Below are 71,174 nucleotides of genomic sequence, written 5' to 3' on the forward strand. Positions count from 1 at the left end.
GAACAAAGAGAACAAAGAGAACAAAGAGAACAAAGAGAACAAAGAGAACAAAGAGAACAAAGAGAACAAAGAGAACAAAGAGAACAAAGAGAACAAAGAGAACAAAGAGAACAAAGAGAACAAAGAGAACAAAGAGAACAAAGAGAACAAAGAGAACAAAGAGAACAAAGAGAACAAAGAGAACAAAGAGAACAAAGAGAACAAAGAGAACAAAGAGAACAAAGAGAACAAAGAGAACAAAGAGAACAAAGAGAACAAAGAGAACAAAGAGAACAAAGAGAACAAAGAGAACAAAGAGAACAAAGAGAACAAAGAGAACAAAGAGAACAAAGAGAACAAAGAGAACAAAGAGAACAAAGAGAACAAAGAGAACAAAGAGAACAAAGAGAACAAAGAGAACAAAGAGAACAAAGAGAACAAAGAGAACAAAGAGAACAAAGAGAACAAAGAGAACAAAGAGAACAAAGAGAACAAAGAGAACAAAGAGAACAAAGAGAACAAAGAGAACAAAGAGAACAAAGAGAACAAAGAGAACAAAGAGAACAAAGAGAACAAAGAGAACAAAGAGAACAAAGAGAACAAAGAGAACAAAGAGAACAAAGAGAACAAAGAGAACAAAGAGAACAAAGAGAACAAAGAGAACAAAGAGAACAAAGAGAACAAAGAGAACAAAGAGAACAAAGAGAACAAAGAGAACAAAGAGAACAAAGAGAACAAAGAGAACAAAGAGAACAAAGAGAACAAAGAGAACAAAGAGAACAAAGAGAACAAAGAGAACAAAGAGAACAAAGAGAACAAAGAGAACAAAGAGAACAAAGAGAACAAAGAGAACAAAGAGAACAAAGAGAACAAAGAGAACAAAGAGAACAAAGAGAACAAAGAGAACAAAGAGAACAAAGAGAACAAAGAGAACAAAGAGAACAAAGAGAACAAAGAGAACAAAGAGAACAAAGAGAACAAAGAGAACAAAGAGAACAAAGAGAACAAAGAGAACAAAGAGAACAAAGAGAACAAAGAGAACAAAGAGAACAAAGAGAACAAAGAGAACAAAGAGAACAAAGAGAACAAAGAGAACAAAGAGAACAAAGAGAACAAAGAGAACAAAGAGAACAAAGAGAACAAAGAGAACAAAGAGAACAAAGAGAACAAAGAGAACAAAGAGAACAAAGAGAACAAAGAGAACAAAGAGAACAAAGAGAACAAAGAGAACAAAGAGAACAAAGAGAACAAAGAGAACAAAGAGAACAAAGAGAACAAAGAGAACAAGGAGAACAAAGAGAACAAAGAGAACAAAGGGAATTTGTAATTTTTGTAATTTTTGTCATTTTTGTCATTTTTGTCATTTTGTCATTTTTGTCATCTTTGTCATTTTTGTCATTTTTGTCATTTTTGTCATTTTTGTCATTTTTGTCATTTTTGTCATTTTTGTCATTTTTGTCATTTTTGTCATTTTTGTCATTTTTGTCATTTTTGTCATTTTTGTCATTTTTGTCATTTTTGTCATTTTTGTCATTTTTGTCATTTTTGTCATTTTTGTCATTTTTGTCATTTTTGTCATTTTTGTCATTTTTGTCATTTTTGTCATTTTTGTCATTTTTGTCATTTTTGTCATTTTTGTCATTTTTGTCATTTTTGTCATTTTTGTCATTTTTGTCATTTTTGTCATTTTTGTCATTTTTGTCATTTTTGTCATTTTTGTCATTTTTGTCATTTTTGTCATTTTTGTCATTTTTGTCATTTTTGTCATTTTTGTCATTTTTGTCATTTTTGTCATTTTTGTCATTTTTGTCATTTTTGTCATTTTTGTCATTTTTGTCATTTTTGTCATTTTTGTCATTTTTGTCATTTTTGTCATTTTTGTCATTTTTGTCATTTTTGTCATTTTTGTCATTTTTGTCATTTTTGTCATTTTTGTCATTTTTGTCATTTTTGTCATTTTTGTCATTTTTGTCATTTTTGTCATTTTTGTCATTTTTGTCATTTTTGTCATTTTTGTCATTTTTGTCATTTTTGTCATTTTTGTCATTTTTGTCATTTTTGTCATTTTTGTCATTTTTGTCATTTTTGTCATTTTTGTCATTTTTGTCATTTTTGTCATTTTTGTCATTTTTGTCATTTTTGTCATTTTTGTCATTTTTGTCATTTTTGTCATTTTTGTCATTTTTGTCATTTTTGTCATTTTTGTCATTTTTGTCATTTTTGTCATTTTTGTCATTTTTGTCATTTTTGTCATTTTTGTCATTTTTGTCATTTTTGTCACTTTTGTCATTTTTGTAATTTTTGTCATTTTTGTCATTTTTGTCCTTTTGTCCTTTTGACATTTTTATCATTTTTGTCATTTTTGTCATTTTTGTCATTTTTGTAATTTTTGTAATTTTTGTCATTTTTGTCATTTTTGTCATTTTTGTCATTTTTTATCATTTTTGTCATTTTTGTCATTTTTGTCATTTTTGTCATTTTTTGTAATTTTTGTCATTTTTGTCATTTTTGTCATTTTTGTCATTTTTGTCATTTTTGTCATTTTTGTCATTTTTGTCATTTTTGTCGTCATTTTTGTCATTTTTGTCATTTTTGTCATTTTTGTCATTTTTGTCATTTTTGTCATTTTTGTCATTTTTGTCATTTTTGTCATTTTTGTCATTTTTGTCATTTTTGTCATTTTTGTCATTTTTGTCATTTTTGTCATTTTTGTCATTTTTGTCATTTTTGTCATTTTTGTCATTTTTGTCATTTTTGTCATTTTTGTCATTTTTGTCATTTTTGTCATTTTCGTCATTTTTGTCATTTTTGTCATTTTTGTCATTTTTGTCATTTTTGTCATTTTTGTCATTTTTGTCATTTTTGTCATTTTTGTCATTTTTGTCATTTTTGTCATTTTTGTCATTTTTGTCATTTTTGTCATTTTTGTCATTTTTGTCATTTTTGTCATTTTTGTCATTTTTGTCATTTTTGTCATTTTTGTCATTTTTGTCATTTTTGTCATTTTTGTCATTTTTGTCATTTTTGTCATTTTTGTCATTTTTGTCATTTTTGTCATTTTTGTCATTTTTGTCATTTTTGTCATTTTTGTCATTTTTGTCATTTTTGTCATTTTTGTCATTTTTGTCATTTTTGTCATTTTTGTCATTTTTGTCATTTTTGTCATTTTTGTCATTTTTGTCATTTTTGTCATTTTTGTCATTTTTGTCATTTTTGTCATTTTTGTCATTTTTGTCATTTTTGTCATTTTTGTCATTTTTGTCATTTTTGTCATTTTTGTCATTTTTGTCATTTTTGTCATTTTTGTCATTTTTGTCATTTTTGTCATTTTTGTCATTTTTGTCATTTTTATCATTTTTGTCATTTTTGTCATTTTTGTCATTTTTGTCATTTTTGTCATTTTTGTCATTTTTGTCATTTTTGTCATTTTTGTCATTTTTGTCATTTTTGTCATTTTTGTCATTTTTGTCATTTTTGTCATTTTTGTCATTTTTGTCATTTTTGTCATTTTTGTCATTTTTGTCATTTTTGTCATTTTTGTCATTTTTGTCATTTTTGTCATTTTTGTCATTTTTGTCATTTTTGTCATTTTTGTCATTTTTGTCATTTTTGTCATTTTTTGTCATATTTGTCATTTTTGTCATTTTTGTCATTTTTGTCATTTTTGTCATTTTTGTCATTTTTGTCATTTTTGTCATTTTTGTCATTTTTGTCATTTTTGTCATTTTTGTCATTTCTGTCATTTTTGTCATTTTTGTCATTTTTGTCATTTTTGTCATTTTTGTCATTTTTGTCATTTTTGTCATTTTTGTCATTTTTGTCATTTTTGTCATTTCTGTCATTTTTGTCATTTTTGTCATTTTTGTCATTTTTTGTCATTTTTGTCATTTTTGTCATTTTTGTCATTTTTGGCATTTTTGTCATTTTTGTCATTTTTGTCATTTTTGTCATTTTTGTCATTTTTGTCATTTTTGTCATTTTTGTCATTTTTGTCATTTTTGTCATTTTTGTCATTTTTGTCATTTTTGTCATTTTTGTCATTTTTGTCATTTTTGTCATTTTTGTCATTTTTGTCATTTTTGTCATTTTTGTCATTTTTGTCATTTTTGTCATTTTTGTCATTTTATGTTTTTTTGTTATTCATTTTATTTTTTTCACTTTGGTCAATTTTATGTTTTTTATCCACTTCGCAATTTTTGTGAAATTTGTCAATTTTGTCAATGTTGTCAATTGTGTCGAATTTTTAAATTCTTTCATTATTGTCTTTTTTGGCTTTTTAGTGAATTTGACCATTATGTCAATTTTGTTGTTTTTTTCTATTGGCAATTTAGTCAATTTCGTCAATTTGTCGATTTGAGAACTACTGTTGCATATCATTCTAAGTCTAAATAACCTTTTTTTCTGTCGCCTTATTTAAAAAATTGAAATTTAAGTTCAAGAAATGATTTTCCGGTTTGTCAAACTCCCGTGTATGAATTTTCGTCACCATCCAAGCTTAATTTAGCAATCTCTTTTTCTGTTTTCTAATACAAAATTTGAAATAAAGAATCGATTTCTCGCTCTGTTAAATTCTCGTGTTTGATTTCCGTCTCGTTTCGATGAATGACTACATAATTTAGTTAAAAAACATAGAACGTAATAATGCAAAAACATTGAACAACTAATATGGACGACCCCTGTTGCCGTTCATTAACCCAAAACTTGATTCCTTAAGTAAATCAATTGTCCTTCTTTGAAAACTCCCATCCTATGTGCAATTTTTCATCTCAATCCGATGTATACATACCTATAGGTATATTAGCGTCAATATAGCACAAGTAACAGTTGATATATTTGATAACGTCATTTTTGCTTGTGTGTGATAGTTGCGAGATATATAATTTACAGGTTGCCGAACTCAAATAAAAAAGTTTAATTCCAGAATTAGGGTACAAATAATTTATTGAATTTTCAATAAGGTTCTCCTGCCGGTTTGATTGTTAGCTCGTGTACTTGAACCCTTGGTGGTGTACCCAGAACGTACAGAACTGCATCTGCGATGTCTTCAACCTCCAAAAATGGAATTTTACCGATCGCTTGTAAGTTACTTGTCATTTCACTTTTGACCGCTCCCGGACTTATGCTCTAAAATATTAATTAAATCGAGTTACGTGCATCTCACTGAACTGTTAAATTCTTTAAACATACCGTAACTTTCACCTTCGTCCCTTCGGTTCGCAACTCGTGACGCATGGTTTCGGTAATGGCCGTTACGGCGTGTTTCGAGGCCGAATAAATGCTTATGCTCGGTAAATTTAGAACCCGATGACCTACGATGCTGTTGATGTGAATAATGTGACCATCGACCGAACGTTTCTTCATAGATTGGAAGGCTTCACGGCTGCACATCACTAGTCCCAGAACATTGACATCTAAAATTTGTCGTAGCTTTGGAGTTTCTGCCTTCAGTATGTCCTGTTTGAAGGCTACCCCAGCGTTGTTAACAGGACATCTACACCTCCAAACTGCTCTTCTACCCATACGAAAGTTTTGATTATATCGTCTTCGTTGGCAATATCACACTTGACCGGATGCAGATGGTTTCTGGTTGCTTCCGGTAACTCGGGTTTCAGAGCCTGAACCATTTCTACTCGTCTCGCCAGACCAACCGTGATCATTCCAGCATTGGCCAGATGTTTTACGATCGCTGCACCGATGCCAGAACTGGCATTTTCTGACGATAAGGAAGTATAGGAAAATTTTTCACGTCACGTTGATTGTTTTCCATACTCATTTGAAACTGACTTATCATCTTCTAACTGAATAATTTCCGAAAGATAAGGATTGTTAAGGCAGAAACACAATACAGCGTCGGTCGTCGCGTCACGTCAGCGGTCAACGCTGTCGATGAGTACTAAAAAGCGGACGCGACGCACCCGACGATTTTTGCATCACAATTCAGCGTCAAGAGACATCTTAGATGTCGTCGGGGGGTGGGTGCGTCGCGTCCGCTTTTTAGTACTCATCGACAGCGTTGACCGCTGACGTGACGCGACGACCGACGCTGTATTGTGTTTCTGCCTTTAGGCAAGTCAAGACAAGCGCTTTGCTTCTGTACCTAAATATGTACCTATAGCAAAAAGGTCATGTCAAGTTTCGAAATCGGACCATGTACATTTTGTAGATTGGCTTAAAAACTGACCTGTGCAATATTTCAGCTCTATCGAACTTGCTTAAGGGGTACCTCAATAAGCTCAATATTACTTTTTTTTTTCTCATATAAACTACCAATTGAAATCGGAAAACAATATTATTATCATATTATTGTGACATAACATTATTATCGAGACAAAAAATAAAAAAATGACAAAAATGACAAAAATGACAAAAATGACAAAAATGACAAAAATGACAAAAATGACAAAAATGACAAAAATGACAAAAATTACAAAAATGACAAAAAAATTTTCCAACAAATAAACCCGTAGTGGTTTGCGCTGGTCAGTCTTCTATCTAGAACAAATATCCTTTCATTCCTCTGATTCACGTCTTCCTCCCTAAACCACCTTCTTCTCGCTTCTTTCTGAGAAAAGTCTTTCACAACAACTATACAGGCCACCTTGGGCAACACTTAGATGTAATTCTCACTTTTAACTCCAGATTTACTTCTCTTTTAAGCTTCCAATCATGAACCTCAGCCACTGCAACACAATTCATTTAACTTTCCAATTATTCACCTCTTAAATCCGATACACATCCGGCGTAGCTCTCCCGGAATGGCTTCTACCACAAATTTCAAAACACTTATTTATGTTTACATCTAGTTAATTGAAGGAATATTCCTCACTTCCCAAAAACTTGAGCGACACATGAATCGCGCCTCCATGTGAGGAAAGTTCTTACGAACTTGAATAAATGCTATCAAGAAGTCCTAAGTTGCCTAAGACATTTTTTTTTCTTCGAAAGCTTCTGGCGAAAACTGTTAAGCTCATTAGCTCCGAAACTTTGTGTCCCGATCTGACAATTGTACCATAACACAGTATACTATTTCTTTTTCATAATATCTTTCATGAAAAGTTAGTTGACTTCGTTATAAATCTTACACTCGAACGAAATATTATTTTTATTTATCGGTTCAACATGTTTTGGAGTTTTAAAAAAATCAGATATACCTAAATGAAAGGTATTGATAAAAGCTAAGTTCACGCAAAGATTGTTTTTCCTTTACCAGCTCATTAATATTTAGAGGAATGCTGATTTTCATTTACCAAACGTGCTTCAGAGCAATTTTTTAAAAGAAAGAATGTAGCGGCCCCCCACACTCCCCCATACCAAAAAGCTCTATTGAGCCCCCTGGTAATGGACGCTACTGTTCTCAGCACGTCTGGCAGCACAAAATAACAAACAAAATAACTAATACGCGACGCGGGCAAAACATTACTCATGCTGAGAACTCAAAGTTTATAATCTAATGCGGGAAATGCGGCGATACATTAAACAAATTTACACTATGAATCTCAATGGAAAAAGATTTCCTTTTAAGAGATTCATGTTTAAGATAATAAAAATAAAGTTTATGTAAGAAGTAATACTAAAATTAATAGAATAAGTTATGACTAAAAACTAACAAAAATTAACGCTACAATGCTACAAAAATACTCAAAGCTTACTTTGTTCGACTTGTTTTACGGACTTAGTTTATCTTTGAACATTTGAAGCAATTTGACTTTGAAAATGGATCGAGAATTGATTTCTTTTAACTCATTGGGCAAGGCATTATATTTTGTTGGTCCAATAAACGAAATCCTTTTCTGTCCTAAGGAAGTTAAGGATCGACAGCGTTGAAGAAGATTTAGGTATCTAGTGTTATGTGTTCTTATTCCTATTGTGAAACGAAGGTTTTGAATGGTAGTTGATGAATGCAGGTTATCAAATACATACAATACAGTTTGGAAATCACAAAGATCGAATAAAGGTAAGATATTATGAAATCTGGATGAAGATTCAGAACAAGGTTCTGAAAATGATTTTGCGGCTTCCACCTTGGCACAGCCCCGAAGATCTTCATCGGATTGCGGGCATTGAATCGATCGAAGAGATGGCCAACAAAATCATCTCCAACTTTAGAGGCAAATCGATGCAGTCTTCCATCGCAGAGATTCGTTCTCTTTATAATTAGTTTTATTTTAGGATAGTGTTTAGTTTTAAGTTTAAAATATTTCTGCCATTACAGGATGTTCTCCTACATTAAATACTTGATTGCGCTCAGCAAGTGTAAATCTTATAAATAAATTTTTATTATCTAGTTAACTATAGGGCTCTGAACAGTTCATCATTGAGCTGAACACCTAATTCAATGTAATCTAATATATAAAGATGAGTTGGACTATATATGTTTGTTTGTTTGTATGCACCTTATACAAATCCACACCACTTAACCGATCAGCCTGAAATTTGGTACAGTTATGTATTTGGACCATGGTAAGGTTTTAGTAATAGTTGTGAGCCCCTCCCATCAAAGAAAAGGGACCCTACCATACAACTTTCGTTTTTTCTCCCACGAACCAAAAGTCATGGCACCATTTTGTCGACCAATTTTCGTTTCCTTTGGCGGGGTTATTTTCACCACCCCCATGGGCTGGGCGTTAGTAACGACCATTCAGAGTTCACGTGTACAGGATAGCAAATCAAAGCTTGCTGAGCATTCAAAATTTGAAAGGAAAAATTTTGGCGGGTGTTTTTAGTCATTCTACTTCAAAGCACGTGAAACCGGTACAAGATATTTGGATGCCATAATATGCCTACATTTTGAATTGAAAAACCTAACTAGCCTGTTAGGAATATAGATATTGACCAGATGTGTACATAGTGTTTATCAAAGCTCTTTACCGCCGCTGCGGGGCTTTGAGGGTCTACAAAAACAAACAGTGAACAATTAATTGACTTTTTGAGCTGAACAACTATTTGGGCTGAGTGTTGAAAAACTTATGAACCGATTTTCATAAATTCCAGCGTTTAAGAGCCAACCATTTTAATATTTATGTGATTTTTCATTGAGAAAGAAAAATTTATTAGATTCAGCTTTCAGCCTCTTAGATAGCCTTTGAGGAATCCAAACGGGGGTTTAGAAAAATGATTAAGAAATTTAATCTAAGGTTTTGAGTTTTATACAATTCAATTTCATTGGCCAATTTCTAACTTTTGAGTCATTTTTGGTCACCAATGTGACTTGACAACATTGATCGCTTTTCAGAATAATTGAAATTGTGTCCAACAATGGAAAAATTGAAATATAACTTAAATTAAATCTATTTCATAGCATTATAATGGTAACTTCGGTTCAGAGATAGTTTGTTCTCGATAACTTCAAAAAACTATTAGTGGATCTTTTAACGTTTAAGAACAAGTACTCATAAAGCAGTGTGATTTTAAAAGCACACATAGGTACTATTGAAAGCATGCAAAGTTAGTTTTGAACATAATTCATCAAGATTTGAAAGTCTTTTTTGAAAATTTCAAGTAACTAAAACTGGAAAATACCAATGTACAGGGAGATCATGTAACTTGAAAAGTGGAATGATTTCCATAAGAAGTTTTTATTAAATGGGGATGTGAAAGTAAAAAAAAAACAGTTTTATCAGCTGAAGATATCAGGTAAATGCTATTCAAGCTTTCTTAGAAATGGTGGGTGAGAAAAATGTTTGTTATGATAGGATGAACAAGCATTCTAGGGAAATAGTTTTAAATTTCTTTAAATACATTTTTTTTTGTTTTTTAAATTATGAACACGAGAAAAACAATAAATAATCTCAAACAAAACATAAAAAAAGACTAACAAAACTTACATAGCTCACATGGCCTAAAATTGACAAAATTTCTTATATCTTATGATGAATACAAAGCTTCTAAAATTTCGAAAAGTCCAACGACTCATTTTGGTTTATATTTTATGCGAACCCGAGCAAGGCCGGGTAAAATCAGCTAGTAATGTAATATAAATGTAATGATGAATTGATACAAATAAAGACATATAAAAAAAAATTATGAAATCTGGATGAATATATAAGTCTAGTTGGATGCAGCAAAGGAAGATTGTAAATATTTTTTAAGCATCTATTTTGCAGAGTTAGAAGTTTATGTAAATATGATTGAGATGCTCGTCCCCAGACTGTTATGAGATAGTGAAATAGAGAGTGGATAAATGCATAATAGAATTTTAACAGAACATGTTGTGGTACAAAGTTCTTCAATCTCCAGAGTACACCACAGAGGGGAGAAACTCTTTTTTCTAAATGTTGTATATGACAACTCCAAGAAAGGGTACTATCTAAATGAATACCTAAGTATTTGAAAGTTTTCACTTCTTCTATAGCAAACTGATTCATATATGGATCCTTGTGTTTTTTTTTTTTTTTTTAAATGTAGCGGCCCACCACACTCCCCCACACCAAAAGGCTCAATTGAGCCCCCTGGTAATGGACGCTACTGTTCTCAGCATGTCTGGCAGCAAAATGATAATAAGAGTAAACGCGAGCAAATTTTAATCATGCTGAGAACACAAATATTTATAATGTCGTGCGAGGAAATGTATTATTTAACTAAATTGACTACAATATGAAATCTCAATGGAAAATAATTTCCTTTGAAGAGATTCATTATTCGATATTTACTAATATACTATTTATTTATTGCTAATTTTATTATGTTATGTTCAATAATTTTATAAGATAAAATACAAACTACAAGATTTTTAAGAAAAATAATATTAGATATTAACGCTACAAAAGTACAAAAGGTAAACAAAACAAAGACTGGTTGATGATCGACTGTTTTAATGGTTCAATTTTTCTTTCAAAAGCTGTATCACTTTGGTTTTGAACATGGAACGATTGGTTATGTTTTTAATATCCGTTGGTAAGGTGTTGTATTTAGTAGGTCCAATAAATGAAATTCTTTTTTGCCCTAATGATGTTGTGGATCGGCTTCGTTGCAAGAAATCTGACTGGCGAGTGTTATGAGTTCGCAACCCCGTAGTAAAATGGAGGTTTTGAATATTTTCAATTGAGTGTAGATTATCATAGACATATACAACAGTTTGCAAATCACAGAGTTCAGATATTGGAAGAACGTTATGCGTTCTTAAAGAGTAAAGCTGAAGGGTAGGGAATAACAAAGGGAGCTTTAAGATGTTTTTCAAGCATCTATTCTGGAGCGTTTGAAGTTTCTGTAAGTGGGACAAGGAGGCTCTTCCCCATATCATAATAAGGTAGTTCAATTGAGAGTGGATAAACGCAAAATAAAATTTAAAGAGAACATGTTGTGGAACAAAATTTCTCAGTTTCCAAAGAACACCGCAAAGAGGAGTAATTTTTTTTTCCAAGTGTTCAATGTGACGATTCCATGAGAGAGTTTCATCTAAGTAAATTCCCAAGTATTTAAAATAACTAACTCTCTCAATAGTATTTCCATTCATAGCTGGGTCATTAGTACGAAGTAGCTTTTTATGCGAAGAACGAAACAACATGTATTTTGTTTTAGTATAATTTAGTGAAAGTAGGTTTGAATTGAAATATTTTGAAAGCAGTTTTAGGTCGTCTTCAATGTGCTGAATTATAATATCAGGTGAAGTTTCAGAATAAAAAATTGCTGTATCATCGGCAAATAAACGTGCTGTGCCTTTAAGTTGAAGGTTACATAAATCATTGACATATAAAAGGAAAAGTAATGGCCCGATATTACTCCCTTGTGGTACACCGATATCAATATTTCTTAATTCGCTTCTTGTGTTTTCAATAGCCACATACTGCTTGCGACCTTCTAAGTAGCTACGAAGGATATTATTTGCTGTTCCTCTTATCCCGTATTTATACAGTTTGGACAATAATATGTCATGATTTAGAGTATCGAAGGCTTTTTTGAGATCCAAAAATAGTGCCCCAACAATATTTTTTGACTCTATTTTACATATGATGGAGTCAACTAATTCTGAGATGGCAATTTGAGTGCTCGAACCTGATCTAAATCCATATTGCAGTTTATAAAGTATATTGTTCTGATTTAGAAAGTCTACAATTCTATTAACAAGAAGCTTCTCGAACACTTTACTAAAAACGCTTAAAGTCGAGATAGGGCGATAGTTATTGACGTCAAGCAAATCGCCAGCCTTAAAAACAGGGATGACTTTCGCAATTTTTAGACAGTTCGGGAAAACTCCTGACTCCAAAATTTTATTAAAGTATTGTGTAAGTATGTGCGAGAATGTTTCGTGGTTATTTTTCAGGACATTAACAGGGAAACCATCTGGTCCATGACCCTTTTTATTTTTAAGTGAAAAAATTACAAGTCGAACCTCGTTTACACTAGCGGGCCGTAAGAATATTGTATTTTCTACCTGTTCGATTTGAGTCAAATGATCATTTTCAGTATTTACTGGAATCTTTTCAGCCAGGTTCTTTCCAATTGTGGAAAAGTGTTTGTTAAATTTCTCACAAATCTGTGTACTATTGGTTATAACACCTCTTTCATCTGAAAGGTTAATTGAGGAAGTCGTTTTAGATTTACCTAAGAGCGTATTAATGTTTCTCCAGAGCTTTGAATGTGGTGAATTATTTAATAAGCGCTCGTAATAGAGCCTTTTACATTCTTGTTTTTTTGAACTCAATTTTTTATTTATGTGAATTAGCATCTCTTTTAAATTGATATCATTTGGATGCTTTTTCGATCGTTTTAAATAATTCTCTTTTATTTTGATGAGTGTCCAGAGGTCAAATGTCATCCACGGACAGCAATTTCCTTTAAGTTTTACCCTTTTATTAAGTGTTCGAGAAGAAATTTTGTTGTTGTTGTTGTTGTTGTTGAGAAATTTATTTCCTGGACGAGTGAAATAACACATATTTAGTTTTTCCGTAGTTTAAAGAGAGCAAATTGCGTTGTGTTTTGAGATAATCAATTAATGTAAAATCATATTGCAGAGAAGATTTTAAGATCAATCGTATTATACAATTTACTTAGTAAAATCCATCAACGATTGTTCCAAATTGAATATTCAAATTACATGTAGAATCTCAAATTGAAGATATTTTAGCACACTCCGTCGATCGGAGCGTTTTCCCATTCGGCAGAAAACAATGCAAATTTAGAACCATACACCCAAAATAATTTAGAAACTATTTCTACAGGATTTTTCACGTAAAATAAGATTTTGTTGCATAATATCGATTCTACGTGAATTCTGTAGTAACCACAGTGTTTCAAGAACGCCCTGGTGGTGAGTATTTTACTTCCAAATAACTGGCGCATGAATTTCACGTTAATTCTAAGTGTATGAAAAGGGAGTTGTCAGTCAGTTAGCTGGTTTTGTTTGCTGCTGTAAAGATTTTCGAGGTCGCGTTATCTGCTTTGATGTTTAAAGTTTAAAATGTACCCGAATATTGCGCGGAAGAAAGAAAAACAATTCTTCCACACCGGTCGGAAAAAGAACCGTTTAACAAGTTCCGGCACACCAAGAGTGACCCTAAGCAACTGAAATTCTGTGCTGCCTCGGAAGATGTCATAACTGGGAGCAAACTGATGAAGTTTTTCCGTTCTCGTAAGATTAATTTAAAATAATACCTTTGAAATCTGTTTCGATGTATTCTAATTTGATGATAATTTTTCAGGCAAGGTGACCGTTATTTAAAAAAGAGCTAAAAGTGCTATCAGATTATTTTGCGTGTAACAACATACTTTGCTACGATGAGGAAAGTTGAAGTAGGCTGAAATTCATGTGCTGAAATAAAAACATAAACAAAATTTTCTGCGTGGTCATAGAAATGCAAGTTCAAGCACGAACTTTTGTAGTGAACCTACGGATGAGGGAAAGAATGTTCTGAGTTGCCTCAGTTCCTCGATGTCTGAAATTTCCTTCTAGTAAGAACTTTCACCAGGAGGTTGTGCTGATGTAGGATGTCCTTGCTGAACTATACGAAGCATGCTGAGAAAAACATTGCGACCGTTTCCGAGCACGGTTTGCTGCGAACCTGCTAATGTGCCAAATTTTTATATTTAGTTAAAATAATGATGAGGTACTCAGCTGATTCTGAATGGTATAATATTTCAAATATTGAAACTCTGTCTAATGATGGATTTTTGCCAGCAGATCGTGGCCTAGAGGATAGCATCCTTGTCTTCTAAGCCAACGTTCATGAGATCGCATCCCGGTCTTGACATAACCTGGCACACATAGTATGATGAAGGTTGGCGGTTTTAGCATTAGTGAAATGCTAGCCAGGTATACCTTGGAATTGTACGCCTCGATGATGCATGTGGATGAAGCTTTTCAAGGGAACTTAGATTGCACTTGGACATCCTACCTAGATATGTGTGTGCTTGTATTGCTACCGGAAAACAACTGCAACTTCAACCAATAGTGCAGGGGTGTCAAGTAGCATAGCAAAGTAAAAATTATAACGCGGGCTAATACCACAATAGATCAACATAATGGTCGCAGAGGACTCTCTCCCCAACAGAAGGATGGATTATTTTAACTGCTCCTTAACCTTAATAATTTATTAAACCTGAACGCCCTATCCCCCCCCCCCCTCCCCTACTCTCATCTCTATTCTCAATTGAAACTTTTTACGTATCGACTTTTCTTTTTATTTTCGAACACCCTTTTTTTTCTTCTTTATTCCAAATCTTTATTCTCCGTCCTACAAATTTTATTTAATATCTGCATATCCTTCATCTCATCTCTACATTCCTCCTCACCTCTATTCTCAATATAGTCTGTTATTCATTGAATTTTGTTTTTCTGCTAAACATAAGTTAATTTTTGAAATATCCTTCATCTCGATTCTACATTCCATTCTCAGCAAAGCTTTTTAAATCTTAAAATTTTATTTATTTTTTGCATATTCTTTATCCAATCCAAAAATATTCTAAGCAACAGCCTTTCAAATCTATGCTTTCCTTGTCGCTCTGTCTCTGTTTACCAGAGCCGGAATAATACAAAATCAGCGCTTCTTTCGACAATTCCGGGAATTTCCACCAAAAGGCTTAATCAAAACAAACATTCAGCAGCGGCCCTAAAATTCTGTGCTTCCTAAGCCAATTCCGTCTTTTTCCACCGAAAGGCTAAACTAAGGCATACTATCTGTTCAGGATCGCCCCTGATGGCTTTGATCGATAGCATCAGATATTTTTTTAATTAAATAAAACCGCAATCATTCAAACAATATTACAAATAGTGGACTGTAGTACTTCGATAACTTAGACTTAAACAATTTAGACATTCAAAAAATAATTCTGACACAAACTGACTATTGGCCATGCTGGCCTCTGACTTGGCCGCTCGGGCCTCCGAATTGTTACCGTGATCCGTCTCCGTTGGTGGTTGGTTGCGAAAAGAGACCGAATCAAGGATCGACGTTGGCTCGATCGCCATGCATCGCCATGTTGCTACTGGGCCTTTTTCGTATGTTAGAGTGATTCAAAGTTGCTCGCTCGTTTCAGAACACTATCATCAGAATCTGCCCTAATAATCTGCACTTCCTAAGCCAATTCCTTTTTTCCCATCGGAAGGCTACATAAAAAGAAACAATAAGCTGTAGTGGCCTTAAAAATCTGCACTTCCCAAGCCATTTCTTTTTTTTTTTTCACCGGAAGGCAAAATTAACGAAAGCAATCAGAAGTAGCCTTAAAATTATACACTCCATAAGCCATTCCATCTTTTTTCAACGGATGGCCAAATCAAAGTAGCAGCGGCTTCAAAAATCTGCCTACCCCAAGCTATTCCGTCTTTTTCCACCGGATGGCTAAATCAAAATAAACAATCAGCCGCAACAGTCCTAAAAATCCGCGCTTCCAAACCTATTCAGTATTTTTTCACAAAAGGCCTAATCAAACAAAAAAACAGCAGAAGCTGCCTTAAAAATCTGTGTGTCAACCGGAAGTTTAAATCAAAATAAACATTCAGCAGCAGTGACCTTAAAAATCTGCGCTCCTTAAGCCAATTCCGTCTTTTTCCACCGGAAGGCCAATTTGAAGCAAACGATTAGCAGAAACAGTCTTAAAAAATCTCTGCTTCCTTAGCCAATTCCGTCTTTTTCCACCGAAAGGCCTAACCAAAACAAACAATTAGCAGTAGCAGCCTTTAAAATCTGCGCTTCGTAAGCCAATCCGTCTTTTTTCACCAGAAGGCCAAATCAAAACACACAATCATAACAACAGCCTCAACAGTCTGCGCTTTCGATTCATCCGTCTTATTCACCGGAGCTGGAATCATTTCTAAGCAATTTGAACATCAGTCTTGCAAATCTGTGCTCATCTTACCAACTACGCCATTGTTGTGATTCTACGATTCTTATGATTTTTAACTCCACGATTTTTTAAAACAAACGCTCATAAGAAAGAATAAAAAAAATTGCAACCGTTCTCGAGCACGGAATGCTGCGAACCAGCTAATGTGCCAAATTTTGATATGTAGTTTCAAAAAATGATATGGTACTTAGTTTGTTCTGAATGGTATGAACATTTAAATATTAGAGCTCTGTATAAGCCTGGATATTTTTAACCGCTCCTTAACTTGAATAATCTATGATACATAAAATAACAAATTAGCAACAATTTTGCTTTAAAAAAAAATAAAATTCGTGTTTTAAATTTTCTCGATTAATAATTTCCTGTTTTAACTGTTTAAAATGTTTAAAATATTTAAAAATAAAAAAAAATGATGGTATAAGGGGAACAATTTATACAGGCCATTGGACCAACATTCAAGTTTGAACGAATCAAATCGTGTTGCAAAATTTGCTACTTCAATTCCAGTTCATTCGAATTATGAATATCGCTATGCGACCGAAGAGCAGTCAAAAGCTCTCAACTTCTACCATATGACCTGCCCTCGTTTGGACACTCCACATAACGAAAGAATAACAATCGAATGAGCCCTCAAATCAACTGAATCGACTGAAGCGTCACACATCTCTTTGATCGGCCTTTGTTAGCTGTTTTAGGTTGGTCCCTAGTTTTATATATCTGAATAAAGTGCGATTGCCTCCAAAATTATGCAACCCCAATCGATGGCAACGTCACTTTAAAATTTATTCCCACATTGGGGTGAACAAATGACTGATTTCTTTTATGGTTTTATGATTCTACATAAAACGCATTTCAGGAATTCATCTGAATCAAATAAACCAGGAGATAAAAGGTCAGTCATACTTATGTTTCTTATGATTCACAGATTATTTCAATCCGTTAAAGAAACCGACACAAAACAAACTGACAGTTCTATAGATAATTTTCCACCACATTAAGCCAAAACGATACCTTATCAACAACATAACTGGAGAAGAATTTGATTGAACAAAAAATAGCAAACGGTTATCGCAAACTTGAAATCATTCATTGTTTGTTGGGGAGTGTTCAATGCCTAGGCTTTAGAAGAAAGGGCAGTTAAAAAAAAATACTAATTGTTGGTTTAAGCCAGCTGATGGGTCTCAAGCAACGCACCCTTTAGAATACCTTCTAGGTACCTATTTGTTATCGCTGAACGGGGCAATTATGATTTATGATGGCTAACAACAACACGCTCCGAACTAAACGCCTCTTGTAGCGCGTTGTTGATGCTGTAGGAGGTTTTTTTTTCCTGTCGGAGTTTCTCCATTGAATCTTGGTGCGTACATTCACTCGAGAATCGTAGGATTTTTTTTTCGTTTTAAACATATCTGATGAGATTTTTTCGAGTGTTCTTGAAACTGAACCGTAGCCAAGGTACTACAATCATCAATTATCTATTGTTTCTGATATTGTCCTCTGAATGAAAGTGCAGGTTCGAATTGAATACATTAGGTATAAGAGTTTATTATCAATCCGGTTGAGAACAACATTTGTTTTTGCCGTTTCAATGTTGAAATGGAGATGAGTTAAAGGTTAAGCATGTTCCAAATGAACTTTATGAATAAAATCAATGTTATCGTGAAAACACCATGGTTTAAAGTTAGCCTATTCGCTTTTTACTAGAGTAGAGTTTCGAAGATTCAATACTAGCCACCATTTGTGATACGTATAATTTACATAATTAATTAAATATATTTAGTACCTCTACCAGGGAAAAAAAAACATCAATCTGTGTCCGGTTGCCAATTGTGAAACGGCTGCCGAAATAAATGGCAGATCACACAAATGATGTTCTCTACATGGTCACCAAATGCTTGTTAATAAGCACTTCTAGCTTTCATCATAACTTAATGACCAATATCACACAGTCTGAAAATGCAAATGATTCATTGTGCTCGCGTTATTTTTTTCTCCCTTTTTTAACATTACTTTTGTGGGTTTTCCGTTGTTGTCAGAAGCCATAGTAGAAACGATTTGAATTTGACACGGCATGACATGAAGCGGCCACGCTGCGACAATAAGTCCTACCAGCTGTGCGCGATTCTGCCAAAGTCGAAGCAAAAGGGTGCATAGCAATTATGCGCATCGGCGAAGGTCACTTCCAAATCATTCATCTGCGATAAGCGGGTGGGGGTGGTGTGTTTAGTAAAATATTTTTCCGCCGTGTCGTTGGCTTTAATCGCCCACCAATTAGCCGGTGTGTGGCTGCCGTTTTTTTTTTGTTTCTGATGGACCTCCGCCGGTAGTCGCGTTGCTCATTTGTTTTCCCAATCTAGATTTAATTAGTCTCGGACCAAGTTTCTCAAGCTATTTGACTTTAGGGGAAAAAAACTTCGCCTACAATTTAATGTGTGACTCTCGGTTAAAAGGTCGTTTCTTGCGTGTTGAATTATTATTCGCACCATACCTTTATGACCCTTTAGATGGACCACTTCGAAGATGAAAAACGATGAGAATGATCAATGTTGAATAGAAAACCGAAAAATTTTGAAACAAAATAGTCCTGATTTATGATAACATTGCGTTTCATTCTCAAGAGTAGATCCAAAACAATTGTAATCGTATTGAACTCGGATAAAATTGTCCACCACGCGGCTGACATCTTACTGTCATAACTCATCTCGTGGGAAGTGACCAAAATCCGGGCAAATTCATTCATCCATCATCAAGTGGGAAAATTGTTTTGACACATACTTCATCTTCGAACAATTTGTTTGTGGTGATTCAGTTGTCATCCTAGTAATGTTTTACCATCAGTTAGACAAACATTGTTAGGTGAAGATTCGGTCTGACGATAAACTGAACAATTTGAAAATTGACCATGCTGATTTTTTGATATCATGATTAATTTATAGGTATCTTGTATTTTTACAATAGGTTTACGAACAAAAATACCAATTGTTGTTTGAATTTAAAACTTAAATCATTTTTAAGAAAGATGTTTAGATCTAAGCCAAGGTAGAACAATCATTTTTCTTACAGAATTTGAATTATTTTTCGACCTGATTTCAGTCTCTAAAGAAAAAAACGAATTTTTGAGTTCCTTAGAGAATCTAACAGAAATAACATTTTTTTTACACACTTCAGAGTTGCAAGATTTCAGATAATCATTTGAAATTGATACTCACCGTGATGAGTATCAATTAAGCAGCACAATGAATTTCGTTGTGATGCCCAAAGCTTTTGATGTCAAACGAAATTCACTGAGCATCACATCTAGAAAAAAATCAGAAATCCAGAATCCCATTAGAGAAATCTTCAGCTATATTCCCCACTTTTTCCCCTACTATTTTTTGACGACAGTTAAATTTGTAACGAATCTATGGAATATTTGAATGTATCAGTATCATATAATGTGATTAGCTTTTCACACTAGCGACACGCCAAGTTGAACGATCACATTTTCATATGTGATGAAAGAAATTAGAGAAACATGAACTATCAAAGAACGAAAGAACATAAGCCGTAAATATCATGAAAATTTCGAAAAAGATACAACGGCTCACCGACAGGACTTGAACCTGCAATCTCCGCTTCGGTACAACGGCGCGTTAGCCAATTCCACCACGGTGAACGTATAAAAAAAAAGAGCGCTTTAATGATTGGAGTTTATTGAAACTTTTTAATAACGAAAGTGTTAAAGCCTGGTACCTATGTTTTAAAAAGTGTCCATGTACACAACACACTACCTTAAAAATGTTGAGAACAACACTTTAATTTTATAATATTATTTGCAAATACGGCGCTTTGGTACTAAACAATTTATAACATAATTTCATAGTCAAGACGACTTAAATAAAAAATATAAAATTCAGTCGTTGACGTTTCGTTGGTTTTCAAAATTAAAAGCAACAACATAATATGGGATTAATGGCAACATTTCTAATCGATTTTCTGGCTATTTGAAATCAGTAAAATATGCTTAGTTAACTAAGCAAAGAATACATTAATAGAAAAATCGATATTTGTTGTAACTCTCAAGGGCTGAAATTTTTACAAAACAAAGGTCAAAACTCAGATTTTTTTAGGTTTTTTTTTTTGTATTTTCTCGGCTGTTGACATACAAAAAAAAACATATGTTGAACTGTAATATGATCACAGTCATCAAATTTCATGCGGTCCCTTCTTCAGAGCATGTTGTGTACGAGTGAAGGATATCTAAATTTGGAAATATTAATAAAGATCATGTATTCTAACAAATATGCATCTATACATTGAGAATTAAAACCTACTTTTTTATATCAACTAAATGAAAAAATAGAAGTCGTGATGTCAGTAATAAGCTGTCCTTTGTTTCAACTTTTATTTAAATCTCTTTTCAAACAATCTTTTTTTAAACGTCCTTGGTCCTTGACATCCCTTCTCTGTTCCAAACTACTAATTGGTAGTGTAATTTTCTGCCGAACTTTTGTCAGTAATAGTCACTTAGAGACTGTAAAAGATCCGGAACAACCGAAGAGAAAACTAATTTTCGAAACCAATCTTAACATTCCCGATTTCACAAAAACCACTTCAAAATGATGTACTAGGCTGTGAATGATCAATTAACAGTCTAAACTAGTAATTTTAATAAAATTGAACAGTGTTTTTTCCAAGGGTTTCACGAATTTCTTTTTAAGGGCATTTTTAAACGTACTCAAAAATCGTTAAAAAAATCCAGCCATGATAATTAAAGAACAATTCATCTCTGATGCATGTGTCTAAAAGCTCATAAGATAGTAATTAAAAAATAAGAAGTAAGGCCGTTTAACAAAAGAAGCGATTTTACAATAACTCCAAATGGTAGTACAATAATATTTGATCAATCTTTATATTCAATGGCACATTATTATTTCTGTCATATTCTTTTTTCTATTAAGACTTCTATAAATCTTCTGGAAACGCTCTTAATAGAATAAGTGAATTTATCGGACATTAGATAGGCTGGTATGAATCATATCCTACTTTTTGGTGCAACGATCATGTTTTCTACTTCAGAAATTTCCCACAGGGAATTTCAAACATCACGCGAGTCGAGATAATATTTGGAAAAGATCTGTGAGCCAGTGCAAATAAAACCGGCTTTCCTTCTCTTGAAAAACAAAATCGTTAAAATGCATAAAAAATCATTAAAATGTTTATTTTTAAATTGAAATAAAAAAGATTAACCATTAGGATAGAAGCTACAAACCACCGCTTTCATTTGAAAGGGAAAATTTTGATATTTCTTCATTACTTTTTATTTGGTTCATAAATGCTTTTCATATGTGGTCGATTCCAGCCGGTTGCATAAGCTGGGATGCCATGCGTTTTAATTGGAATGGTTATTCGTTGGTAACAATCTTTTTTTAATTTTTATATTTTAAAATTTAATTTGTTTGAAAGATTAAGAAACTATTTTCTTCATTTATATTAAAACTCTACATAGCTACCTATAATTTTCAACTTCGTTTTTAAGGTTGTCGCTACAAGTAAGCGCAAAGCATAGCTCGAATGCTATAAATAAAATCATAAAACTTTTTTCTGCAAAATTGACAAAAAAAAACTTTCGGTAATTCAAAGATACTAAATTTGTAAAATTGGGCCCGGTGGATCCTTATAATTTTAATTCTGAATTTTAGTGTTTCCCAGCTTAGTTGTCTTTGCGGTACTTTTTGTGTTAACATTTGTAATAATCAAATATTTAGCAATTCAGATTTTGCTATATTTTTTTATAGTTTTTTGCAATGTCCAGAAGATTTGAGATGTTTTTTTCTGGCAAGCACATTAAGCCATTGGAGGTTTTTTGAATAATTTTGAGCTTGGGCATTTCAATGCTTGCGGTTCTTTTCCATGATTGCAAAACTTTGTATCAACGTTTTTAAGAGATTTAAAAGTACATTACTGTAGGAAATACAATTTCATAACTTGCATGTCTTAAATCCTCTGAATACGAGCGAGACTCATCAACGTATTTGGTCATAAAAACTTTTTTCTCATTCTGTAAAACTTTTATTAAACTAAGACATAAATATTATAATCAGATTCTTACAAGTCATGATAATACATTCTTCAGAAAAATGTTTTAGAATAAAAACTTTCATTCACAATCAACGTTAACGTTTCACACTGAGATTCAAAAACGGAAGAACCTCACTCGATAAAATATTAACTGAACGAGGTTTCACAACTTTGCTTAAGACATAAATAAAAAAAAACAAATTCTTATCATCAACCTGATTGTACTGAGCTTTTAATAGTATGTTCTCTATAAAAATGTTTAAAAAAAAGTATAACTGACCTTTAACATTCATCAAGTATAACTGACAGTTTTGAAAAAGTCGTGGTATGTTCAGCTTTTTCTGAACTATAAAACTTGTTTCATTGTTCAAGAGCTTGCACAAATATTATTCCATGGCATCTCTGCCTTCCAAAAAGTAGTTTTTCTGCTCGTGATTCTCAGTCTGAGAAAACGTTGACATTCAAGACAAGAACCGTTTGTGATACTCACGATGAGATTACCTAGCATCACACTGAGATTCAAAAAGGGAAAATCTCACTCAAAAAAATCTCAATCTCATGAGATTTCGCAACCTTGACACACTTTCATATAGTCTTTCTTTCATTATGTCTAAGCACGATTTTGATACAACCCTCATTCTTATTCTGGATGACATTTCAACTGGTGATTTCTGCAGGGTGTTGTTGTTTCCGCAAAAATGTCGTGCACATACGGTCTAGATACCAACCCAACATTTCACTGAGTCAGTTGCCAAAAATGGAAGATGTAAGCGTTGGAGCGGTCTTAAATTCGATTCGGAAGTATGGAGAGGAAAGTAGCTTCGTGTACAAGAAAACTCTGTGCGGAAATTGGTCCCGGTGGACTAAACATTGGACCGGAAAGTCATGCGTGCTTCCGCCAGTTAGAAAGTAGCCTTAGTTCAGGATGTGGCCAAGAACGTGGATCCCCTCTCAGCACTGTCCATTGTACTAAGGTAAAATTGGGTTTAAAGACATATAAGAAGCAGAAGATGACGATGCCGGGTCAACAACAAGCTGCTCACATCAAACCAAGAGCACGTAAATAATATGATCAACTGCTGTGTGGAAAATCGGTGTGCCTATCGACGGAGCCTATTCAAGTTTGATTACAAAACCCTTCCGGGTGACTAGTATTACGCTGATCAGGATAGCCAAGGAATTGACGAGACGGAGACATAAATTTTTACCGAAAAATTCGTTTCAAAGGCAATGCTCCGTGGTCCAGAACGGGAATTTAGCCAGACAAAATTAATAACGCAGAAACTATAAGATTTTGACAAAAGGTGTCTTAAGCAAAGATGCTCATAAAATTATATGCTTATATCATACACATACAGTATCAGATATTAGGACGTGCCATTTTCATGATTTTGACACACAAACTTTTTTAATTGAAAAGATAAAGTGAAATTGTCTTCTAAAAAGTTTCAGCTAAAAATTTTAAAGCTATTTGGTCGAAGACATCAAAATCATATGACGATTAGGAAGCGCGCTATGATTTTTTCAATGTTAAAATGTTAGTTTTTCAGTTTAAGTTCAGTTCTAAGCACTTTCATGAAATCAAAATGCGCAAATGTATAGGCGTTGTAACCGGTGTGTGTTTTAGAAGCCCAAGGTCATTGGGAATCTTCGCGGTAGTTATGTAAATCAGATGACGCTGCTCTCAACAGGCGAAAAGGCAGCCATAGGAAGGCTTCAAAAGTGGCACAATGTCGGATAAAACCCGTGTTAAAAGGTTTATGATACGACCAGGTGAGAAGGGACCGCCGCCCCCCCGGAACCCGTACCGATGGAGATACCCTAATGCCCTTGCTTTCTATCCCATTGCGCCAACAGGACCCCTTTTTTTCGTTTCGAATGAAGTTTGCTGATCGGAGGATGAGAAGCACGTGCAGTTGAGGCCGATAATTGCCGAAACGCACCGTCATTGCTGCTCACCGAAGCGACCGACTGTCCGTAAGCGACCGAAGACAACGATCCGTTTAACCGCTTGGGCGCCGGCAGCAGGAACCGGAAGTCAGGGCAGAGCTGAAGTCCTCCGGAGAAGCTGACCGTCAAGAGCTGAGCAGCCTGTCGCTCAGCAGGAAGTGTCAGTCTTGGAGTTTGTGATACCAACAGTAACGAGGTAGGAGTTAAAAAGCCCATACTAGGGATTTACTTGAAAGTAGGAGTGGGCACAGTAGTTTATCGACCAACAAAGTGTGGAAAGTTCGTCTCTTCAAGACTCAGTGTTTCCTTTCGCTAGCTATCTCGCGGATATTGCCGACCTTGAGGCGTTTTGAGGGGGGTTCTCAGTGGTGCTGCGCAGGCAATTCACCCACAGGTTATACTTGGCGCTCAACTAAAATAGATCCGCTAATTTAGTTTGTGCAGGGAAACGCTTGAAGTTTAGTAGTTATTGGTTCCCAGAAGTCTCTGGGAAAACATCCGAGACCTTCTGGACCGCCTTGAACAATTTGTGCAAAAAAGCTACGATTTTGGGTCGACAACGTGAACTGCTTTGAAGGAGTCTTGGTTTATTTAGGGAGATTAGAAAACCAGCCAACTTCAATGAGAATCGAAGTTTGAAGTTGTTTTTTATGTGGAGTTGTAAATCAATAATTTTATAATAATTTTCGTTTTAAACTTAGTAAAATTGTCATTGTTTCATATTTAAAAAGCGGGAGAAAGTTGAGGCAATAAAACACAGTGCTGAAACTTGTTTTTTGATATTCTATCGTCGCAACGTGATTAAAAAAAAAAGTTTACTTACGTTTAACATTTGCTGATCTAAATTTAGTATAAACCGGCCGATTTGAGTTAAAACTATTGAGCTTGGTGTACAGGTGTAGTTGAGTTTAATTGGGTTCAGTTATACATCAGCTGTGTTCTTTTATCGTCCATATTCATGTCTTCCACTGGGCAATTCCTCGAAATAGAAATGGCCATCTGCTTTTCCAGTACCAGTCGATGAACGGGGCGTATCTTACAGTCGACGAGCGGGAGCATGAATTGGTTCTCCGTGGCGCAACGGTTACTGGTACACGGAAGCAACAAGAGCGGGTGTTGAGGTTTTTGCTAAAAGAAGAAAAACAGAAAAGCGATGTTAGTCATGCGTTTATTGGGCCATCGACAATTTAAGAATTGGAGGTATTCGTTGATAAATTGCAAAGTATTAAAAAGTAAAGTAAAGGTCATTTGGACAAAAGAAACTCTAAAAAAGCCTCTGAACAAAGTTACAAAACAAGACTCATCCACCTACTCTTCCGGTTCAGTAGATTACAGAAAATTGCAACGGGTTCCTATCTGGACGAAATTGCTACTGCTGCTAGTGAGTGCGTACGCTTGCTCAGCGTGTTTTTTTTCATTAACTTCCCCTATTCCAGAAGTACGAAGAGCTGAATTAGAGCTCATCAACAGCACCATACATCAACTTCGTGCGGAAGAGGAAGAAGGTGTGGGTGTAACTGAACTTGAAGTGGCACCCTTAAGGGAAGTTAATGTATGTATGTATGGTTCCCCCATCGGTAGCAAGGTCCAGCCTATGTCTGTGTGGCTTGGCCTTCGAATTAAATTCTAGGGCTTCCACGGCCGATGGTTCGTCGAGAAAATATACAATAATAAAATAAGCATATAGATAATATAATAATATTAATAAAATATATATTGCATTCAATCTGAAATATAAACAATATTAAACATACAAATATAATATCATCAATATATATAGGAAATAAAATGATGTGAAAATAAAATCACTTATACAAGAAACAATAAGTTTGTAAGACGTGACCATTTATTTTGATAAGGTAATAGGAAATAACACATAACTGTTACCTTTCTCTCCTAATTGGTCAAAATTCCTGTTAATAGTACCCTGAAATTTGATTTCGTATATTTCATTCTACATATCATCTCTCAGAAATCTCAAATGGCTGTTAGTTTCTGCGTTTAATACAAGATAGTTTGGTACAGAGTACAGAGTCAAACTTATTATTTTTTCAAATCCTATGAAACCGTGCTTATACCGACAGTTAGATAAAGGAAAACCAAAGTACACGATAATTTCGATTGAATCTTAAAGAAAGCGAGCGGATGGCAAAAACTTTAAATAATTATTAATACAAGTTTCCAATTTCAAAATTCTTTAACATTTAGTGAATCCAAAATAATACATACAATAGCGATTAAAAAAACAAATAAAAATTAATAAAAAACCTAAAAAAGCCTGCCAACATTATAATTGTATGTAATAAAATTAATTCTTCTTTCATAAAATGTATGAAAATATTGTATCACAATCTAGACAATCTAGATACCTTCTTGTATTATTCTCCTTAACTCGGCAAAATGTGTATGAAGAACATGCAAAAAAAAAATTCCATTTTTTTTTGTAATTATTCCTAATCAAAACTCTCATTTTTTATAGAAAAACATCCAACACATGTATTCACTTTACTTTCAGCAAAAAAACCCTTGAAAACACACTCACCGTATTAAGAAAATTATGAACCTTATATGAAAATGTTCAAATTAAAACAAGAATACTAGCGCTATTAGAAACACGACTTTTTAATCCTGAAGATTTAAACTACTGGATGTCATTCATCCTTTTTGAAGAACAACAACGAATAAAATAAATTTCTTAATTTCTTAATCTCTTCGAGGAAACATCAAGTTTCGTTGAGATCCTGTCCTGTATGTGCTTTTTCTAAATGACCCACTTCACTTGTACCACGCCTTGTCGCTCCATGTCAATAGCATCAATAACAGCCAATTCAATCAATTGAACTAGGTATCCATCATCCTTCAAGCACCCATATCAGAGCCATAATTTCAAGTCTTCAAACAGAAGAAGTCAATCTACTTCAAAACATAACGAGCAAGTGAGCAAAATTAAACCATGTAAAGCAACTACACACGCTACTTCCACACTCAAGCACAAATTTGCTTATCACACGCACACGTGTAAAATCTTCTTCCAGTTTATCTTTCCAAACAACAGAACTGTGCTGCAACTACATTGAAGAAATCAGTCATCAAAATCCACACATGCTCTCACACACCCTGATCAATCACCAAGTCTTTGTCCCAATCAGGTTGTCAGATGGTTTTTAAAAAAATCTGTATCGGCTTCATGAAAAAATCTGTATTTATCTGTATTTGAACTTTAGTCACCAAAAACTTCTATTATTGTTTTCTATGTTAGCTTATTGCTTAATGTGCAATTTGAAAATCAGTTTTAATGGTTTTAACGTATTCATTATTCAAAAATTGATTTATTTTTTCATTTATTTCATTTATTGAGCTTAATCTAGAGTGAGAAAATGTTAGTTATAAGTTTTTTTTCTAGATATGAAAATTATTACTAAAGGTTAGTTCACTCACAACAGATGGAAAAATGAAATTTTGTTGGCCGCAACCTAACAAAAACTTAGGACCAAATTCTTGAAGTTTTTCACATTTGAGCAGCATTTTGTTGAGCATCCTTTCATTTTAATACATAAAACTCTTAAACTATTTTTGTTATTATCTAAATCGGAAAGCGAAATGCGTGAGATTTAGCTCAATGATTTTAAGTTATAATTCTGAAGAATTAACCAAATAACTATGAATGTGCTTCTGAATTCAGAATCTCATTTCTGTTTACTAAATTTTCTCGACCTTTTTTTTTCTAAAATCTTTAAATTCAAAAATGTAAAAAAAATGAAATCAAGTTACGGATGAAAGTTAATCACACAATTAGTGATTAACCAAAGTCAAACCTGGATATAAATATGTTATTGGTAATAAAAACGAAACTTGATTTTCGAATTTACATTACACAAAGGAAAGTCAGTTTTGGTTCCAATGTTTTAATACTTAATTGATTTTGGAAGATTTTAAATAGAAATTTCAATATTTTCTTTTTATACCCAATAATAAATCTACATGAATACGTACAACAGATTTTCAACCTTTCTGTTATCTTTCATTTATTCAATCGTTCATATATCTTGCTTAGATATTTTAGTTTCAGAAACACAACGATTTAAAAAATTAAATATTATCTATTTCTGACATCAATCAAAAAGTCTTTGTAAATCATATTTTAACTTATTTCCCAACCTTGCCGAAGTCTACAAAACGTTTTGACTCATGCCTCAAGAAAATGAAAGATTGTATTTTGTTCATTAAATTTAGGTAAAAATTTCCATTTTTGTTGAATTGGAATAAAATTGTCAAAACGGAAAATCCACCGAAATCAAGAAAACTCGCGGTCCTCGGGAAAATCGATAACTGAATCGAAACTATTTTTTTTATATCTTTGTCATGTAGTTTGCCGGCGCATTAATTTATTGAATGCTTTTTTTAACCTATTTTTAGTATTTATATCTAAAATGAGAGCTTATATTGCTTGAAATTTTCTGCCATGTGTTATCGACATAATTTTTAAATCTAATTTTTAAATCTTTGCCACATTTAGGACTAACTACGAAAAATTTAGTCTTATAAACATCACGCCTGATGTTAAACTTAGAAAACTAACTCAAAAACTAAATACTTATAACTATTTTACAATATTCTGCAAAATAAAACTCGACACATTAAGTTAAAAATATGAAATGTAATATTGACTTCAGTTATTGTCGAGATGTAAAACGTTTAATTTCAAAATCTATTGATAAAATTTTATTAATGAGTTTCAAACCACTTCAAATCCTTTTTGTTATCATAATGAAATATCGAAATTAAATTTCGAGAATTTTTTCCTGTATATACAATATGAAATTCGTTTCAATAAGTGGGCTGGCTTAAAAAGATTAACTGCATATCGTATAGAAAATGATTTTTTTTTAAATTCTAAAGTGTTCTTCTACTTTATTCTGTGAAAGAGTTTTGAATTAAAAAACTGAAGTAGCAAGCCTAATTGAATCTGAAATGAGGGTTTTCTATATGATTTTCAAACTCTTTTCTTTCTAAAACTCTCTAAAAGTGATAATCTTAAATACCACCCTACTTTATAGATATCAATCTTAAGGAGAAGAAATTTTATGCTGATTTTATTATCAAAATCTGTATACTCTGTTAGGGGGCCATCATTCGCCGTTAAAACAATTAGGTAAGTTATGCTGTTGATAAAAACAAACTATTGAAGCTCCTACTAAGCTAGAATGAATGAAAAGTATATGGCTATAATCGTCACAAAAACTTACTTGTAGAAGTAAATGGTCTGGATAAATTATTTGCGCTGTTGCAAGCATTTGCGGTATCTTGCAATTGAAAAGATAAAAGTTCAAAAAGATTTAACTCGGTTAGCTCATGGAAACCGGTTGCATCAACAATTGAATTTGATATTTTTTATTTTTGAAAAATCTGTATAAATCTGTATCATTGTTCGAAAATCTGTATAAAAATCTGTATCTGTATCTTATCTGTATTGACGTTGAAAAATCTGTATAATACAGAAAAATCTGTATATATGACACCGCTGGTCCCAATAGCTAGTCTCCGCCCTCTCATTTATTCTCAGACGACCAAAAATCTCATTAATAAAATCTGTGAATTTGAGGCTCTCCGAAAGCTCCCTCAAAATATGAAACTCTAAGGACAAAAGCTACCAAAGTTCAACAAACACAGAGAAATGAAACAGCTGCCCTGCAGCCTTGCCAGATCTACGGATTTCTCCGTTGTCCTACGGATTTTAAGCATTTCTACGGAGCTACGGATCGATGCTCGAAATCTACGGGTTTTCAGCATTTTCTACGGGTTTTCTACGGATTATCGAAAAAATTCAAGGGATTCTGCGGATAAATGAAAATTCTACCTGACGACCAAAAAAAAAAAAAAGGTCATCAAGTTTTATTTTGCCAAAATCAGTACAATTTTCGTGTTTCGTCAAATCTACGGACTTGAGCGGTTTTCAATCTGGCAACGCTGCTGCCCTGCCATCAAACAAACTGAACCTCACTGAAACATGCACCGCTTTCTCTCAATTTGCTCCTGGCTTTCATCATTCTCTCTTTCTATGTACCACCCACATGCACATTATCAAGGAAGCTTTTACCTTACCACACAGTCATGTACGAAAAAAATAAATGATTTTACCCGCCGATGGCTTTGCTTTAAAAATGTCAAAACCATCGGAACGACATAAGAAATCGTTTATAAAAAAATATTTATAAGTCTAAATTAGATTGATCTCAAAAAAATCCATGTGTATGCTCCATGTCCTTCCTCAACTTCGTTGCAAATCTATTTCCATTCGCCATTGCTCGTGTACCACCTCATCACACTTTCGGAGGCCATCTTGTTGGGAGAAAATTGTGGCTAAAAATTCACTTTTGCTCCATTCAAACCATTTGTTTCACTTATTGTCGTTAACCTTTCTCACCACAAACACTTTTCACATAAGATCCACAAACATTTCTCTTTAAAATTCTATTCAATCAAACAAAATTCAATTTTTTTATGCAGCACTAAAATTTCACGACCATTCCGCAGCAGTGCTGCTCTCTTCTCTGGAAGTGGCACCCTTAAGAGAAGTTAATCCACCGAAAACAGCGGAAGCTAATCCTATTGAAAGTAACACACAGGGTCAAGACAAAAATGATTTGGAGTTAGTTCATCTAAACGTGCCAAGAACAGAATTTGATAAAGAGGTATTAGAAAACCGGCAACTAACTTCGGTTGTTGACCAACTTGTTAAACGCATTCAAATCTAACTTGTCTAGTAAAAAAACATGAAACTCAATTTAGAACGGAACTTGAGACACGTTTAGAAGAGCAAAAATTGGAAAGTAGTGAAAAATCAGAAAAAGAACCCATAAACTTTTTAGATTGGATTAAGGAAAGAAACGAATCCCTAAGTAGCGTAAAGAGCTCAAATCAAAAATCAAAAAGAGCCTGTTGAAAGAAACATTCAATTGAACAATTCGGATAATGTTCTGGAACGAACGAGGCTCTCTGAACCATCCTAAATTAAGAAATGACCCAGTAGCAACATGGCGATGCTGCGCGCATTAACGGCGGTAATGCGCGCCAAAAATCTTCGGTTTTCCTCGGGCACGAAGAGGTTTTTCCGAAGGGTCCAGCCAAATTCAGCCCAAGGCTCGGCCTCTTTTTCCAACCAACCACCAACGGAGACGGATCACGGCATCATTTACGGAGGCTCGAGCGGCCATAGTCAGAGGCCGGAATGGCCAGAGTCAGAAGTCCAGAAGGGACAAGTTTGTGTCGGAATTAGTCATTGTTGTAAAATAGTTTAAGTCGTTATGCAGTCCACTAAAAGTTTGTAATGTTTGTTTGAATGAGTGTGTTAATTTATTTATTCGGTAAAAAATCTGATGCTATCGATTCAAGCCATCAGGGGCGATCCTGAACAGATAACTTTAAGCAGAACATTTCTCGCGATAATAATAATAAATTGCCAATATATAAATGGAAGATTATCTACGATGGGCTAGACAACGGTAGATATTTGGACGAATTTCTAAAGGAAATAGAGTTCAACGCCAAAGCAAACGGATATTCGGAAGTTGATTTACTCCAGAACGCGCATCACTTGTTTACCCAGAAAGCAAGATCGTGGCTGATGGAGATAAACGGTGATGGTCAGTATGACATCGACTTTGTGTTCGAAAGACAGGCCAACAATCGCAAACAAGGAGTTCGGCAAGAAGTTTGATGCGATTAATTGGCAAGCGTATAAACGGAAGGACAGCCGGCCAGGGTTTCGTTCGGAGCAAATTGAAGAAATCAGTAGAGGGAGACCTGAAATACAAAACAAAAGTAACAACTTTCAAACAGGAAACCATTACGCGAACAATACCAACCAAGAACGGAATCGCAATACGGGCAGAGAAAACTCGCAATACTACGGAAAATCAAATTTTGAAAACCGTGGTAATGATGTCAAAAAACAAGAAAAAAATAATTCTTACGCCAATAATAATAAAACGAGAGATAGTAAATTTGAAAATCCCCAGCCCGGCTCTAGTCAAACTAGTGCTCTCCAACGGGTAGTGAATGCTTACATTCCGTTGAAGCGGAATGTATGAATGAACTGTCACGAGGAGGGACACAAGTTTGAACAGTGCAGGGAAAAATTTAACGTGTTCTGCCACAATTGTGGTTTTCCTGGATTTCTAACCAGAGACTGTCCGTATTGCGAATTGAAAAACGCAAAGAAGACTTCTCAATGAGGCGAGATAGTCTTCAAGATACAATAAGACCTCTGTTATTCGGACTTCTCAAGGGTAGGGAAACAAGTCTTTGTAGTGATGGATTCAAAGGACTCAAAGCTATAATTGAATTACAATTAGATACAAAAAAAAACATATCACATGGTCGCTTACATTCAAAGTTTCCTACTTCACACAAGATTACTTCCTCGATGGCTACTACGACTGCTTTTTATCAGGTCCTATTAAATAATTTTCTTATTAGGCTATGCTTTAAACTAAATCTAAAAACTTACGTCACGTGAGATCAGACTGGCCAACTTCTTTCCACAATACACGGCTTTCAGCACATTAAACCTAAACATATAAACATTTAAATTTTGCTCTCCTTCCGAAATTCGGTTACTTACGGTACGCATGGACTCAATCAATTTGCTCAGTAATTCCTGTCGATTCAACGGCACTCGCACTCGATCTAAATAAAAGCTTCCTATTAGCACTTGATCCTTTTCTCTACTTTTTCTACTTACAGATCCAGTCTAGAGTTTCGCTAAAACTTTCCGATAAGCGGCAGTGCCCGTAATCACTCAAATTACTCCAAATCAATTTGATCACAAACTCTTTCTAGCTAAACCGAATTCATAACAGAACAAAATGGTGTAAACATTCATCATACTTTTACTAACACAAATTTCTGTACACAATTCTATACCTATTCCGTACACAATTCTACACCTATCTTATCAATCATCATCGATCCGTCATCAATGTTTTTCTGACGCACAGTGGTCGAATTTGCGTACAACATACCCCCACCCGTAAGCCCAGTAGTTATTCCATCGGTTAATTTCTGCTGGGTTTACCACTTTCAACTTCGAGTACAGCCAATTTTGACACTGGTCGCAGCTTCTTTTTATTGTTCACCTGCACAACTGCTGAGCGAACTCTCCCATCCATACCGACTTTGACCTCTGTGACGATTCCTCTTTCGTGTTTATTTTCTTCCTGTACGAACACTAGATCTCCTACAGCTATTTCTCTGACGTCTTCAAACCATTTTGTGCGTTTATTTAAACTGGGAAAATATTCATGCTGCCACCTTTGCCATAACTTGTCAGCCAGTTGCTGTGCGCGATGGTATCTGCTTCGTAAAGCGTCCACTTGTTCTGTTTGACTCCGAGGTGGAAGACATTCGGCGGCACAACCTTTCAAAAAATGGTTCGGCGTGAGAGCTTCCAGGTCATCCTTGACATTTGTCGAAACATATGTCAGTGGTCTTGAGTTGATCAAATCCTCTGCTTCCACTAAAGCAGTAGATAGAATCTCATCCGTGAGTTTTCCTCCGTCTACGATTGTGTTCAAGGCTACCTTTACCGATCGAACCATCCGCTCCCATACTCCACCCATATGTGGTGCTGCTGGTGGATTGAAGGTCCACTTAGTTTTTGAGCATGTGAAAGTGTCGGCACAGTCTCCATTGATCTTTCGGATCGCAGCGGCTAGTTCTCTACTGGCTCCAACGAAATTCGTTCCGTTATCGGAAAATATTTCAAGCGGACTTCTCCTCCTCTTCACAAACCTTCGGATAGCCATTTTACACGATTCCGTATTCAAAGTATGAGCCACCTCCAGATGCACGGCACGAGTCGTCATGCATGTAAACAAGGCCACCCAACGCTTTTCTCGTCGTCTTCCAACAGAAACTTCTAGTGGACCAAAATAGTCTAATCCAACATATGAAAATGGCTCTACTCCCAGGGCCATTCGTTGTCTCGGTAAAGGTGCCATTTTGGGAATGAACGGTCGCGCTTTGTGCACTTTGCACCACTGACATTCCTTTATAACCGACTCTACAATTGCTCTCAGGGACCTGATAGAATCAGGAAAATACAATTAGCTTAAAAAATTCCCATCATCAAAGTTGAAAAGGATATCCTGTGTCTCTTAGAGTATAAATATGTAACATTGTAACAAAAATTGAAATAAAAGTACATTTTCAAGTCAAAGCTCTCAGGGACCCAATACAAAAACGCTGCCTTAGTTCGTTAACAACTGTTTCTCTGCTGCTGTGATTCGTTCTTTGATGACAATTTTCGACCAATTTCCTAGTTATCGGGTGCCTTTTGGGAAGAATTATTGGGAATCTTGCATCATAGCTAGCGAAATCTGCGAATACTGTTCTTCCTTCTACCCGTAGAACTCCGAACTCATCAAGAAAGGGCGATTTGTCATACAGATTGCTAGAACGTTCCAGTTGTCTCTGCTGATCCTTCGGTACTTTTCGGTTTCGTGACAGTAGAGCTATTTCATCCGCGTATTCCTCCTGCTGCGCCATCCGCCACAAACAATTTTCCGCCATGAAATATTCTTCTTGTCGAAGGGGTACAACCACTCCTGGAATCTGCGATTTTCTGCCGGCCGCATTTGTAGGAAGGGCGTCTATCGGTTTATTTGCCACTCGAAGCTTGCAATTTTCGACGTAACGGTACACTGTTGCCACCATGCGCACTAAAATAGTCCACCTCGATATATGCTCAATCCGGCTTCCAAAAACATCCGTACAAGTTGTAGCGCTGAACAGAACATGAGCTCGAACTTCATCCTCGATGACTATAATATTCTGGTTTTGTTCTGGCCAATTTTCTTCCGACTGGTGCAAAAATTCAGGACCCTTGAACCACCGACTATCTGAATTGATTTCCGTTCCTTTCCCCCATTTAGTTAAATCATCTGCTGCATTTTCTTTTGATGGTACCCATCGCCAGTCTTCAGGATTGGTTAAGCTTAAGATCTGACCAACACGATGAGCTACGAATTCTTTAAATTTCTTCCGCTCTGATCTAATCCACGAATAAACCGCCTTCGAATCTGTCCACATAACCGTTTTGGTAATTGGAAAGGAATGACTCTCTCGTATGCCTTTTGCAAGGCGGGCCCCCAATGTCGCGGCTTGCAATTCTTTCCTGGGTATCGACATGTGCTGTAATGGAGCAACTTTGGCTTTGGCTTCGATAAAGGCACAATGAATCAGTTCATCTTTCACAAACCGGAAGTATGCAACAGTGCCATACGCGTCTTCACCGGCATCGGAGAAAACGTGCAACTGTACACTCTCGTACGATGTTGAGTCGAATCTGCCAAGGTAACAACGAGGAATTTCAACGGTGTCGATCAACGGAAATAGATTTGTCCAACGTAACCATTGGTGATACTGCTCCTCTCTCAATTTATCGTCCCATTCGATTCCACTTCGCCATACATCCTGCATAATTATCCGTCCATGGATCAGGATTGGCGCCAGAAATTGTTTCGGGTCAAACATGCTCATGATGCACCTCAACGCAATTCGTTTAGTGGGCCATGCACCTTCCTTAATAAAGGGGTGCAGGTCCGCGCGCATGTCTGTCGAAAAAACAAATGTATCCTTGACGGCATTCCAACTGATACCCAGAACACGTTCAACATTATCAGTTTTGTTAACTTCAACAAACCTAGCAGATTCCATGGAAGTAGAGCCAAGTTCTTTGAGCACTTCAGGAGAATTACTCATCCAGTTCCGCAATTCGAAGCCGCCAGCTGCATGTACCGCTTTTACATCCTTAGCCCTCTGAACAGCTTCACATTCCGTGTCAACACTATCAAAATAATCGTCGACGAAATGCTTCTCGATGATAGCCTTTGCCGCCTCAGGGTACTGCACTGCATGCTCTCGAGCATTTAAGTTTTTGACGTACTGCGATGTACAAGGAGAACAGCTAGCTCCGAACACCACCACGTCCATTACAAATATCTGCGGCTCTCGTTCGACATCTGTACGAAACAAGAAGCGTTGAGCCTGGCGGTCCTCCGATCTCACACGTATCTGGTGGAACATTTCTCGAATGTCCGCTCCAAAAGCAATCCGTCTCTCCCGAAAACCGTTGATAACTGTTGATAAACACGAAACCATATCCGGCCCTTTCAGAAGAAAATCGTTGAGCGAAACTCCTTTGTTCTTAGCAGCGGCGTCCCATACTAGACGCATCTTTCCTTGCTTCTTCGGATTAATTACAAAGTTTAGGGGCAGGTACCACGTCCTCTCCGGCGGAGTGTTTTGTAATTCTAGCTCTGTAATCAAATGAGCGTAACCCTTCTCGATGTACTCGTGCAACTGTTTTAAAATGGCCTCACGAACGCCCGGCTGCTTATCCATTCTACGATCCAAGCTATTTGTTCGTTTCAAAGCCATTTGATAACTCTCCGGGAACCTCACGTTGTCTGTTTTCCACAGCAACCCAGATTCGAAACGATCTCCTGTACGTCTTGTCGTTCGCTCCAATATTTCGCGAGCTCGCCGGTCTACGTTCGATTCCAGCAGAACTGGAGATATCCCAACTGCTTCGATGCTAAAATATTCTTTCAAGGACTCATTCATTTCTCGGTCGTTTCTATCGCACTCGTCGCAGGAGCGGTGATGTCCCAAGAAATGTACATTGGCTACTACACCTGTTCGTGGTCCGTACAAACTCCATCCTAGCCGACATTGTATAGCGACGGGTTCTCCTAACTCTCCTATTCGGGATTGAAGCGGGGCGATAAGATGAGCATTGTTGATTCCAATCAACAACTTCGGTTTTGTTGACCCGTAGCTTGGGATTTCAATGTCCCGCAGGTGTAAGAATTTCTCACGCAGCTCACCGCTGTCCAAACATTGCATGGGTAAGTCCAGTTTACGGACGGTTCTAGCATCAATCAGATCGAAGCGGTTCATGTCATCTACAGCCGATATTTGAAGGTGTATTTTAGCTGATCGATTCTCCACCGTACTCATTCCGTTGGTCCAACTCATTTCCAGAGGTTCTATGTTTCCCTTTGATCCCAACTCCTTAGCTAGTTCGTCCTCAATCAGTGTCACTGATGATCCTTCGTCTATCAGCGCTAACGCCTTCAGTTTTTTTAGGTCGCTGTAAACCACTACAGGAATCATTCGAAATATGACTGACTGTCGATGACTGTTGCAGCTCGCAATCAAATGCGGTGCGTTTGAATTTGACTCCCAGTGTAAGAGTGGATGATGTCTCTGATCACAACGGTTCGTACCACATCGGCGTTTCGACATGCAATGTTTTCCGTTATGGTTGTACAGGCACAATGGGCACAACTCTAACCGCTGTACCATGTTCCAACGTTCCTGCAAATTCGATGCTCTGAATTCATTGCAATTGCGTCCAAAATGTCCTGCCAACCCGCAAATCGAGCAGCCCTTAGAGTGATAGTTTTCGGAAGAGACAGCTGTTCTAGACGGAGGAACATTTTCAAACTCCTGTTGACTGCATGTACAGCACTTGTGACCATCAGTATCCGTAATGTTGACAAATCCTTTAACCACCGGTTTTTCACGCCGTCTCCCTCTCACCGGGTCTTCGATGTTGCACGGCGCATATGTTACCTCCAGCGCTTTGTCCACCAACTCTTCCATAAATTCTCCGAACACCTCCAGATCCACCGCTATCCGTTTTCGCTTGAACTCCACCCATTCCATTGCGTAGACCGAGGGTAGCTTCTGAACCAACCGCTGCATCAAGATAGGATTTCGAAGATGATCTGTCAATTTCGCTGCTTTCATGTGCTGAGTAACCTCCTCAACGGCACTCCCAAACTCAATAACAGACTCCAGATCTTCTGAGTTGGGGCCCGGAAGGGTCTGTATACGATCGGCCAATATCGTTGAAAGAACTTCGGGGTTTCCAAAACGTCTGCGTAACTTTTGAATTATGAAAGGAACGTTTTCTGGAAGAAGTAAACGATTCCGCACCACGTCCAATGCCTTTCCAGTCAAAGCCTCGCGTAGACGAACCAGATTCTCTGAATCACTAAATCCGCAGGCTGTATTCGATTGTTCATATGAGCTTATGAATATTGGCCATTCTTCGGGTCGACCTGAGAATTTCGGCAAGCTCTTTGGGTAAACTTGCCTAGACGCGATTATCTGCAGCTGAGATGCGCCATCGGAGAGTTTTGTAGTGCTTAAAGCCGTACCTTTAAAAGACTTCGATGCGACGCTACTTATTTCTGGCAAACCAATTCCACCACAAGCTATTTCACATCCAGAAATTTCCTTTTCTTGACGGTCCTCCTCCTTAGGTGTCGATTGTTTTCGCTGTTCGTACGTCGTTTCGCTTCGACCCACCTCGGAATCCTTTTGCCAATCTTCAACTCTTTTCCGGAGATTATACTCTTCATCCTCGCTGGAATCGCCTTCGGGTTCAGTTTCTTCTTCCGCAAGCCTTTCTAAAACATGTCTGCGTTCCATGAGCTCCTTCTCACGCCTGATTCCTTTCAGCTCCATCTCCAATAATTTTCGCTCAATTTCTTCTTCTTGGCGCCTTTGCGTGTTCTCTTCTTGCAACCGTTGTAGCTCACGCTTTGCCTTCTCACGCGTTGAAGCCTTTGACGACCTGCTACCAGCACTACTTGCACTGCACTCACTTTTTTTATCTTCACTCCGCGTTCCAATAACAGAAGAATTGGTGTCTGGGAAACGTAAAAGAGACTTTCTAATGGCGCCGGTATACGTGCTTTCTGTTCTAGCATCCGATCTAACTGCCTGCCTATCATCCTGTTGCTCGACCTGACCTTTCTTAGCTGTTTTAACGATATTCTTTGAGGGTAATTTCGATTTAGGGTTTTTTTTATGTTTTTCTTTGCATGCACGCGGGGGACCACGACGAGTTTTTGTATTCCCTGCCGAAGCGAACGATTCCAAAAGCGATGGCTCGTCCGTTATACATTTTACGCAGAACCAAACACTTTCTGATACGCTGTCTTGAACATTTACGCAGGAAAAATGATACCAATCTCCACACCGATTGCACCGAACGCTTGCATCGTAATTCTCGCCCTCCTCGCAGCACTTATACTTGTAACCTTCCGCCATCTTGGATTTTGAATCTTTGAGAATGTTATTCGGACTTCTCAAGGGTAGGGAAACAAGTCTTTGTAGTGATGGATTCAAAGGACTCAAAGCTATAATTGAATTACAATTAGATACAAAAAAAAACATATCACATGGTCGCTTACATTCAAAGTTTCCTACTTCACACAAGATTACTTCCTCGATGGCTACTACGACTGCTTTTTATCAGGTCCTATTAAATAATTTTCTTATTAGGCTATGCTTTAAACTAAATCTAAAAACTTACGTCACGTGAGATCAGACTGGCCAACTTCTTTCCACAATACACGGCTTTCAGCACATTAAACCTAAACATATAAACATTTAAATTTTGCTCTCCTTCCGAAATTCGGTTACTTACGGTACGCATGGACTCAATCAATTTGCTCAGTAATTCCTGTCGATTCAACGGCACTCGCACTCGATCTAAATAAAAGCTTCCTATTAGCACTTGATCCTTTTCTCTACTTTTTCTACTTACAGATCCAGTCTAGAGTTTCGCTAAAACTTTCCGATAAGCGGCAGTGCCCGTAATCACTCAAATTACTCCAAATCAATTTGATCACAAACTCTTTCTAGCTAAACCGAATTCATAACAGAACAAAATGGTGTAAACATTCATCATACTTTTACTAACACAAATTTCTGTACACAATTCTATACCTATTCCGTACACAATTCTACACCTATCTTATCAATCATCATCGATCCGTCATCAATGTTTTTCTGACGCACAGTGGTCGAATTTGCGTACAACAACCTCACAAAACTTCCCGAACATCAGACCTTTTAAACAAACTAGGGGAGAATGAGGATACTTGATCCCTGGGGATACTTGATTCCTTAGCTATATCTCGAAACTGGAATGTCTTACAAAGATCAAATGTTCTAGAAAAATGTGCCAAAATGCGCAAAATAACAATGCTTGTAGTAAAAAATCTTTTAACAAAATAATTGTTTGAGTAATTGAACTTTGTTTGAAAAATTTCACAAAATGTAACTTGAAGATCTTTTTTCATCATTTTAAAATGTTCCTTACATGGGAAAATTATGAAAAAAATATTTGTTCCAATGTATCAATCGTTCGAGCGTAAAATGAACTTCATAATGCCATATTTTCAACGCAATGGAAAAATCTCAACTTTTTTCAGAAAAAGATTTCAAAATGTTGATTATGGGTACAATTGATCCCCTAGAGTTGGGTACAATTGATCCCCCTTCCAAACGACATATTCTTCTTCTGAATTGATCGTTATGATTGCTGATTACGAAATTACTAATATTTATCCAAAAACTAATATTTATCAAACAATTATCTGAAGAAAAGAGCAAAAATAGTTAATTTTCTCTTAATTATATAAAATAGCGCCTTTAAGTATGCAATGTTATTAGCGTTGAGACAAAGTTATAGAATTTTCTTCTTATGTCTGCTATAAATTGTGAAATGAGAACAAACATGTCCAAAACAGTCAATTAACATTCTATCTTGGGGTTTTAGTTGATTTTTATACAAGGATTAGGGCTTCCTGAATAAAAGATCAAGTCTCCTTCAATAGGGGATCAAGTCTCCCCTAACTTCAGAAAAATCGCAATTTTTTTAAACTCCCACGAAAATGCTTCTAGTTCATCAACGGGTTCAAGTATCGTTCTAGTTTTTGAAGCATATAAACTTGAAGTTACAAGCTGTCAGAAAATGTCAAAGATGGCGAGTTGCTAAATTTTTCCAAAAAGATATGGTGAAAATAAGAAAAGGGGATCATGTATCTCCACTCTCCCCTATACTTTGCACAAGTGAAGAAGGACGTTACGAAGGGCGATGAGAAAGGCTCCAGGCTCGTCACCCTAAGCAACGACCCCAGACCTTTTGCAAAAGTTGAAATTTCGGTCACCGGTTTGTTGGATAGTGGGGCAGCTAAAACAATCCTCGGAATTGGAGGAAAGAAATTAATCGAAAAGCTCAATCTGAAGGTAAAACCATCGAAACTGTCGCTAAAAACTGCCTCGGGACAAAATTTATTAGTAGTAGGAACATGTGGCATCAAGGGTGAGTTCAAGGATGCAGATCCAGTTCGTAAGAATCCGTATCCTTTGAGCCCCGAGATACAGGAGAAAATCCATAAGGCTGTGGACAATATGATTCTGGAGGGTATAATAGAACCTTCAGAATCAGATTGGGCTCTTCCAGTGGTTCCTGTTACCAAAAAGAACAGCGAGGACGTCCGGTTATGTCTTGATGCTCGTAAGCTGAACGAAAGGACAAAAAGAAATGCCTACCCTTTGCCTCATCAAAATAGAATTTTAAGCCATCTCTGTCCCTTCAAATTTTTGTCCACCATAGATCTCACCCAAGCATTCCTACAGGTTCCATTAGCAGAGCAGTCGAGAGACTTAACAGCCTTCTCAATTCCCGGAAAAGGCCTCTTCAGATTTCGGAGACTGCCATTCGGACTCATCAATTCCGCTGCGTGTCTTTGCAAGCTTCTCTACCGCTTTCTGGGCCATGGAGTGCTCGAACCATATGTATTCGTTTATTTAGACGACATAGTGCTCATCAGCCAGACATTTGAAGAGCACATCGAAAGGTTGGCCGATTTGGTACAACGGTTAAGGACAGCTAACTTGTCCATTAACCTAGAGAAATCTCGATTCTGCTGCAGAGAACTGCCCTATTTGAGCTATATCCTTTCAAGAGAAGGACTCCGGCAATCTACAAATATAAATTACGGTAATTAATCCTTCATAAAATTCTTTTTTACCTTATGTTCAAAGCGTATTACCCTCAAAATGCATTGATTAGATATGTTGTCTTGTCAGCCAATCCGTCAAACGACCGTAGGCGCATTTTGCCTGCTAGGCGCATTTAGCAACACTTTCCCCTACGCAATTTGGTTGCTCTAGGAGGTTAATGCCGGTGGGCGCGAATCGAATCAGTACCGGTCGCGTTATCTTCTTGTACCAATGGTTTCATCAAAACGTTTTGAGTTACTATCTATTTTAAAAAGAATCTGGATAAATTTTGGCCTGGATATCTAAAATATTAACCCTTCGTTTCATAAAGTAACAAATTTGCAACAAATTATTAAAGCTGTTGTAGCTTTTGCAGAAAGCCAAATAGTCAACTTTTTTCTTCAGGGCAATAATATTTCTAACTTCAAGATTACGTTGAATTAAAAAAAATGACTTTCTGATTATACATATAGAAAATAGACTAACGTGAATCAGAAAAATATGAAATATTTAAAAAGGCTTATTTTTCAGAGTTTTAACCTAGTCCAATTCACACTGCGAAAAAAATTTTTGTCTGAAAAAAATATTTTCGCAATTTCAGTAATGCAATTAACACAATTGAATACAATTTGAAGATTTTTTTGATTTTTTGTCTGATATAACGGCCTGTAATTAATTGTTGCAAATTTGCAACATCATGCAACGGTAGCACCTTTAGTTAGGTCTATGGGCTACAAAGTGTGCTTTCTAATGTTTCATTGTTTAAACAGTGTATATGTTTCCTGATGAAAGTATTATTATTTTTAATGTTATATTATCGTGTTGTCGAGATATTTTTGAAATAATGCAGATGAATAAGCCTCTAACTGATCAAAATGGCTGACAACTGTAAAAATATTGGGAAAAACCAAGAACAAATTCTTTTGGCTAGATCAGGCATGTCAAACTCGTTTGAGTGTGCGGGCCGCATTAAAAATCTTTCATTTCCAAATTAATATTATTTCCTCTCGTAGCAAAAAAAAATCTTTTTTTTATATTTTGTGGCAGGAAAGCCAGCGTACTTCTGTGTAGTAGGGAATTTTGTGATAATTTAAGACGGGGCTACGCGGGCCGCATTGACCAAGGCCGCGGGCCGCATGCGGCCCGCGAACCCCCAGTTTGACATGCCTGGGCTAGATCATCAACCATGCGTCACATTTAGTACAAATTTCTGACTTTTGAGTAGTTAAAGTGTTTACATTAATAATTTGAATCTTTAATTTTTCAATTGCAACCAACGATGATTTTAAATATAATTTTATGATTCCCGTAAAAGATTGTATTTGTTCGTAGAAAATATTTTCACATTTTTAGGAAATAATAATTATCATTTTTTTTCCGCTCACTACTTAATAATGTTATACCCTAGTTTGAAACATTAGTCCCATAATGTTCTTCAAATACTATTTATCGTTTGTATAGTATTTATGAATTTAATCATCATGGTGAGACGAAAATGGCAGTTCCATTTAAGTCCTACTTATAATTCTGTTTACTCTTCCAAACGCGTGAATATGGTACGCGTTTGGAAGAGTAACACAAATGTTATACGGGTAATACCATTTTTGATGTATTTTATCCATCTGTTATTTTTATTATTAAGGAATAATAAAAATATTTTTTTGTTTTTTATTGAAGGTGTTTGAAGAAAAAACGCAATTTGTTTCTTCAACAATTTGTATTTCCTGATTTTCAAGTTACTTGATTCTTTGAATCTAAGTATACCATGCACAAAAATCATTTTTTCATCACAATTTTTAAGGTTTTATAATTCAAACATTGTTGTCAGCCGAGAATGAACTTGTTTCTAGATTGCTGTATATTGCGCTAAAAAACTATGAACATGAAGACACCATTAAACTTTTCACAAAAAATGAAGTTACTGAAAAAGAACTGAATACAAGTCCAACGCTTGAATGTTATTGTCAAAATATTGATTTTGGCAAGGTTATTTTTTCAAAAAATTTGTATTAGAAAGACGTTTCAGCTTTCCATATAGCACCTTCAAGCAAACGTAATGAATATTATCGCATAACTACCCCCCAGCTCCCAAAAGAATACTGTGCCTGGGAGGTCTAGCCGCTAGCGAATACGGTGGCGCGAGTCTGGTTTTGGTATGCTAGGCGTAATGGGTTCGATTACGGGTATCGGCAGAAAACTTTTAGGTCCAAATCACATAAATGGCCAACAGGTAAGACATGCTTCCTTGAAATTCTCATATATAAGAATGTTCAATCAGTTTTCCAGGTCAGTTAAATATACACGGATACCGGAATTCATATAGTAAACTTGCCCACCTGATTGACATGTTCTTCCAAAATATACTTTCATCAACATAAGTAATACATTTACTCGATAACAGATCAAACGAAGCCATGGGGTTCGGATATAGTGTAAGCTGCATTAAAAATTTGTCGAACTAATTGATCTAAATAATGCATGTAAGCACATACTTAGGCAGAAACTTAGGTGAATCCGTGCACCCATGGTGGATAACCAACATACTTAGGTACTAACCCCAGCTAAATTGTGTCCAGACACTAGGTTTACGAAGTTCTTGAGCTTTAACTACGATTAGTGCTGGATAAATTAGGAATAAGCATTTATTTCTAGCTGTCTTGTATGAGGAACGAAAAGGTATAACCATTTCATGTTGTTGCAAATTTGCAACAATTAATATTTTGGCTAAATCCTCGAAATATGAGAAAATAATATTTTTTCATTATTTTTCCCTTCATGCACTCATCATTGCGCACCATTGAGAATTTTTTCAAGAAAAAATAAAAAATCATGAAATGAAGGGTTAAGTTTTAAGAAATAAATATTAGTGAAAATTTTCAAAATTTGCTCGTTTATTTTGTTCGCAATTATCAGAAAAAAAAGTTGTTGAAGACTCTCCATCTTCTCTAATATAAAAAAATCAAACTGTTATAATTGAATTTTGGCTATTTAAAATCGTTCATTGATAGATTTCCGTTGGCGTCTTAAAACAGATTATGATGCTTTGTTGTAATTTTAATCATTTCTATGATCAAATAGATAACTTTCCTCAAATAAGTTTGTTGACTGAAACAATAGCCAAAATTAAATTAAAGATGTTCGCTGGCTTTACTTGACACGGCGCTTGATCAATATTTAATCCTGTGCTGTTTTCTTATTAGGATTGGATTTATTTTTCACCATAGAAAGCGAAATCCATTTTGTTGTAAAATTTTCTGCATGTGATCTAATTTCAGTTATGTTTGCAGGCATACGATTGAAGTCTGTTTTTCAGACGATGCAGCGATATAGAATGTCCTGAGCATCGTTATATTTAAACATTTTATTTTTGTTTGTCTGATTTGTTGAAGTTTCAACCCACTTGGTTTCTTCAAAATAAATACATTGTATCACTTCGTGGAAATCTTGCTGGCCTGTCAGTCTCAATTACTAACCGAAAGCGTGGATCAGAACAAAGCATACACATTCTTACCATTGATAACTGTGGAAAGAAAAGAAAATTGGTTTCCTCTGGAAGACGTCCAACAAACCGGCCATCCGGCTTCCAATCAACACGTAGTTTCTCCGCGATTCTCAGCTCGTAAGCGGTGTGTTTATCATGGTGTACCGTCTGTATAAACTCAGTCGAAAAGGTTAAGAATTCGAACCGTTGGCAGATTTTCCCAGCAGTTCCGCTCAATCGTGTGCATTGAACCATCATCAGCCATCCATCTATCTATCCATGTTCATTATGAATTTGCATTTGTCGAATCCACATGTCAAGGTGGCGCACGGCTCATGAAACAAACTTGGCTTCGCGCGGCTAGCACAGCATGAAGCATGAAACATAAAGCGCCATGCGTGTGAGTGGGCGGAGAAGCTTATCAATTAACCGGCTAGCTGACAGCTGTTCTGAACGGGGTTTCCTCCCACTAAACTGTGCAGACCCATAATTTGAGCTTTTTGTCAAAGGGGAAGCGCGCGTGCGTTTTTCCAACCCATTCAACAAATGGACCATTAAAAGTAAACACACAACTCTACAGTCAAAGAGGTGCGGAAAATGCTAACTATTAGCTTTTCCAACTAGAAAATCATAGTTCTCATACGTCTCTTAGGAGAGGAGAAAAAAAAGCAATGTGTTGTGCCTAAATACCCACCAATTAGCACTGTCTTGTTGTAGTTCCTCTATTACAAGTTAAAACTTCTCCGGATCCGAAGAATGGTTGCGAGTATTTTTCGATTGTGCGTGAGTAATGCTATCAAGTGCCTCATTGAAAAAAGTTAAAAAAAATTTGAATGTGACAAACTTGTAATAACAAACTTTTGAAAAGTGTTCGAGGTTTGTCATATTTCTGGTAATTTTATATGAGAGACTCCTTTAAAAAATCGATTGACGTTTTAGACGCCGGATGAGCAACTTTTAGAATGATCGACTGAACTTTTATTTAATTGTTTTTAGCGAGCCACTAATCTATCTCAAAACCGTGGGCTGCCAGTTGCCCATCCATGCTTTGAAACATTTTAAATCATCTTATAATACATACAAATATGAAATCGCGAAATTTCTAGTTTGTGATGTACAGGGGCGGTCCTAGAGCTGGCTCTTAGGGGGGGGGGGGGGGTGATTTTCAAATTTTCAAAAATCAGGCAATATAAAGCAACGTTAATATCTGGTAAAAAAAAACATCATTTGAGTGAGAAAAAGGAGGGGGAGGGGTTGTGGGCGGGGGGAGGTGGGAGATGAATAATAAAAACTTTATCAAAGTTTCTCTTTATACTCATTCTACACAACTTACACATCCTTTATAAAACAACCAGCGAATCTATAATATTCTCTCCGAAAAAATGTTGATAATTATTTTTTGTATTTGTAGGAATATCTGGTATTTTAAAATTGTAACTTTAAGAGCTCTTTATAGAATTTCTCTTTATAAATGTAATTTTTTCAGTGAAAAATAATACATACGTTATTAAGGGATGGAAATGTAGAAAAAAAATCCAAGCTCTCTTCAATTTTTTTCCTGAGCTTCTTGATATTAGCGCTCTGATATTTTATAATTTTTCGGAAGTATTTTACTTTTCACCGATAAACTAAGTAACAAACATAACAAACGGACATTAAACTCTTCATTGGGGTATTTTACTGAATCGTTATTTGGAAATTAAGTACTATTATTTTCAAATTTGAAACGCAATATATAAAATCAACACTTTAAAAATAAATTACGTAGAAAAAAACGATTATCAAAACCAGTTTCTGAATGTGAAGATTCTGGAAACTTATTTTATTTGATTTGCTCTTGAATTAAAATTTATAATTCAAAATTTTCAATTTTGATTGTACTACAACAAATAAATTATAAAAAAAGTAATAATTTTTTTTTATTGTTCATGTAGGTACCATCACATGATTCCCAATTTTTTTAAATAATTTAGAATTACAAAAAAAAAAAAATGAAATGAAGGGCTAATTCTGAATGTTAAAAAGAGTCTCAATCATTTGCATTTGAAATAACCAAGCTTTCAGATTCAAAATATCCAACCTTAAGCTAAATTTCAACTTTAAATTTCAATATTGTTGTGTAGATGAGCTGAAAGTAGTATCGGTTGATTTTGAAATCCAGAAGTGTTGGTTAAAAATCACTTAAAGATCTTTTGACTGTTTATTTAGCATGATAGATTTCCTTGTTGCCGAGAAATAGTGGAATGATAAGGGGATAGTTTAATTCCCAAGAGAAATATTAAAACCGTGGCAAACTGATTTTGGAAGATTTTTGCTTCTCAAACTCGATTTTTTTTGTCAGATTTTTTCTTCTCTTCTTATTTTCTGGCATTTATTAATTTTAAAACTCAGCAATTTAGAGTGAAATCTATCAATGATAATTGATGAAGTAACTCACCTACATGAACAACAAAAAATATGTAAAATCTTTTCATCATCCTTTATTCATTCAACGATACAGATTAAAGGGAAGAAGGTCAAAAAGTAATAAATTCCCGGAAAAAACAATACAGATTTCGTACAGATAATCTTCGTATTTTACAAAATGGGGAAAGATTCTTACTTCTATAATTCTTTCTCATGGTAAATTACTCACAGTCTTCATAAAAACTTCAGTTAAAACTTTTCTTTTCTAAATCTTTTTGATATTTTACAATTTTGCTAAAAAGTTTTTTCAGTGAACCTTGAATTTTCAAAATTTATATCGGAAACAATAGCTGATTTAAAAATACAGATTTGTATTTAGTAATCCTTATAAAGTCGAAATTAGTTTTCAAATTCTTTGCACCTCAGAAAATGTGAATTTTGTTTCCTTGTGTTATAGTTTTGAATGCAGATTTTGGGTTCTGGAGATGAATTTGAATCTCTATCGCAAACAACAATTCCTTCATATTGAAACAGCTTTTTTAAATACTTTTTGTCCCTTTTTGCCTCTAAAAATTCAAAAGGAACACAAAAGTTATAACACGTAATCTCGTTTTCCGATTTATTGCTGCTGAAATGTTTGAGAAGATTTTTTTAAATTTAAATTCTTATGCATAATATTTTATATTCGATTTCTGTTTGGTCATCCATAATGTAAATGTTAGATGTGATACATTTCAAACAGAATTTAATAAAATCAGACCTGAAACTTATATTTTTATTTTTGACTTTCATAATATAGGTTACTAGCTGACCCGTTGTGCTTTGCTACACCTTCCGGAAATAAATGTAATTTGTTAAAATTTATTAAAATTTAGATTTTAGAGAGCATTGTTTTAAATCAAACCTCATCATACTTCAGAACCAACAACTTTGAAATGAGAGTTGCAGCTGCAGTTCTGAATAGCAATTCAAAGATGGTTTATATTATTTACTGATCTCTAAACTCTTTTTTCAAGATCTGAAACTTGTACTCTGTACCCAAAAAAAACCTTTTTAAATATAGTCCCTTCTTTGACTCTTTATCTTAAATTTACATGGGAGCTCTCCCTTTTTTTCAATTTTGTCCCCCACTGCTTGAAGAAGGTAGGCAATTTTAACCGGCTCGAGACCCAAACAGCACTTATCATGGTAATGAAAAATATATTAAATTAGTTATGTATTAAATACAGTGTAAATTTCTTTTTTTTTAAATAAATTTACTACGGTAAACATATAAATATTTAAAAAAAATATCAGTTGCATCACTAAATAAGTTCTCAGCGTTTTTTTTTTAATTTCTCTTTGAAAGTCAAATATTCAAAAAAGTTGGCAAAAGCTAATTTCTATTTTACATTTGTCCCGTATATTGGGGCAAGTGTCAATGCAAAGCTTAATTACAGATGCGTCAGAGTAATGGCTTTAAAATGGATTTAATACGAATTCCTGTTTTTTGTTCTATCAAGTTTCACTGATATATCTGCAGTATTCCTGCAATATAAATTTATGTTTGTCACTCCACTTTTAACGAATGCTGTTTAAAGGGAATGACCTTCATTTACAAAGACATTTAAGAATTTTCAATAGCCGCTGCAGTTTGAACATTCGGAATACCCTTTCTGGTCTTTCCAACATATTGAATCATTTTGAAGATGAATTTCTTAAAAGTTCGACGTTTGCCCTTGCTAGAAGTTGACAGAAGGGAATATTGTTTTAAACACTTTAAGGGTAAACTAAAAATTTCTCTTAAAAATTTTGCGTCCAGTTGAATATCAGTTCTAAAGTCTCGCTTTTCAAAAACGAAGCGGATCAAAAATCTCTTTTATGCAGCCATGTAACACAAAAACACTTTTCATGTTAAGTACGTACTTGAATTGGTATGTAAGCAAAAAGTACGATGGTTTTTTCAGAATTATTTAAAATAAAAAGCACCCATTTTCATTTCTAAATTCGTTTCAGATGTGTATTTGGGCCGAAGTAACATTTCTAGAAGAAAACATAATTTTTAATTTTTTATAACAGAAAAAGTTGAACGTTTGAACATGTTCTAATGTTCCTTGAATGAAAAGTCGAATGCTACCTACATCAACACGAACTAAATATGGAAGAATTTTTGCAAATCTTTCAATTGGTTTTGATTCGATTGATAAAATACCAATCCGTGTCACATATAGGCGTCATTTATTACCACGTGCTGTGTACAAATCAAATAAGCAAGAAAAAAAACCATCTAGGTTGCATATCGCCCCACGTGTTTGAGAAACAGGCGCCTTATTGTTAAATTTTCCAGCAATCAATGAAAAGTGTGCTTTGGTTACTATCCTCTTGCGTAGACGTTTGCTCGCCCATGGAGACGAAAAACAAACCCCAGGTTGAGAAATACGCGCCAAAATATTCCTACTGATCAGTATGCTATGCCTGGGTTACTTTCCTTTTGCGACGCCTCGACCATAGAGACGAAAAACAAACCGCCCAAAGGAAAAAACAATCTCAAGAAAATGGATGTCATGACTTTAATTTGTTCCGAAAAACTACGAATTTTGTATGGAAGCCTCTCCTTCCTTAAGTCGGATAAAGTTTTGACTATTACAGAAACCATCCCCGGCCTCAAAAACCCTCAGATGCCAGTTTTGACGATGATCGGTTCAGTAGTTTCCGAGTCTATAGGGAACAGACAGACAGACAAACATTCATTTTTATATATATAGATTGATTTCAGTTTACATATTTGAATGGTGCAAAATTGAGGGTGAAAAAACTTGCGAAAGAGAATCTTGACTGTGATTCAGAACCTGAATTCTAATTTTGCAATAAGTCATGAATTCCTTGTAAACGCAAGTGAAAATAGCAGTAGGGTAGAAGCACTAGTTATTGAACAGGTACCAGATATTGAACACTAGTAAAACATTTACCGATTAAAACAATAATATACAGTAGAAAAATGAATCAAAATTCGTTGTGTGCCACTGTTGAAGTATTTTCTACCTTTGTTCAAATTTTTATCAAGAATCTCGGACTCTTAAAGCCATAATCCCCGAAACTTGAATATGTGTTCAAATGTTGACTTGGTTTTTCGACTGGATGAAGAAAACAGCCTATTTTTGATTGGGGGGAAAATTGGATAAAAGACCATTAAACGTCTTAGATAATGATAAAAGTGTTTTCAACTTAGTCTTTTTGAATGATTTCTGGAAGAGTGGCAGCTTCTATTATCCTTATTTTCTTAAAATTTAACAAATTTAAGTGTTCAATCATTGGATCACAGAAAACGCCAATGTTTCAATTATTGAACGTTCAATCTTGCAGTACTCGTTTCTTAAAGAAATGCATATACCAGTTGTTGAACAAACATCGGTTGGTGTTTGGAAATGTAAACAAACTGTTTCTTGGTTGCTAGCTCAACCAAAATCGCCCCTGCAAGGCATACTATCAAGCGAAATACCCCTGAATATATGCAATGATATTCAATGTTTACGTGTTCAATAATTAGAACATTGCCTGTTCAATATTTGAATCATTGTGTTTAATCATTGGTACAAAACTAATTTTGAATAAAAAGGCTTAAATAATAATTTCAAAACATATTTTCACGAAAAAAATATATCGATTCGAAGCAGAGAAATAAGCTTAAGCTACGCTATCAAAATTTTATCAGAAAAACCTTTCGTTATTATTTACTGGCCACAAATGTGTTGAATCTCAAAGATGGTGTTCAATATATAGTGTTCTTACCCTACTTAAGATTTTAAAATGAGGATAGCATTAGACATCTGATGTGACTTTATAAAATTTAAAAATTCATAATAAACCAGCTGTAAACAAAAGAAAAAAAACAAAATTTGAAATTCAAATTTATATTTCAATTTCAGATATGTATTAGCTTTTTATTCTAAAAATAAAGTTTTATTAGAATGATTTTTCCTGATTCTGAATTGATATTCCTTCTTCGCTTTAAAAAATATTTTGAAATAATTATAAATCCTTATGGGAAGTTTTTCGCTGCTCAAAACTTCATCAAAAATGAATTCAATGCGGCATCAACACTTGTTGTTTATTACGATTGGATTTGTTTAGTGAAATATTGGTGACTAAAATACAAAAATAAAGATTAGAAAGTGAGACGGTCAAATGAAGTCATACGTTCCCTAAACGCCTACTGGAAAACTGATCACTCCGATGGATAATTTGACTATAATTTAAATTTCTTACAATCAAGGCAATTTAACACTTGAAGCCCAAAGGTTTATTTACTTCTTAGAACGACCAAGATCGGTTAATCCATCAAACATGGTAGAAATTTCTAAAAATAAAGAAAATTGAAAATCACATGATTCCGCACTTTTATAGTTTAATGATTTTTTTTTATTATTTCCTTCTAAATCTGAGCAAATAAAAAAGAAACTGCATATTGAATTGAAGGCAATAAATGGCAATAAATTCAAGAATTTAGAAGCTCTGAATTTGAAGCAAATATTAAAAATGTATTACGATTTTCTCGTGTTAATTTTAACAAATGAGGAAAATTAGTTACGATTTAAAAAAGTTGTACCTACATTTCATTAATAGCAAATTCAAAATCAACACTCAAAAGTGTGTTTTTGTAGAGTTACTTATCAACAAAAGTTATTTGGTATAATTCAGTCCAGGTTATCGAAAGTTACAGCTGCTTGAGTTTGGTGGACCGACTTTTTTCAATATTGAACCTTTTAAGTGATTAATTACTTTTTTGTTGAATAAACACCCCCACGGAGTGGAAAATTTTGAAAATTTGAAAGCACCTCTACTAAGAAAAGTTCCAACTTTTAATAGAAATTCGAGCTTTTGCGGGTATTTTATAACGGTTTTTTGGCGCTTGGGGGGGGGGGGGGGGGGTGATCAAAACGATCACCCCCCCCCCCCATAGGACCGCGTCTGGTGATGTAGCTCAGTTGGCAAGTCAGTTCCTTCCTGAGCTGATGTCCGTGAGTTCGAGCCCGAGAGTAAACAACTGCCAACTGCAACGTTGACATTGAGTCGCGAATGACACTAAAATAGTAAAACGACTATAATCGAAACACAAAAATGGGAAATTTCAACCAACAAAATCTTGTTTTCAAATTACAGTTCAAAAAATTTTTTAATAAAATTTAGAAAATTTTAATAAAATTTGGGAATGCGGTCAATTTTTGTACCTACTGTATAACCCTAATTAGGTAATTAGATTGTAACTTCTCTAAAGAATTGATCCTGTGGCAGTTTTAAAAATATTAAAAATCAAATTTGTAGAGCTCTAACCGTTCCTAAAACATTGAATCTAGAAGATACATTGAGGGTCATCTAGATTTAAATCTAGAAGGAAGGTCAAATATTATTTGCATCAATAGTGAACCATTTAGAGTAACGTAAATTTTCGAGGTTCACAAACATTAGCGATAAGCTTAAAGGTGTTTTTTGTTTTGTTTCCAAAAGTGTAGCTCCAAAGCAAAGGATTGAGCAACAGAATTCAGCCAGCATTTAAAATTATTAACAATGTAAAGTTTATTCAAAATTATGATTCAAGTTCACAAATCAGCTGTTTTGCGGTTCCCTTACTTAAACTCACCAGAACGCAGCTACGCAGACGCCACGCCGCCGTCGTCAGTGGCTCGTTGGCATTGACGCGTTATATTGCGTGCGGAAAGATGTGAGCTGGGATTAACTGAGAAAAAACCATAAAATTCACTTTACAATGCCCTCTTGCCAGACAGCAGAAGTTTTCCCACAAACACGCCAGCAGCGCCAGCTTTCCCGCCCCCTAGAAGACATGAAAGAAGCGGTCGTTCCGTTGGAGGTGTCGTTTTGATTAAAACAAGGGGTCTCAAATTGAACTTGAGAATTATTATTATAGCAGAACGCGCGACTTGATTTTGACAGTTGGTTTCGAAAACAATTCAACTTATTTTTAAGGAAAAATGGGTCCTAAATCATAAGGTTTAACGTTCCTAAACGATTAGGCTAAGTTAAACATATAATCATTGAGCAATTGAAAAGGGCTCAGCAGAAGCCCTCGTTGGTTGGGATACAATATTTTATCCCAACCCATTCGACGTGTGACAGAAATTCAATGGGATGTCATTTGTTGAAACAGAAGATCAGCCTAGTAGCAATAAAAGATTTAATCATATGCAAGCAGTAGCTCCAGCTCAAATTATTCACTGTCATTCAGCTTTCAGGAGTTCTTAGGTGATGGTAATAAGGTATCAACAAGGGCCCATTTTGTTTGGGCCATTTCCTTTCTTGACGCAAAACGTAAAGAATTGTTGCTTACTATATAGGTACAAGTGCAGCGTAGTAAGTTGGGTCTAAGTTTTCTGTTGGATGGGTCATTGTCTTTGGTCGAAGCAGGTTCTCAACTAGATTATGAAAAAATCCACCTACTTAATATTCATCTTGTACACATAATTGTTTAACATTTCTAACATTAAGACTAAGGTTGCCAGAATTTTTTCAGCACGTATACGGGCCGGACAAACCGGGCAATTTTTATATAAAAACCTGGCAAAATCTGGACATTGGATTTCAAATTGAATAAATTCGGGCAATATCCGCGCAAATTTTGTCAAAACTCAGACATTCCTCAACAAAAAACAAGGAAAAAATATGGAAAAAATGTTTTTTCATCAAAACGCATCGATTGATTTTGAACCGTATTTTAGGCCTCCAAAAAAGCTTTTATGATTATTTTTATAAAACTTGCTAAAAAAAATCGTTTTGGAGGTGTTTTTTTTTTATTTGCCAAATAAAGTTAAAAAAATCCGGGCAGAATCCGGGCATTTTTCAATGAAATCCGGCAGACGGGCCGGGCCGGACTGTTCTTAAATTTAATACACGGGCAAACCCGGATAAAACCGGGCAATCTGGCATCCTAAAGTAAGACACTGTAAGCCTCATACACAAACTGAACTGAAATTAAATCTCATCTTGTAAAAAAAAAACAAAAACTGAACAGGCATTTTTTTTTAAAGTTAAGTCACACTAAATTTTTACCTATACATATGGGGTTAGGGACTTATTTTGGACCACCTTGATTATCTATCTTATAAAGCATCATGGAAAATTTTATTCAATACTGTTGAAACTAGGCCCTGAATATACTCCACTTTTTTTCATGATCATTTACTTCATAAAAGAGATAATCGTGATGGTCCAAAATAAGTCCGTTACACCAGTACAATCAAAAATTTCATATTTACTCGAATGCGTTCCATTCTGGTTGAACAAAGGGAAATGCTATTGAACATTCTTAGGTGCCGTAAACTCGGGAGCTTTGATCACCGGAGTAACATTGATCAACAAGAAAAATGTTCATAAGTTTATCAACAATTATTATTAACATTTGGCTTGAAAGTTGAACTTTTCAGCTTTGTGTAAGTGTAGTTTTTGTGCTTATATTGAAGTAATTATGTGACATAATTTGGATTTGTTGCAAAACCGTCAAATTCAAAAAAAAAAAAAAGATGGTGTTTCAAATAATCATAGAACCATTTCTCGAACCCAAATGATTTCCCATGTCATATTTGGTTCAATTTGTTTGATTAGTTCTTGGTTTATGCAAAACAATTTGTTTTTGTTTGCTCGAATTGTTGTGCAAAATATTGTAACGGAGCCCCCGTCTCTCCTTCAAATCACCCCAATGGAAGGTGGCAGTAGTATCAAATATTCATAGAAACATTCCTTGTTACTACTCAAATACTCTACCGAGCGAAATTCGGCTCCATTTGCTGGACTAGTTCTCGAGTTATGTAAAAAATTGTATGAGTGCTCCCACTTTCAAATTTCCCCACAGGAACAACAGAGGGTTCTCAAAATATCATAGAGACATTTCTCGTATTCCAATACCTTCTCATGCTAAATTTAGATCCATATGCTTTAAAAGTTAAAGTTAAAGTTTCTAATTATGCTGGAAAATGTAAAGGAGCCCCCTCCGTCTTTCTATCACTCCAAATATTCATAGAACCCTGTCTCGTAGTCAAATTCTCCTCCAAGCCAAATTTGGTTCCATTTGCCCGAATAGTTCTCAAGTTATGCAATAAAAAATGTTAGAAGCCACGCCCCCTCCCTGCCTATATCCCCACTGAAAAAGGGAGGGGTAAAAATTAACCATAGAAACATTTCCTGTGCTCCAATGCCTTCCCATGTCAAATTTGGTTCCAATATCTTCATTGATTCTCGAACTATGTAAAAAATTGTAAGGTAGGCCCCTTCCTCCCTTGCTATCTCTCCGCTGAAAAGAGGGAGGGTTACCTAATATTCGTAGAAACATTTTTCAAACCCAAATACCACCACATGCCAAATTTGATACCATTTGCTTGATTGATTCTCGAGTTATGCAAACATTTGTCTTTTGTTGGGAGGCTCTTCCCCCCCTTCATGAGAGAGGGAGGGGTCTCAAACCCCTTGCCTTCAATACCCCCACCTACCGAGTTTCACGCAAATCGGTTCAGTAGTTTCCGAATCTAAAGGGAACAGACAGACAGACAGACAGAAATCCATTTATATATTATTAAAAAAAAACATCACCTAATGTTTTGAAGGTAAGGCCTTTGAAAGTTTTTAAATTCAGTTCTGAGAAAAAACAATCTTTGAAAACTGCCGATCCAAAAGCTCTACATCTATATATATAAAAATGAATTTCTGTCTGTCTGTCTGTCTGTCTGTTCCCTATAGACTCAAAAAACTACTGAACCGATTTTCATGAAACTTGGGATATGTGGGTATTGGAGGCCAGGGAAGGTTCCTATAATAGTTTGGGACCCCTCCCTATTCCTGGAAGGGGGGAGGGGGTCTTTCATTGCAAAGTAATAAGTCTTCATAACTCGAGAACTGATTAAGCAAATCATACCAAACTTGGCATGGGTGGGTACTTGGGTGCGAGGAATGTTTCTAAGAATACTTGGTACCCCTCCCTCCTTCCAGTGGGGAGATAGAAAGGAGGGAGGGGCCAACCTTACAATTTTTTACATAACTGGAGAACTAACCAAGCTAATGAAACCAAATTTGGCATGGGAGGGTAGTGAAATACGAGAAATAGTTATATGATTATTTCAGACCCCTCTCTTTTTCTATTGGAGATACAGGAAAGAGGGGAGGGGCTTTAACCCTTTATTTATAGCATAATTTGAAAACTATTCAAGCAAATTAAACCTAATTTGGCTTGAAAGGATATTTGGGTACGATGAATAGTTCTATGAATATTTATTACCCCTCCCTCCTACCAGTGAGCAGATAGAAGGAGGTGAAGGGGGTTCCTTTACAATTTTAAGCATAACTGAAAAAATAATCATGCGAATGGAACCAAATTCGGCGTGGGAAGGTACTTCATTACGAAAAATGTTTCAATGATGTTTTGAGAAACCTCCCTTCCCGGAAAATCCTCAGGGAGAAGTGTGTTCACATACAATTTTTTACATCACTCGGGAACTTACCCAGAAAATGGAATGAAATTTGGGCACTAGGAATGTTTCTGTGAATATTTTGTACTACTGCCTACTTCAAGTTGCGCGATAGGAAAGAAAGAGGGGGGCTCCTCTACAATTTTTCGTATAACTCAAGAACCAATCGAGCAGATGGAAACAATTTAGGCATGGAAAAGAATTTGGATACGTAACATAGTTATTTGCTTATTTGAGACTTTTTTCTCCTTCAATTGGGGTTACAGTTAGGGAAGACGGGAGCTCACATACCATTGTTTTGCATAAACCAAGAACTTATCTAACAAATGGAACCAAATATGACATGAGAACAATCATGCAATCGAGCAAATGGAACAAAATTGGGCATGGGAGTGTATTTGAATATACGGAATGTTTGATCTTGACTTCCTCCTACCAGGATGGGTAGGAAGAGGAGCTCCGATACAAATTTTATAGCATAACTTAACAACTAATAACGTAAACGAAATCAAATTTGCAGGAGAGGGTATTCGAGCACAAAAAATGTTTTTACGGTGGTTCAGCCCCCCTTTCTCCATTCAATGGAACGATAAAAAGTGGGAAGAAGGTCACTCATACATTTTTTTTAAATATTTTTATAACTAATCGAGAAAATGGAACACAAAAAATGCTTCTAGGATAGTTTGATAACCTCTCCACATTTAAAAAGAGACAGCAAAGATTCCATATATAAAAAATATGGTGACATAAGTTATAAACTTTTGAGGCAAAGAAATTCAGAGTCATAGAAAAAAAGGATTAAAACACTGATTAAAAAAAAGTTGATTAAGATTTCAAAATTAAAAAAGTTTCATTTCATTTTGAAAAAACATTTAAATGATTTTGAAATTGAATTAAGAATGTTGTACAAATTCATAAATGAAAAGTTATATAACTAGGTACCACAAATTTCAATAATTTTTGGAAGGTGTAGCAAAGCACACCGGGTCAGCTAGTGCATAATAAAAACGTGTTTTGAAGCTTTTTATAATAACCAGCTCGTAGGTTAAACATATTTTCCAAAATGTTTCTTCAATATAACCCTATGATCTCCATTAGTTCAGGCTATTTTTAAATGTATAAATTTCCTACTTTTCCCATATTAAAACTCATCCCACTAGCTACTAACCATAGAACAGTTTTCTGACATTGATTGGGTTCAAATTTCCGATACAAATTTTAGTTTCAAAGTTACACTCCTGAGAAAAAAAATTAACTCCACAATTTCGAGAAAAATAATTAAAAAAATAATCATTATTTATGACATTAATGCTAATCATGTTTTCTAGTTTTCGATATTAAAGATTTCAATCTATTCAACAATTTTGCTTTAAATGACAAAAAGTTTCGACTTATGCTTTTAAATTTTTTTTTTTTCAAAACCCTCGTATATTACTAAAAGAAAACTGCTGTAGCAGAAGTTGAAATTACTCGCGGTCTTCCCGAAAGTAGATAATTGATATGACCCTCTAAAACCCATTTTTTTTGCTGAAAAAACACAGAAGTTTAGTTTTATGGTTACGAAAAACTTTATTTGAAAAATATTTTTGAACAACTTTTCGAAAAATTACATTATTTATTTTCCATAATTTTAATATATATTAAAATTGCTTCTTTTCATATTATTTTTGCTAAAAAAATTCTCCAAACATATTTCAACTTAAACGACAAGTAAATTTAGTGCACATTTATCGATATGTTGTCAATTTTTCCCAATTCCACCTTTGGACGGTTTTTTGTTGTTGTTGAAGATATGCAGATTCTTCTCCCTACGGAATTGTTCTCCTTAAAGGTACATGTACTTGCCCTAGGTACGCTTTCCAATAGTTGGTCTCATGGGCTGCTGTTTAGTACTTTGTATCTATAGTTTCCATTTCTCGGCCAACCTAGCGAAATCTGACGATCCTTTTCCCGGGAATTCTCGGGATCCCGGGAAAAATTGAAAATGAAGATTTTAAACACTCTATTGCATTCGAAACCTTATCTATACGGTATTTTTATTTCTTCAGGTAGTTAGTTGTATTGCCAAACATTTCAAACTTGTTTAATGCCTCAAAAATTCAATTGGCAATGCAATAACCCAAGACCCAAAAACTGAGTACTTTAACCGATAAAATAGAATGATTCTTGCTGCAAAAGTTTGAAATAATTGAGAAAGATTTTTCGCTTTCGAGAGATTATCGAGAGCTTCAGATTATGCATCAAATCTCGTAAATTTTCAGATAACTATCCCTTTGTTTCAAAATATGTCATTTTTTGCTTATTTTGCCTACTGTCAACAGTTCGCGAAACAGAAGTTCTAAATGATGAATGATGCAAAAAATAAATTTCAAATTCTTTTCGTAGCGTTTCTTTATTGGAGTTGATTTGGTCTATTGATTCTTTGTCGTTTTTCACTAACATCTTTTATCTAATTCAATGCATTAACCAGTTTTTAATTTTTTAAAGTCCAGGTCATCAAGGTAGATCTACCATTTTCTTTGCTCAATCAAATCCATTTTCCCAATTTAGATCGTGTTAATTTGTGCAATTACGTTTTGTATTATGAACACGATTAAACAAAAATTCGAGCAGTTTTGTTCTTTGTTCAAGCTTTGAATATGAGAAATACATAAAATGACGTCACTTAGCTGAAACATGTATTTATTTGATTTGCTTGAATATGATGCCGAATGAATTGAAAAATAATGACAATAAATGAAAATTAATGATCATCTGGCCAACTTAAAAAAATAATACTGTTTTATTTCCCTCGAAGTAATTTGAAGACCTAATCGATATTTATTATGTTTCGAAAAACAGCTCTTTTCTAAGTAAAAAAACATAATGAAAGCAGAAACAAATGAAGTACTCCCACTAATACTGAAATGCCCTAAAATAATAATTAAATATAAGGTTAAAATCTCAATTTTACCGAGTTAGATAGTTTTAAGGTAGTTTTAAGGTCAAAAAGACAACCAATAAGCTAAACATGCAATCAAAAATTTACTAAAAATAAAACACATAATAATAAAAATGCTTAAAATCCTTCGAGAAAAAAAAAATCTGGCAAAATCCGTACTTTTGTCAAATTTTGTATTCAATATCTGGGCAAACTCGGATATAACCAGGCAATCTGGCAACCTTATTTTAATGTAAGCATGTTTGTGTTTTTTTTTTTAATTATACATCTTCATTCTCCCCAATCCAATAATTACCTACCTTTATTTATTCAAATTTCGTCAAAGCTAAGAAAAAGTCATTCCAGCAACGGCAGAATCTGTAACTTTTTTAGATGAAGAAAATATTTCAAAATGAAAACCAGATTTTTGATTAGCTGGAACCTCCTTTATATATTTCTTGTTCAATAATTAGGTGAAAGCGATGTATTATTAATTGTACGGTAAGCATTCCAGATTCCGTGGATTTTTTTTAAGCCCAGGTTTTCAAAGTCAAGTTGAGAAATAAAGCAATCAACGGTTGCCAGAATATCGCCAGAAGAAAGTCCGTATTTTGCTGGGATTATCACATTGAAAAAAAAAAAAAACAGAAAACTCAAATTGTGCTCAGTTATTTTTAACATGGTGTCAGTACCCAAGCTTCATCTAAACTATTGTTCTCGGGAGTTTGAAAAATGATACGAATGCTACTGAGGTGTGCGAAAAAAAAAATGAAAACTCAAGGTGTTTTTTACTTTTTTCTTGAATTTTCTTCGAATAATCACTGGATTATGCTTCAATTTTGTGTTAAATAAATGGTCTTGTTGTGTTAATCATCTTATTAACAAATTTATTAAACGTCACCTGGAAATTGTACCAGCTGTGTGTCAATTTTTGTTATTTTATATGGGAGCCCTACTTTCCTAAAGTGGCAGAGCCAGAGCCCTTTATACGTGATGCTGTCACAACGAAAATGCCATGCCTGTAATGCCTGTTCAACCTCTAGTGTAAAAATGTGATGCATTTTTAACCAAAACAGAACTCCTGTAGAACCATATTTTGACCAATCTCATTGGGAAACTCTGGCCCGAAGCCATCGATCCACAACCGAGGGCACTGCTGGGAGATTCAGTCCAGCGCTTTTCTCCGTTCTTCGATTCTTTTGTCTTTTCGAGTGCACACACTTTGTCAGTAAATTTCGAAACCGAAACCCCGAACGTTAATTTCTACTTACTCGGTAGAATTACCTATTCTTAAATACGAAAGAGAAGAACCCTCCAAAGATGCTATTCATTAACCTCCCGCGCAATGCCAGACGTTTTTCGGACCAGACAACGACGCGACGGCAAAGTCCATTCCGTTAGCATCTTTATAGGTTCGCCAAGGCGGAGGTTATTTGTCTCTGACTAATGGGTCCCTCGCTCGCCGTATCAGCAATGCAACACGGTCCCTTAACCATGTGTTCGATGACGGTTTAGCCACAATTTGTACCTATTTGTTTTTATCTCATGCTCAAGAGCTGCCCAACAACATTTCGGTCCTCATTGTCGTCATCTTTGCCAAACACGTCAAAAGACTCACGGGGCAGTTGCCCTAAATTTGAAATGTGCTGAAATGAATTTTTCAAAACTTCTACCCTACATGGCTTAGAGAATCGGATCTGAGATGCCATTATTGCATGGGAACAAAACTGACTGACCGACTGTTGTGTCCCCTTGGCTCCCCATTCGGATTGATTGGTTTTTTTTCGAAGTTTTTTTTTCGCTCTAATCCGTTTCTCATTGATGCTTGCAGAAGCTTATCCGGCCAAAGTGCTGATCGATGCTGTCAGTGTAGTGAAATTAGCTGCGGATGACCATTTGAAGCGGTTTTTTTTTGTTTCTGTTTGGTTCATCATCTTGTCGTTGAAGCTGTTAAGAAACATTGTTTGCTAAATTCGAATTTATCAGTTGATGTGGAGGGACGACCCCGCAAAAATGGCTGAAAGCAATGATGGAAATTGCAGAACCATTGAAAAACATTGTAACAAGATGTTCCTGCAATTCGAAGCTGATATTTTCGTCGGCCTATGATTTGTACAAAAGCAATTACGAATCAAAGGTAACCTAAAAAAGATTCAAGTTTATAGATTTTCAACTCAGAACATAGAGACAAACTAAAAAATGTAAATTTTATAAAATTTGTAAATTTTGTAAAATTTGTAAATTTTGACAATTTTGTAAATTTTGTAAATTTTGTAAATTTTGTAAATTTTGTAAATTTTGTAAATTTTGTAAATTTTGTAAATTTTGTAAATTTTGTAAATTTTGTAAATTTTGTAAATTTTGTAAATTTTGTAAATTTTGTAAATTTTGTAAATTTTGTATATTTTGTAAAATTTGTAAATTCTGTAAATTTTGTAAATTTTGTAAATTTTGTAAATTTTGTAAATTTTGTAAATTTTGTAAATTTTGTAAATTTTGTAAATTTTGTAAATTTTGTAAATTTTGTAAATTTTGTAAATTTTGTAAATTTTGTAAATTTTGTAAATTTTGTAAATTTTGTAAATTTTGTAAATTTTGTAAACTTTGTGAATTTTGTAAATTTTGTAAATTTTATAAATTTTGTAAATTTTGTAAATTTTGTAAGTTTTGTAATTTTTGTAATTTTTGTAAATTTTGTAAATTTTGTAAATTCTATAAATTTTGTAAATTTTGTTAATTTTGTTAATTTTGTAAATTTTGTAAATTTTGTAAATTTTGTAAATTTTGTAAATTTTGTAAATTTTGTAAATTTTGTAAATTTTGTAAATTTTGTAAATTTTGTAAATTTTGTAAATTTTGTAAATTTTGTAAATTTTGTAAATTTTGTAAATTTTGTAAATTTTGTAAATTTTGTAAATTTTGTAAATTTTGTAAATTTTGTAAATTTTGTAAATTTAGTAAATTTTGTAAATTTTGTTGTTGAGAATTTTGTTAATTTTGTAAATCTTCAAAACGTAGACAATTTTGACAGTTTTGACAATTTTGACAATTTTGACAATTTTGACAATTTTGACAATTTTGACAATTTTGACAATTTTGACAATTTTGACAATTTTGACAATTTTGACAATTTTGACAATTTTGACAATTTTGACAATTTTGACAATTTTGACAATTTTGACAATTTTGACAATTTTGACAATTTTGACAATTTTGACAATTTTGACAATTTTGACAATTTTGACAATTTTGACAATTTTGACAATTTTGACAATTTTGACAATTTTGACAATTTTGACAATTTTGACAATTTTGACAATTTTGACAATTTTGACAATTTTGACAATTTTGACAATTTTGACAATTTTGACAATTTTGACAATTTTGACAATTTTGACAATTTTGACAATTTTGACAATTTTGACAATTTTGACAATTTTGACAATTTTGACAATTTTGACAATTTTGACAATTTTGACAATTTTGACAATTTTGACAATTTTGACAATTTTGACAATTTTGACAATTTTGACAATTTTGACAATTTTGACAATTTTGACAATTTTGACAATTTTGACAATTTTGACAATTTTGACAATTTTGACAATTTTGACAATTTTGACAATTTTGACAATTTTGACAATTTTGACAATTTTGACAATTTTGACAATTTTGACAATTTTGACAATTTTGACAATTTTGACAATTTTGACAATTTTGACAATTTTGACAATTTTGACAATTTTGACAATTTTGACAATTTTGACAATTTTGACAATTTTGACAATTTTGACAATTTTGACAATTTTGACGATTTTGACAATTTTGACAATTTTGACAATTTTGACAATTTTGACAATTTTGACAATTTTGACAATTTTGACAATTTTGACAATTTTGACAATTTTGACAATTTTGACAATTTTGACAATTTTGACAATTTTGACAATTTTGACAATTTTGACAATTTTGACAATTTTGACAATTTTGACAATTTTGACAATTTTGACAATTTTGACAATTTTGACGATTTTGACAATTTTGACAATTTTGACAATTTTGACAATTTTGACAATTTTGACAATTTTGACAATTTTGACAATTTTGACAATTTTGACAATTTTGACAATTTTGACAATTTTGACAATTTTGACAATTTTGACAATTTTGACAATTTTGACAATTTTGACAATTTTGACAATTTTGACAATTTTGACAATTTTGACAATTTTGACAATTTTGACAATTTTGACAATTTTGACAATTTTGACAATTTTGACAATTTTGACAATTTTGACAATTTTGACAATTTTGACAATTTTGACAATTTTGACAATTTTGACAATTTTGACAATTTTGACAATTTTGACAATTTTGACAATTTTGACAATTTTGACAATTTTGACAATTTTGACAATTTTGACAATTTTGACAATTTTGACAATTTTGACAATTTTAAGAATTTTGAGAATTTTGAAAATTTTGAGAATTTTGAGAATTTTGACAATTTTGACAATTTTGACAATTTTGACAATTTTGACAATTTTGACAATTTTGACAATTTTGACAATTTTGACAATTTTGACAATTTTGACAATTTTGACAATTTTGACAATTTTGACAATTTTGACAATTTTGACAATTTTGACAATTTTGACAATTTTAAGAATTTTGAGAATTTTGACAATTTTGACAATTTTGACAATTTTGACAATTTTGACAATTTTGACAATTTTGACAATTTTGACAATTTTGACAATTTTGACAATTTTGACAATTTTGACAATTTTGACAATTTTGACAATTTTGACAATTTTGACAATTTTGACAATTTTGACAATTTTGACAATTTTGACAATTTTGACAATTTTGACAATTTTGACAATTTTGACAATTTGGGCAATTTGGACAATTTGGACAATTTGGACAATTTGGACAATTTGGACAATTTGGACAATTTGGACAATTTGGACAATTTGGACAATTTGGACAATTTGGACAATTTGGACAATTTGGACAATTTGGACAATTTGGACAATTTGGACAATTTGGACAATTTGGACAATTTGGACAATTTTACAATTTGGACTATTGGACAATTTGGACAATTTTATCAATTTTGACAATTTTGACAATTTCGACAATTTTGACAATTTTGACAATTTCGACAATTTTGACGAAGTTTTGCAAAAATTTCTACTTAGATTTCTCTTTTGCATCTAACCGTTTCAAGTTCATAACGCACACCTGATGCCTGCACCCAAATTAAAACCTGCATCCATTTCCGATGAGGTTCTTCTTTAGTCTTCAATGAGAATAACTAACAACAATGGGGCATTTGTTTCGGTTCAGGTTCAGGTCAAAGAAATTGCAGAACCGTACTGTAGGAGTTTAAAATTTGCAACGACCCAACACCAACCGAGGAGTCAACGGGTCGGAAACATGACAGTTGTTCGGAGGAAGTTGTGAAAAGCTTGAAGCAGCTGTAAATTCAATTAGGTTTATGGTGATTTTTCAATGCTAATCTGCGGAAACTTCTCGGGGTGTGGAAATAAATGTGAATTTTCTAGATTGTTTAAACGGTATTGTTCTTATGGTTCGGCTAAACCAACAGGTGGAACTGGTTCTCAATAAAGGATTCGAGTTTTTATTTTGAAAACTTTTTTTCTGTTACCACAGCTTCAAATAAAGCCAAACTAAGTTTGCTAATCCCCAACAATATATCCATCAACGAATCATCACTTTGAGCAATTTCAAACTGACAGCTAGACCAGTAAAACATGTGACCGATCAAATCAACACAGCGAAATAAGAAAAAAGAAAAACAACATTCCACTCCATTGTCACCTCTGACCGATTCACATGTTTTGGTCCAACGCGGCTGTGTGGGAAAATGAGCCGATTTCACATGATTGCCATTTTAGAAAAAAAAAAACGACTCAAAAATAAACTACGGTGCAACAATGCGCTGGGGACAGGTGCCCTTTTTGACGAAAATGATTTCGTTCAAATTAACCTGCGCATGAAATGATGATGACTTGGTGGAAAAAAAGCTAAATGGGTAGAACAGAACACAACACAGTAAAGAAGCCATAAAAGGGTAAGTGTGACGAAATTTTAATTTCCACCGACGGTAGGTATTTCATTCTAATTTATGGTGGGACCATTTCGTATTTAGGATGGAGGAAATTGAATAAAAGTACTCCGAGCAACATTAAAATTAGTTGGATGAGTGCCTCAAATAAATCGGGCTATAAACATTTAAATGAAATAAAATCGCAAACGTATTTTTTCATTAATTGTCCATTTTGTGGAAAGTTGGGTTTTGTAGGAATAACGGCTACCTTTAAAAAATCGTGAGAAATTCTGTGTTTCGTGTTTAAAAAAAAATCTATTATTTTCATTCAAATCCAACTCATTATACAACGTCAATACAGCAGAAACACTGAACAGTTAGTATGGACGACCCTTTTGGCCGACCCCTTACACAAAAATTGATAAATGAAATAAACTGCTCGTCCCTTCGAACCCCTGTGGGCCATTTTTCATTCAAATCCATTGTATAATAACGTTAATTTCGCAACAATAGTGAACAAACAGTATGTTCATATGGCCGCCCTCTTAAGCAGACCCCTGACTCAAAATTTGATACCTGAGATGGATTGATCGTCCTTTAAAACACCTATCTACATATGTATGTTCGAATTTTCATGTTAATCCGATGCATTATAACGTCAATATCACTGAAACAGTATTTGTTTTGTAAAAGGGGTCAACCATACAAAATCTAATATTTTTCATCATTCCTGGTCCTAATGAGCATCTATACAAAATTTTAGCTTGCAAGGTGACTGAGATAATCGTGGACAAACATAGGGAAGATAAGGGCATAACGAGCACCCGACGAAACATAGTATTACGTTCGTACGTAGTATTAGTTCCACAGAATAACGTATATTCTTAAATAAATTTTCATGAGGAACAGTTTCGAACTTCCTACAGTATTAATTTTTCAGCAAAAAAGCAATCTTCATCTAAACTTTACAGACATATTTTAAAATAACCAACGTAGTTCTCAAGTGACCGAAATATTATAATTTTTGAGCGCCGGAAAATCAGCTCTTATGATCGTTAAATCATCTTCATCTATAATGATGCAACATGATATATACACTCCTCAATTTTCGTCATCATTTAGTTATTGATTTTTCGCTATAATAAATTTTAAAAGGCGCTTCTGCTTTAACTGGTTGACTCGGGGTGAACAGAGCACCAATGATCGGGGCACGATGGGCTTTTTCCGCCAAAGAATTTAACATCGAGTTCAACTCGATGAAGTCAACTGAATTATAGAGCTTCAGCTTGACTACCCAGCAAACATGAAATCGTATCAGAAATGATAACTTAATTGGTTTACAATGGTGTAGCGAATCGCAACTCCAAATGCATAGTGAAAAAATCGTATAAACTGTCGTCTGATGTCAGTTTGAATCGGATATGATAGAAAGTCCGCCATGTTTGTAAATTTTGAAATAATTTTTCTCCCGTGCGGGCTTCAAGTGAAAAAATTATCATCATGTTCTCTCTGCAACCAGAAGTACATTCAGACGACTAAAAATCAGATAGGAATTGAGTAATATTGACCAATGAGATAACTGGAAAATATTGTCGCTAATAACGATTTGAAAGCTATGAGAGCAAAATCTTGCGCTCTCTTGCATTCTTCTGATTTGTACGAAAAGAAGAAAGAAAGGAAATTTATATATGTTTATTGCCTCCGCTTTGGTAGGTAAATGCTAGTCTTTTTTCATGTTTCATGTTGTATATGGAACGTATATCAAAACAACATAAGAGTATAACAACAAAAATTTTTGCTGAGTAGTTTATTTGTTTATTTTTTTATTTGTTTAAAAACATCAAAGGATCACATGTTGATCCTAATGATAGCTTAATATAATAATGAATTACAAACAAGTCAAAAAACTACCTTAATCTACACAGTCCTTGATACCATTAAAAATTTTCTTCGGAAAGTGGCCCTTGAAACGTCGAAATCGAAGTACTCGGCAAAGCGGTTAAAAGTTCTCAAAATTCCTATTAGAGCGCTGTTGGCTCCTTAGTTGTTCACTCGGATTGGAACATAGAGCTGCAGATTTTGGTTCCTTAATCCTCGAGGTCGAACACTGAGGGGAATAGCTTCCAGCAACACGGGAGAATCAATTCTCGACGCGAGGAGATCCGCTACGACTAAAACACGTGCAGCGTTTCGGCGGACATGAAGTGTGTCCAAATCAATTAAGCGGCAACGGCTTTCGTAACTGGGTAAACGAAACGGATCTAGCCAGTTCAAGTGTCTCAGGGCATACCGCATGAAGCGCCGCTGGATAGCCTCAATTTGTTCGGCTCCATTCTGGTAAAATGGGCACCAAACTGCTGATGCATATTCGAGAGGAGAGCGAACTATGCTGCAATACAAGCTTTTTAGGCAGTACACATCTTTAAACTCCTTGGTTACGCGAAATAAGAAGCCGAGACTTCTAGAAGCTTTATCAACGATGTAATTCGTATGAGTCTTAAACTCCAGCCGATGGTCTAGGATAACAGATCGTTGATGTCGTTCACCGGGGCCATGGTTTCGTTACCAAGAGTGTACTCTGCTTGAATAGAGTTCCGCTTGCGAGAAAATGAAATGATAGCACATTTACTCCAGTTCAGAGGCAAGCAGTTGGTGTCACACCAGTGAGCGAAGGTAATGAACTGCCTTTGCAAGAAATCGATGTCCTCTTGGCCGTTAATGGTGTGAACAAGTTTGAGGTCATCAGCATATGCAAGTTTAGGTTTATCAAGGACAGTGAGTACATCGTTAAAATAGATGATAAAAATTATCGATCCCAAGTGGCTTCCCTGAGGCACGGCCTGAACAAGCGGAGAATTGTCTTGAGAAAAATGTCCAGTTTGAACTGATAATTTTCTTCCCGTTAAGTAGCTTCGAAACCAGTCCAATAAAGATCCACAGAATCCTAAGCGTTCGAGTTTAGCGATTGCAAAATCGTGATTTACTTTATCGAAAGCAGCAGACAAATCAGTATAGATGACGTCAGTTTGAGACTTCATGGCAAAGCTATCTTGCACGAACGATGTGAAGGTCAGCAAATTTGTTGTCGTGGATCGTTTTGGCAAAAATCCGTGTTGATCGTTGGAAAAGTATTGCTTCGTGGACAGACAATTGGATCCAGAACAATCAATTCGAACAGTTTCGCTATCGAACAGAGAGCTGAACTGCCGCGGTAGTTGTTCATATCTTTCATATCTCCTTTCTTGTGAACAGGGAACATGTAAGCTTCTTTCCAAATCGAAGGAAAGATTGCGAAGTCCAGCGAAGCTCGAAAAATATGCCTAATGGGAGTCAGTAAGTGTGGCATGAAGCGTTTCAGGAAGATAGCTGGTATCCTATCCGGACCCGTAGATGATGTGCTGATGAAGCTTTGCTGTCGCTTTCAAAATGGCTGCGGCATCGAATGTGATACCGTTTAAGGAATAATCTAGAGGTCAAATATTTCTTACAGCCATGTCCAGTTGATCTGAGGAAATGAACCCGTTGTGAAAACGCTTGAAAATTTCTCAGCAAAAAGATTACATATTTCAGGATCGGTGTTTGCTGAGTAGCCATTCAAGAACATTTGAGACGGGAGTCCGGGTTCTTTCCGCTGATTTTTGACGCACTGGTTTCTGGTAGCAACGCCTGCTGCGTTTTTGTACGCTGTGTTTAGCGATAGTTTTCCTTAGTGCAGACGGACTTGTGCTTGCTGTAGTATCGAAGAGCACGATTTTTAGCCGTCTTCAATGGATCGATGGATGAAGCTATTTTACAGAGAGATGTCGCCACCAGAGTGTAGAGCTGTCAAACCTCATGTCAATGAAAACGACCTGCGTAACATTTCATATGGGCGAAACCAGCAGTTGGCTCATATCGAGAAAAACGTATTTGAGATTTCCGAACATTTTAGAAATACCTATTAAAAAATCATGCACTATTTCTTTAAAAACTTATGCTGATTATTCGATTTATTGTTCGTTGAACATTTTTTTCAATAAGTTTTTGATATTTGAAAGTTTTGCCCAATCTTGTTTTTTATTTCAGTTGTATCTGGAGGATTTCTTCACATGATCGGTCGCTTTTTATCGATTTTGCAAATGCATACTTCATTTGTTCCTACTCGAAAAACTAATAAAATGCCATTTTACCGTGAGGTGATGTAGGGTAAAAAAGATAGCTCATCTTATGTGTTTATGTTATAAATTATTAATTTGGAATAACAGAATCTTAGTGCTTATAATCTAATTAACAAGTCCTTTAAGACCATTATGACTAAAATTTTCATTTTAAAATTCTTATATTTTGTTAACTGTATACATAATTCCAATACGTCCAACCCAAAAATCTGACTTTTTATTGTACCGCCATCTGTTAGCAGCAATCAGTTTGTTTGAAAATGCGACAGATGGCATTGCTTTTTCCCTCTATCGGTAGAATAGTTCAAAAGGCCCTTAAATTAATCCATTGTCGCAGTTGGTTAGTGACCCAGGGTGCTCGAGGGTTGGAAGGTAAGCTACGTTTCGGAACATGACGATCGATTATGTAGTTCAGTATGTTTGAAAACGTCACAGCGACAGCATTGGGGTTAGAGAGATCGAGCTCGTTCTCCCATTCGATGGAACCTAGGACGAAGGAGATAGCTTCGTAATCGACGTTTTTGAAGTCCTGGTAGAAGGAAGCAGT

The 71,174-nt window shown here is 34.8% G+C and overlaps 1 protein-coding gene and 1 pseudogene across 1 annotated transcript; both read right to left on the reverse strand.

The window, feature by feature from the left end:
- Positions 1-4,929: 4,929 nt before the first annotated feature.
- LOC129752221 (farnesol dehydrogenase-like) lies at positions 4,930-24,483 on the reverse strand (annotated as a pseudogene).
- An 8,077-nt stretch (positions 24,484-32,560) lies between these two features.
- On the reverse strand, positions 32,561-39,077 carry LOC129752222 (uncharacterized). The gene is made up of 3 exons (XM_055748008.1): positions 39,035-39,077; positions 34,499-38,993; positions 32,561-34,350 (listed from the first exon to the last, which is right to left on the reverse strand). Exons 1-3 carry the CDS (start codon positions 39,075-39,077, stop codon positions 33,324-33,326), a joined length of 5,565 nt encoding a protein of 1,854 aa, XP_055603983.1. The 3' UTR covers positions 32,561-33,323.
- Positions 39,078-71,174: the final 32,097 nt, after the last annotated feature.

Source organism: Uranotaenia lowii, chromosome 3, assembly GCF_029784155.1.
Source record: "Uranotaenia lowii strain MFRU-FL chromosome 3, ASM2978415v1, whole genome shotgun sequence".
In the NCBI taxonomy this organism is placed as follows: Eukaryota; Metazoa; Arthropoda; class Insecta; order Diptera; family Culicidae; genus Uranotaenia; species Uranotaenia lowii.

Coding starts and splice junctions, on each gene's coding strand:
- LOC129752222 (XM_055748008.1), bottom strand. CDS start 39,077: ATGATAGGCAGGCAGTTAGATCGGATGCTAGAACAGAAAGCAC. Junction 38,994..39,034: donor GATGCTAGAACAGAAAGCAC/GTATACCGGCGC, acceptor TACGTTTCCCAG/ACACCAATTCTTCTGTTATT. Junction 34,351..34,498: donor AGGCAGCGTTTTTGTATTGG/GTCCCTGAGAGC, acceptor TGATTCTATCAG/GTCCCTGAGAGCAATTGTAG.